The sequence below is a fragment of the Gavia stellata genome, chromosome 3, assembly GCF_030936135.1.
Source record: "Gavia stellata isolate bGavSte3 chromosome 3, bGavSte3.hap2, whole genome shotgun sequence".
NCBI classification, from domain to species: domain Eukaryota; kingdom Metazoa; phylum Chordata; class Aves; order Gaviiformes; family Gaviidae; genus Gavia; species Gavia stellata.
In genome coordinates this window covers 36,941,346-37,013,434 of record NC_082596.1, presented here as the reverse complement: position 1 = coordinate 37,013,434, position 72,089 = coordinate 36,941,346, and the positions used below count along the sequence as shown (strand labels likewise).

At 39.5% G+C, this 72,089-nt stretch overlaps 2 protein-coding genes across 8 annotated transcripts; both read right to left on the bottom strand.

Annotated features, from left to right (window-relative positions):
* Positions 1–26,318: 26,318 nt before the first annotated feature.
* On the bottom strand, positions 26,319–43,033 carry TRAM1 (translocation associated membrane protein 1). 4 transcript variants are annotated; one of them, XM_059836260.1, is made up of 11 exons: positions 42,877–43,033; positions 39,661–39,745; positions 38,966–39,072; positions 38,652–38,768; positions 37,717–37,775; positions 37,233–37,317; positions 33,435–33,505; positions 33,241–33,345; positions 32,504–32,647; positions 31,383–31,543; positions 26,319–28,152 (listed from the first exon to the last, which is right to left on the bottom strand). In XM_059836260.1, the coding sequence occupies exons 1-11, from the start codon at positions 42,997–42,999 to the stop codon at positions 28,079–28,081; spliced, it is 1,131 nt and encodes a 376-aa protein (XP_059692243.1). In that variant the 5' UTR covers positions 43,000–43,033; the 3' UTR covers positions 26,319–28,078. The 4 variants fall into 4 exon arrangements, with proteins under 4 accessions (XP_059692243.1, XP_059692241.1, XP_059692242.1 ...); XM_059836258.1 differs by having other exon boundaries at positions 38,966–39,087; positions 39,682–39,745; XM_059836259.1 differs by having other exon boundaries at positions 38,966–39,084; positions 39,682–39,745.
* Positions 43,034–46,088: 3,055 nt separating this feature from the next.
* Positions 46,089–61,921, bottom strand: LACTB2 (lactamase beta 2). 4 transcript variants are annotated; one of them, XM_059815327.1, is made up of 8 exons: positions 61,795–61,921; positions 61,037–61,200; positions 59,602–59,725; positions 57,126–57,304; positions 52,662–52,810; positions 51,001–51,078; positions 48,252–48,319; positions 47,311–47,323 (listed from the first exon to the last, which is right to left on the bottom strand). In XM_059815327.1, exons 1-8 carry the CDS (start codon positions 61,914–61,916, stop codon positions 47,311–47,313), a joined length of 897 nt encoding a protein of 298 aa, XP_059671310.1. In that variant the 5' UTR covers positions 61,917–61,921. The 4 variants fall into 4 exon arrangements, with proteins under 4 accessions (XP_059671311.1, XP_059671308.1, XP_059671310.1 ...); XM_059815328.1 differs by having other exon boundaries at positions 46,089–48,319; positions 50,997–51,078; XM_059815325.1 differs by having other exon boundaries at positions 46,089–48,319.
* Between the last annotated feature and the right edge of the window lie 10,168 nt (positions 61,922–72,089).

Here is a 72,089-nt window from a genome sequence, read left to right as displayed (position 1 = left end):
AATATATAGCAAGACAAAATGCTCATTTTTTTTTATGCTAGATGATATGCAAAGTACAGAGTACAATCTGGGGAAATGAATGCAGTAATGGCCAAGATTTAACAGTTGGTAATTTCAGGGTACTTGAAACTTTAATGTGGTCTGTTCTCCTGTCCTCAATGCTTTCTGAAAATCAGGTCCGCTCTGATGTTTCCACAAAAACTGGGGCACACAGAATAACTAGCAATTTGTTAAAACTGTGGCCTGAAAGTACCTTCAGGAAATAGATAACCTCACAAAGTTTGATGACTATTTTGACTGACTCCAGAGGAAATGTTGGGCAAACACAGAAGATAGTAGAATGTCCAAAAATGAGTATCAACACGTAAGTCACACCTCCTCAAAAGAAAGACTAAGATGCAGCATCCTATCTGATAAAGTTATAAAGAAAAAAAATCCAACTTATTTACGAGAAGGAGAAACAATCTCCCCAGCACATCAGCTGGCAGAATAATCACTAACAAGCAAGCCAATATCAGACGTATTAAATGTTTTGGGAAAGTACCAAACTAAAAGCCAGGAATGCCCAATACATCTCAGTCTGACAATCTAACCACACTGCTGTGTGACCCTGAGGAAGTTCTTTCTTACCACATTACCATGATAAGGTGGTGCGATTAATGCTAATAGCACAGGGTGCAGTGGTGTTTTAATTTTTGTAGAACACCATAAGATTATAAAGTGATACATGTTATATTTTTATTACTACTATTACAATGCTCTTTATTTTTCAGCCAGAAAACTGTAGGTAAGTCTTTAAGAAGGTTTTAACATACTTGAGTGTATAGGATATCCACAATAAGAAAATAGCTCAAGCATGACGATACAACAAAAAATACTAATGCATTTCAAGACTGCTGTCCAGAAAAGCTGAGATACAATCATTCAAAGATATTTGAATATGTGCTGGAGAAAGCACATCAGGCAAAAAATACATAAAGCCATATATTTGGGTCTACTTAAAATCTTCCTTTTCCCTCATCCTTGCATCAAGCAGATTTTACAGCCCGTGGTCTGGACCTGTAGTCACATGGGTGCCTATCTTCTAAATTAAAAGTCAGGAATTACTGAAGAGTGTTCTGGAGAACATTTACCCCTCAGTGTACCTTTTTGATACTCGTCACGAATAACCCCACAAAGGAAATGCTCAAGTGCTTTGATTTTTACTGCAAGGCAGCAGATCAGAAGAGAAAATGCTTGTTCCAAATAAGGTGCAGCAAGGAGTACACCTGAAAGAAATAGCAACTTCTTAAACAAAACTGATGATACTATCTTATTTAAAATGCTTTAAAAATGAAAGTACACCTGTGGTCCCCAACCAGGTTGTCTTTATGAAATAGCAGGGCCTTTTTGACAGGTTTGCGTGAGGGTTGGTAATGTGTCTTGTTAATCTTCCATAAAGAGTGACTTCCAGCTGGCTTGTACGGCTTGAAAGCCATTTAAAGCCATTTTAAAAAACAGAAAGGTAAGCAGTGAGTATTTGAGTTTATTTAGCTCTCTATGAGCTTAAGGAGGTTTATAAATTGGTTTCATCTCATTTAGCATCTTCATTAATAAAATGGCAGAGCGTGTTGTAAACAACATGCTAATCACATCACGTAATGCTAAAATAAGAGGTTCTGCTGGCATTAGTGAGAATGGAGATAATACAAAAACCAGAGAAGATGAAAACACTGTAAGAAAATACAATAACAAGCTCTGAAAATTACTACAGGGAGAGCACAGGCAAAGTCGGTGAAGGGAAGGCTGGGCTGGTGACAGCAGGCAAGCCAGAGGAGCCCTGCAGGTGACACTAGACAGCAGTTTGGAGGAGGTTTCACAACCTGACGTAGTAGCACAACAAGTATGTAGAATTCAGGCTGCTACTGTGGCATTCCTCTTCTAATAGAGCTGAGAAGGCCACTTTTGCTAGCTAAATCTGGTTCAGTTTTTCATTCCCAGAAGACAGCAGCACACTGGCATAGATTTGGACTAACTGAAATGAAGGGTAGAAAGAGAGAAAAGCTCTCAAAGACTGCAAGGAAAACATTAAACTGTTAAGAGGTTTTGAATTTTCCCTTTCACAAATGTTATGAGACCAAAAGTTTGGAAACATTAAATAAAACATGATGGAGAAAAATGAAGGAGGGTTTGGCAATGGGTATATTTCTTGATTGAGTCAATTCATTCCGACCAGAAGCCATTCAAAGTCTCTTGCAGAAGAATGGTGGCAAATTAGAAATGAGTTGTGGTTCTCTCCACTAGTCACAGGGAGAAGGGCTTCCTTTTGCAAAGGCCTCCTGCCAAATGGTCTCTCCATCAGTCACAACAAAAAGTCAAGGTCTGAAAGGAGAAGATGGGCAGCTTCCTTTCAGACGTACGTGCTCTCAATAATTCTCAAATTATTTCATGAACAGTATTCATCACAAGGAGCGGGGGCTCATTATCTGCATTTTTCACAGGAATTCAGACCAATTTTTTAAAAATGTGTCAGTCTGAAAGCTGACACTCAAATCATGTTAAATTATCTGAAGTGGAAAGCCACAAACTTTGTTGTTTAGCAGAGAGCACCGCTACCATTAGGCTTTGGTACTTCCTCATCCCACCAAAGCTTTCTTTAAATTGTGTTGTCCCTGCCTCTATTTCAAGGCTTTCCAGCTCTTCTCTCTCAACCAGAAATTAAGGTCATGGCTTCTATTGACAACTGCCTTGATCACGGACAATTTCTGGCCTAGTTTCTAATGAATACAACAACAACTACTACAGCCCCAGTAGGGTCTGTGTGCGCTTCTTCCTCACTGCTGCTCTTATTCTCTGAAACTTTGGAGTAGTCATGTTGCAATATGAACTGCTCTGCTTTATGCAGAGGGAGAAATATAAAATTTCATCAATAACTGTTTTTTTTTTTCCTTTCTGAAGTGCTAAAACCATACCAGCATGCTTCTCATCCGTAATTTTATGCACTCAGATTTGAAAATGGTGAATCACAAAAGTTAAAAGGCAATGCAATTCTGTCCTTTGAGCCAAGACAGAAAGCCTTGTACGCTCCATAAATCTTGGGATCCAACTAGAAAACAAAGTAAAGGTGGGACTGGGCATGCTTAATCCAACCAGCACACAAAACTGTATCGGAGAAGGCTCGCCATCACGTATTCAGGATCTCCCACTCCTTAAAGCCTCTTCCTTTGGCAGTTACCCATGATATCCGAAATAAGCTCATTAACTTGCGTTGCAACCAGGTGCAAGCAGGTGCCTCCTCCTTGGCACCTCCAGCTTCTGCTCAGCGCTGAGTAGCACTTCCAGGACTCCGCCCTGCCAGGTTGTAGCCCACAGGATTTGTTCTGTGCTGTGTTTTTGGACTGTATCTAATGGGTACAGCCCAAATATAGCAGTAGAATAACCAGAGCTCCAACACCGTGGGCAGCGGCATGGTCCTCTGACTCTGAAACAGCACGAAGGCAATGAGCCATCTCGCCTTTGGTCTACTCCCTGATGTCTGAGCACGCACCTGTGTGTTCACACACCCGCATACGTCCACACACAGTATGACAGCCATTCAAAGCCACAAAAAAGGTGATGAATGGGTTTTGTTGGTGCTGATCGCTTTCCTCTAAAAAAAGGACCATTTTGTGCACTGTTATATGTACTACATTGATAGAATCAATGGTAAGCTTCATCCTGTTTATAAATCAAAACAAGATTGTTTTCCTGGTTACATTTACATCACTTTTTGTTTTTCAAATTCTCATCACAAACAGGGCACATATTCTGGAATGACATCAAGGACTCTCTGATGATATAGAAAATAGGCAGATATCTTTGCAGCAATATTGATTTTTGTTGCTGGTGTGCAATAAAAAAAAGCTTTTTTCGTCAGGACTCTGAACATAAGAGATTCCAAAACACCACAGGAAGCAATAAGAAATTGTTTATGAACTGTAACTGTATATTCATAATCAGAAAAAAAAGGCAGAAAAGTAAATAAAATCAATTTTTAATTAACGTACTTTACTTTTCTTCTAAGCTTTTCTGACATTGGCTCAGCCTCCCCCACTCTGCCTTTCCTTGCACTGAATGCTGCCTGATCACATGGCCACAAGTCAAAATGAGACCAAATGACGCAGAAAACTAAAATTGAACTTTAACCCCACCTCCTCCCCCCAGTTATTCCCCCCCCTGCACTGGCAGGGAAAAAAAAAATTAAAAAAAATCCAAATACGAAGCAAAAGTCATTCCCCCCCAAATGTTGAAGTCAAACAAAAAAAACCAAACAAAAAATAGAACATTTAATTTGACACAAAGAGTTTTCTTTTTGCAGAGTTCTGCCAGGCAGATTATCTGCAACAAGAAGTAGAGCATTTAGAATGAAGAGCAGAAATAGAAATGTAGGGGTGGGGACTGCTAGCTCAGAAGAGCCTTTTGTCTGGCGATACTGTGACTAAAGATAATCTTTGTTTATCTTGTATGTTTAACTTGTGTCTTGTATATCCAAAGTGTTGGAAAAAAATGTGGAATTACAAGTGAGTAACCGAACAAACCCATAACACAGGGTATAATTTCTAGGCATGGTGAAGGCAGGAAAAACAAACTCAGCCGTTATTATACCATTTTTTTTTCTTTATAATCTCTCCCAGACTTGTGGTACAATAATGTTACAATTAAAGTATACTTTGACTAACAATTTTACAGCAGAATGAAACGAAATTATGTCACATTACTAATACAGAAAAGCAGAGCTGTGATGCACCCTGGCTACGCAAATACAGCTTAAAGATAAAACTTTACAGAGAAGAAGGAGTAAGCTCAAGGCTGCTGAAAACAGAATAGGATTTAAGTATTTAGTGTCACCCAATCAGTGAAATATGATTAATGAGTCTGGAGGAGTACACTGCTTTTTAGTCTCCGAAGCAAGGCGGGCATGAGGGGAAACGTATTTGAGCTCTTCAGTGATAAAAGCCACAGCAAAATTCTGCGCAGCTAGACTACACGTTCAATCGCAGCTGCTTATTTCTCCTCTGTGTGATTAGAGCCTCCCATTTCCCTCATTACAGGCTTGATATTATTGAAGCAAAGCCAACAGCAAGTTAGCAAGCCAGCAGGGGAGCAAATTGATTATACAGTTCGCTGTGGAAAAACTGAAATTCTTTATTAAGGGGAAATGAAATACAGTTAATTTATGCTTCAGCTGAACCCCTCCCACACTACACTTACTCTGCTGGTACTCTGAATTTTCTCTGAAGCTGCAAGACAGCCAAGAAATTACAGAAGCTTTATTGATATAACATTAAGTCAGGCCTTCCGTATTTTTTTAAAGGATTTTTCTATTACTAATTACCATAACTCACTCACTATATAGGACAACATGGCATTAAAACTGAAAAGAAAGAAAGGTGGAAAGCATTTGGGTTTATGTAGACTAGAAGACTTTGCTATCTGTCTTTAACTGGTGTTGCAGATGCAGTCCGCAAATAAATGTAAACATCACCTTATCTGTAAAGCAGCAACTCAAATTTTTGTGGTATTTCAATTATAAATGTCCTTCCCAAAATGGTCTTTGGGACCAGAAGTCATTTTCGGAGAATAACAGCAGGCCTGTTACTCTAGTTCTGAGAAGAACACTAGGTTAAGCAGACCGTGAGATAAAGTTCGTTTCTAAAATGAGACCTTGCAGAAGACACCACCCGGCATCACACTTGCCCCGTCCCAAGTGATTATATCCGAGCAGTTCAGATCTTCCCTACAGAGCTGAAAAGCACTGAGAGCTCACAAACAGAAAATTCCTCCTGCCCTACAGCCCTTTGCTCTCCAGCCCCAAATGCTCGCCCTTGGCAAAGCCCTGATAAATAGGGCTCTGGATGGGACCCCGCTGAGGAATGTCCCCTCTCCAAATGGCTGTCACCTCCCATTCCTCTCAGCAGGTCCCAGGCCACTGGCTGCCCTTCCTAAAGACAGTCACTGCTTCTTTTAATCTATTTTTCACTGTCCCTTTCCGTCCCCTGGCAGGACAAGGGACACATCCTCTTCGGAGGGCACCTTGGCTTCTGTCTCATGAGGCATGAAGGATGCGGTAGCTTGTGGAAGATTAGCATCTTAACACACAAGAGCCCACACAAGAGTCCCACGGAGGGAAACGCTTAATGAGACCACTCCACAGGAAGGGACAATACCATACAACGTGTCTTTAACAAAAAATGTGACTTAGGATTCACAACCTTAATCAAACTGCAAGGAGGAGCACTCCTCTAATTGCTGGTGTGCCTCAGGTAGACCTTCCTGCGTTTCATTAGCCTTTCTTCTGCCTTCTCTGCATTTCTGATGCTTCGTTCATGATGCAACATCCTTGTAATATATTTTTTCTCCCAATTACTGATGAGTGCTTTGAGATTTCCCCCTGCTTTTCAGACAAAACTTCTACAAATTTTCGACACCTGTCAGTGTCTTTTTGGCTGAAAACATTCAATGGTCTTATTAGAATAAAAGCAATCAAGCTTGGTTTGCACTACCCACTTTAGCAATATTAATACTAAAAGAGAAGTAAAAATACACATTATGCTTTTATTTCCTGTTACCCTCCTCCCCCCAAAATTGGAGAAAATAAACGTCTTCCTTTTCACTTGCTGCTATAATATCCACTGACTAATCCAAGGAAGTGATAATAAATGCAAGTGAAAGTTTGAACACAACTTAAAACGCAGAAGAGCTTACTTCACTGAAGACTGGATGTTTACCAGAAAATGAGATGGGCTCAAATTGCCCTTGTGACTGCTTGAGATGTATACTCATTAAAGATACCATTGAAATAATATGGAGGAGGAAATAAATTGTTTGAAAGGACAGTGCCAAGACCAGCAAATCTAAAATTTACTACACAGTCATACAGCAGCTATTTTGGGAGCCCACAATCACCTCTTGGAAAAATAAACACATTTCCACAGAACAGCAATTCCGTATGTTGCACTTGGCCATCTTGACTGAAGCCAATAAGGTAATGACTTTTACAAGTGGCAAAAACCAGTCCCTTGGCAAAAGTGATCCCTAAGCTCATGAAATACGGAACTATTTTTTTAAAAGAAAAACAAAATTGAAATGTGTTTTACCTAAATCTATACCTAAACATCTCTATATATAGTTGTTGCTTATGAGAAAACTTCTACTAGAGAAAGACAGTAAATCTACAGTACCCAAACTCTGACATAAACAATCATTGACGTAAAAATCCTGCTCTTGTGCTGACAGGTGGTTTTCAAAAAGAAACCAAACCTAACTACTCACAAAAAATGAAGTCAGACAGATTTCCAAGAAATTCTCAGTGTCATTCTGAATGAATTATTTCCTGATTCATAGCAGCTATCTATTTTAAACAGTATTATTCATATATGATGCAAAAGCACCATAAAGAAACCAACCACCTAAACACACAGAATACATCATAGCTGTGACTGGGATGTATCCAGAAAGCAGTGTGTGTATGTGTATGCATATATATATACACACATAGAGTCTTTTGATAGGCTTTTCTCCTACATTTTGCTATGTTTCATTTTGCTTTTCATTTGTTTTGTGGCTGTTTTTAACATTTATTTTTTTATATATATAAATAAAGATTTATATATATAAAAATACATATATATATAAAAATACATATATATATATATAAAAGGTCAAAAAATTTCCATTTCGCAAAGGGAGCATGGCAAAAGACTGTAGAAGAGCTATGGCTCTTGTCAGTAAGGGCCATAGAAAATTCCTATTGTGAAAATTAGCCCTCACATGGGTATGCAGGCTTTTTAGCTAAGGAGTGCCATCTTAAGGAGGGGGCTTGGTCAAATCTAGATCCTGAGCACTGATTTGGAGAGCCCCCATGATTCACCATAGGGCTGCCAGACATAGCAAATACTACGTGATTTCATAGTATATGACAAAAAAATCCCCATGGCACATGAAAAGCACAGGGGACAGAGCTTTTCTGTTAGGAACAGGTTGTTTTTCTGGGGATAGGGCTGGATATGTGTAAGCAAATTGCATTACTAAACAGGTCTGTCCACGTGCAACAAATCTGACACCGGACTTCCTGTGAACAGTGTGAACCTTCGTCTTCGGCATGATGAAGCCAACCTGATCCACTCATGGTGCATGTGCCATTTAACCACCTGGGTTCTTAGATGCCCCCAGACTGCAATCAAGAATTTGGAGGTCCAAGGTCTCTAAAGTCCTTTGGGTGACTCTGTTACTGGCCTTAAATATGAAATAAAACACAATTCTTATAACTTGAAGGTGGGAAAAATCTCTCTTTTGTACAGTAGGCAAAAAGAAAGATGGCTGACAGCATATACTGAGTGAATGGCACAGCTAGAACGTCTCTCCCAGCCAAATGCTTTGTGTGTTACACAATATTGTTTCCTAATACTTTCACAGTTGCTTCTAATTGCTTTTCTGCTAATGAGCTCCAAATGCTTCACAAAGATTCAGACATTTCAAAAATCATTTTTCTGTGAGCCCAAGTTGAAATCCTAAAAGGAGCATTTAAGAAGATGGCCTGGCAGTTGCTGCAACAGACAGGCATCTCAAAGGCAGCTGGTATCAAGAAGAGCGACAAAAATGAAGGCATTCAAAAGTCTTCAGCAAGTTTCAGAAATATGTGACCTGTGAGTCACATTTCCTGTGTCTTTAAGACATAACATGTCATCGTTTTGCATCAGGGAGCATCCAACTGCAGCTGGGAGCAATAGGCATCACTGATACCAACCACTGCTTTGCCAGGTGTATGAACCTGGAGTTAAATAATTTTTTCCCTAGGTCATTCTTTGAGGCAGTTGCAGTGCAGACGAGAGGTGTCTTTCCATCACCTTGCTGACAGCTAGACCCTTGACAGATGCAAAGCACTCATCTTTCTCTCTACCAAAAAAGAAAACATGCCTTAACATGGAACTTCCTTGCTGTGACAAAACTGAACTTTTTTTTTTTTTGTTTACTACAGTTTGAAAGGTCATATCAGTCTACTTCTATGAATATTCTTAGCATAATCTGGAATATGAATTGATCAACAGAAATTAAAATTAAACAGAGATGGAGAATAATGCTTTACCATTGTAACAATATTTTATTAACATCACCTCTTGAGTGAGACTGATACACTGCACAGGAATCTGGGCTGTTTTGCTATAAGTGGAAAGTTACCTAAGTAGGGTGTCTCTGCAGAGATGAAGGATGCAGCAAAGGGGTGGAGATTTAAAAAGCCAGATCTGGTTGTCAGAAAGAATACAGCAACTTAAGAACAGGTATAGGAATTTGGAGACATATTTTTGGCTTCACACTAAGTGCTTTTAGCTGCTGTTCTTTGTAAATTTTTTTACCCTGTATAGAATCAACTCTTCAGCATTTAGAGCACTAGAAAACGTGGGAAACCGTAGACAACTGGAAAACAAACAAACAAAAAAAATCAAAAAACCAACCAAACAAAACTCCCAAAAAACCCAAACCATCTGAAGCAGTATAGCTATGTTGATTCACTTGGAACCCTAGGTATACATCCCATCAAATCTAAGATCTTTTATGGACAACCAAATTGGGACCCAACAGGGAAGCAAAGAAAGGTAAAAGGAAAAACAAGCGAAAGAAGAAAGTTTGATGTAGCGATAAAACATAGGTCTTCGTTAAATTCCCAGATCTGCTCTGGGCAAGTTGTATTTTGAGGTACTATATGTTCCCCGTGTGTGGAAGAGGTGTAATCTCCAAGCCAATGGGGACATTACGAGGCTTAACACCAGCTGTTCAATCCATTGGTGTAAATGTACAAAGTAAGATTATATACTTGGGAACATGGAAGATTGGAACAAGAAGAAAACAGGCAAAACTACCTAATGTTCATAGAATTTCTATAAGCTTTTGCTCGCCTAGGACTAGAGCAGAGGGCAACTCTGTTCAGCACGCCTGTGAACAGCAACTGGAGATCAGCTAGCATAGCCACAGTATTAAAGCAGATAAATAATGAAGTGGGCAAAGCATCCAGCTGATACTTGAACAACATGTCTAAAATGAGTATATCCAGAAGTACCCAGTGGCTGGGGAAAAAAAATTCCCTGCTTTTGCATTACAAGTCCTATTTTTAGATCACTGGTATTTTAAAAAGGTTTTTAAGAAGAGTGTTTTTTAAAAAAAAACAGCCAGAATTTACAGAACGAGACCAAAACATGAAGTGTTGGATGACTTTGGGTGAAGGCAAAGGTTTTGGCAAGGCAACTCTTGTCCAGGCTTCAGCTTTGGAAGCTGTCCTCAGCCTCCTCCGAGATGACTATTGGCTCCCCTTCCTGCTTGAAGCTGTCGAGTAATAAAGCTCTGAGTTGTCAAACTGATGCTGCTCTTTCAAGCAGAAGTGGCTGTGATTCAGTCATCGGTGAAATAACCTTCCTGGTACTAAAACTCCCTGAGCTCTACTGGAATTAAAAGTGCAATTATAAATACAAAGAATTTGTTTTGCTAAGCTTTTCAGTGAATAGTGGTTTGTTACTACCTTTATGTTTGTGATGTCTCATTAGTAATGACTGGCCACACACTACTGGAAATCTTTCACTACAAACAGGAATAAGCTGCATTTTAGTAGCATGCGCAATATTATGAAATATGGTTTTATTCCTTCATCATGTCATCTCACTAAAACAAGAGAAAAGAGGATGTCCGAGCACAACAGAAGCACTTAAAGTCATGGGACTGACAAAGCTGAACTTGAAAGATCCCTCCTCCCTGCCAGAAGCACTGCTCTCATCATGCTAACCTTCCTTTAGCATCCCTAAAAGTGAACCAGCATTTCCTCTGAGTACTGAAACTAACTCTCTCTTGCCTGTCACACACGGGGTTGTTTGTTTGGGGTTTTTTTGTTTGTTTTGGGGTGAGGTTTTTGTGGCTGTTTTGTTGTGTTTTTTTTTTTTTTTTTTTTTTTAAAGTATGGTGTTTTTTTCCAGTGGGACCAAAGTGTTGCACCTATCATGTTTTGTTTTCCAAACCAAATTCAAACTTCTGGTCACCAGCACCTGTACTTCAGCACTGATTTCTTCTGGCTGTCCTTCTTGACTGTTCCACTGGAAAGAGTTTCCCCTGCATAAATTTCCTAAATTACTGAGACATTTCTAAAACAGCATTACTCCTTTCCATGTTCTCCAAAGGATGCTGTCAGGAACTTTCTAGCAGTGTGTTTGTGAATCAAAGCTGGTATTTTATAGAGACAAAGAAACAGTAAAGGTCTAGCTTGCCTCTATCTTTTTAGACACAAGCATATTCATACAACAAACACATCTGTAGCAGGAGATGTGCTCCTATTCTCTTTTTCTCCTTCTCACCACTGCCTTTGCAATGAGAATGAAAGCCACACTATGATGCCTGCAACAATATCACAGTGACTGAGGACACAGCTCCCCTGATCCACTGATGCTGGAGGGGATCTGCCTTTTCAGAAAAATCTGAGACGTACAAACTACCACAATAATTTAGTTTCCTACAAATGGATTGTAAAAAAGAGAACAGCAACTGAAGTAACCATGTATCTCTGAAGCAACCAAGCTTCCATGAGAAATGACACACAGAAAAATAATTAATCAGCAAAACAGCTAGCAAGAGACATAAAACTAGTGTTTGTGCAAAGGATTTTCTGACTAAGGCCAAGTTTCTTTACTGTATCTATGTAAAGAAAAACAGACCAAACTGCCCAGTCTTTCTGATTTAAAGCATATTTCTGGTTGTATTACAAAAAACCCTTCTTCAGGATACACCCATTGGGAAGTTCCAACATTTTTGGTCATGCTGGCTGTCAAATACGCACATAGAGCTTTGTTCATGGGAAGGACCATTTTCTGGTTCCAGGCTCAGACTCTTATTATAGCTTAAGTCAAACCCTGTAATAAAACTCTCTAACAGCCACCAATTCTATCATATGCAAATACTTAAACTTCTACTGGATCCTCTAGCCTAATTGACCATTTACAGCTTTACTTACCTCGAGAACATTGCCAAAGGTGCATTTGTTCCTCATCATTTCATATCCTAGGCATGGCCAAAGTGGAAAATTCGGTCGTCGTGTTCATCTTGTAGCAGGAAAAGAACTGCCTTAACATCACAAGCTCACAAGCAACAAATTCAGATATATGTTATTGTCTGAAAACTGGGTTTTAAACTAACAAATCCTCATGGTTTTATTAGACAGCCCCTGTGAAATCTTGGAAAGAGCATGGAGCGCTACTAGGTGCACTTGTAAGAACACAGAAAACAAAACCCCCTAGATCAAACTGCCCCTGGCCCTTCCCTTTACCCCCTCAAAAAAGACACAAACTACTCCGGAGGAAGAGGACATTGCTGGGTGTCCAGAGGCTGCACCAGGCTAGCAGTGGCTGCTGCAGCTACACTGCTGCAAATACCTGCAATTTCTCATTTTTGCCGGAGAAGAGAACCCGTGAACAGTGACAAGGCTGCTATTAAGAGAGCAATGTCTAAGGATTACAGACCAGCTCTCTAGCCTGCAATCAACAGGAAGATACATCAAAAAAACCCCAAGCGAGAGCCATTGGATGAAAATAAAATGCAAAATGGCATGTAAAGAAAAATGAAACACAGGAATGGCAATGTCATTCATTTGTAACACCACCTTTAAACTTTACTTAAGCCTTATTCATTTGGTAAGTCAAGAAAGCACACAAACTCTTCAGGTGGAGCTGGGATGGGTACATAATGACGGTAAGAGATTTCTATTAAACCATACCACTATCTGCTGCCAGATCAACAAGACTTTTTTTATTAAGGGGCTAGATAAGGAGGCAGCAGGTGGTCATCTAACCCAGACCTGTATCCACCATGTGGATACATGTGGCAGCCATTTAGTCACACCTACAAGATCTGAGGATTTTTAGGGCTGGTGTGAGCCCACTTCCCAGTCTTAGGCTCTCCAGCCCTTATACCTCCTCTTCTCCTCCGGAGAGCTGCTTCCTTCCCTGCAGCAGCCAGGACGCCAGTCCTCCCTGCCAGCTTCTCACCATGGGACCTCAAGCTGAACAGCAGAAGACTTCTCCTTCCTACCCCTTAGCAGTTCCCTGACCAGCTGCCAATCTTCCTTGCTCCTCACCCCTCCTCTCCACACTGCTCTTGCTTTTTCTCTTTCAAGCTTTCTATCTCCAACGTCTCCCCACAGCAACTAGCCACTTTCCACTTGCTGCTCCCATTTTGCTTTGTTTTATAACTGCTATTGTACAACTGGATGTATGTTCATTAGCCTGTAGCTGGTGGAGGTAACCAGACCCCCTTCTTAGCCCTTTTGACTCCCCCTCTGCAGGTGTTTGTTTGTACCCCAGCTCAGGAAACACCTCATAAGGTGGCCAGTGCCCAGGACTTAAACTTTTTAATAGATTAACTGGAATATTTTAGGGGTAAAAAGAACCCAAAACATGGAAAAAACACATAAGCAGCTTGCAGCAGCAAAAGACGATCATTTGCCTTCTGAACTCATTTGCTGTCGAGTAAATTATGAAATAAAATTATATTTCCAATTGCTGCCTCCAAGGGAGCGGAAGGGAATTGGAGAGAAAAGCATAGCTCTGGAGAATCAGATGTGGCTACAGTTTTCAACTCTGCTAGAGAAAGCCTCTGACATAAGCCATATCTCATCCAGGCTGTAGGTTCGGCCTTAATTAACCAGGGGAGGGTGGATACACTGTTCAAAACCACTTCGCAATTTTCAGGTAAAAGTTGATGTAGTTGGAGGTTCGTCATCAATTGTGTTGCGCTTTAGGCTTTTCACTTAACATTCTTTTTATCATGCACTTCGCCAAGAGACATAGAAAAACAAAGACAGAACAGTGATAAGAACGGAAAATAAAGACTTTTAACCTTGTAAGTGCGTGCTAAGCCCTTCTAGGGACAGCAATGTTCCCAGTGAAGCAAAACATCGCTCCCTCTTGTGGCTAAATCTAACTATTGCTAACCTAGCGGTACCTCAAACCTTTTCATGAAAATTCATTGAAGAAAGAATTCTTCACCTAAATTTGCATCTCAATGCACAGTCACATACACGTTCACACATGCAGAAGTCTGAGTATAATAATACACCATGCACAGATTTCACACTGGATACATAATTTCACCTAGTATCTCTGTGTTAAAAGGCTACAAAAAAAAAAAAGTTTCCTTCAAAAGGCTGATAAAACCAGAAAAGAAAACTTACCCGGGATCTGACATGCAGAAATCTACAACTCCATACAAAAGAGGCTGTAAATGACTGAGTTTTTCATATACAAACACTGACTGAACTGTTGCCTCCTAGACAACGAAGAGTTAAACTCACAGATTAGCTTAGAAATTAAAGATGTGAAACTACTGGATTCCTTCACAGGGTTAACACACACCCTTTAATCTCTTCTCAGGGTGTGCAGAATCCTATATAAGACTTTCTGTGAGCATTTCAAGACTTTGGTGGGTCCAGAGACCTCAACAATTTATTTTTTAATTCACCTAAATGGCCATTATAAGTCCAACATACAGTGTAATGACACGGTCCCTTACCATGTGTAAGTAGATACGAGATGTGTTATTAGTGCTGTTTAATAGAGCTGTACTAATGCACTCTAATGGCTTGAAGCCCCCTCTCCTGCCCTGGTTTCCAACTTGATAGCAAAACAGAGGATGTCTCATTTTATCTCAATGCAGTGGACCCTTCTTCATGCAGATTTGCATCATAAACTTGTGTAAACAGGTCCCCAAAGACAAAAAATAAAATAAACAGTACTACTTCCAGTCAATCTGCAATTTAATCAACAGAACATTGAATTACTTTCTATGCTTTCATTGCTAACAAATTACGATTTATAGAAAAAGCCAAATATATTGGAATTTTTATATGAAATATCATTGTACAATAAATTCCTCCCCAAAAACACTGCAGTGTAAAGACAGGAATACGAGGCTATGGAATTACCGAAATCTGTGTTCTCTTTTAATTCAACAGCAAGTTATTTGAACAAGAAAGCATTATTTCTTTATATAGTATGAGTAATATGCTTATTCACAGGAGTAACAGTTAACTCAGGTATTTCCAGCTGATATCAGGAAACGTTCAAATTTATCTAAAATACATAGCTACTGTTATTTGTTGCAAAGAATGGTTAGAGACCAAGAATTAAAATACCTTGAACATAGGACATACAATGTCATTCAATCCCAGACAAAAAAGCAAATGTGCGCTCTGGGATTTTTCCACCCCACCTTCTGTAAATCTCTTTCAATTTGTTTGTTGCATTCAAGGTGCAAATGTCCTTGAAAGAGAAAAATAAAGAGAGCATAAAGGCGATAGTTTGGGAGCAAAACTGCAACTATGTATGTCCATGCTTTCCAAGGAATTGCAGTTGCTTTTTTTCCTCAGTAGTGGCTGCAGCTGATGTTGTTCTTTTGGGAAAACTAGACCCATCCCTACAGGAGTTTCCCCTCAAACAGCCTCCTCACCCTCCCCCATCATTAAGGAACCGTAATTCAAGCTTAAATACTTTGGAAAGAAATTCATTTTCCTGCAGCAAAGGAAGACTGATGCACAAACATTAGAGCAATCTAATTTTAGACCATTCAGACAATACGCTGGATCCTTGCGCGCATTTATTTAAGGCTATTTATAGTCCTCCAGACGCTGCTGGAAGTATAGTCATCCATTGTGGAGCTACTCCGCTGTACTCGGGTTTGGGAGGGAGGGAGGAGGCAATCAAGAGTCTGATTGTTCTGGGGAACACAGGTATGGAGGTGTTAGATGAAATGTTCATTTGCAGTCTGAACGGAGATCAAAAGGTTCAGCCGCTTCGCAACTCAGCTGCTGCCAAAAGCCATAGGGGCACTGTAGAAGCTGGAAGTCCCAAACCGCACCAAATTACAGGCCCAGATAAAAACGCTGCTCATAGCTGCAGGCATGGAAAAGGGACCGTGTGCCAGAGTGGGGAAAAAAAACCCTGAAAAGGTTTTCAGTCCTCTGGGGACACTTCTGAAGCAGAATAAATGGCTATACTGTACCTCAGAGCCTGAGTGTTGAAGTCAGCAGCTCCCTCGTAGGCATGTGACTTCCAGAACAAAGTTCTTCTTTTTGGTGTAGGCACTTGCAAGCTCATCTAAACGTTGGCACTCCACAGTCTCTAGGGCTGGGTTATCAGAAGGCATCTCAAACCCCAGTCTTTCTTCAGTTCTTCTTTTTAGTTCATTTTTGTAAAAACCCAAATGTAAACATCAACATTATCTTCTGGCTTCAGATGAATTTTAACAATGCATCTAAGGCAACCTTTCCAATGCGCACATCCAGTGGTTGAACTGTAATTCAGGCTCGGTTCCCCATGGTACCACCACAGCCTTTGGACCATCAGCTCCAGTTCTTCTGCTGTAGGATGAGAACATATTGCTTCTCCAGTTCCCCTTGTCTGATACACGGATCGTCTTTTACCACATTTAGATGCAAGTCCTGGGGCCATTAGCTATTATAGAGCAGACATGCTATTTTAACTCATAGTATCATTCAGATATCCAGGTCAAAGGACTCTGAGTTGAAAGCATGGGAAATCCAAAGCGCTACAACACAGCATCTTGTTTGCATCACAGCATGTCTTGAGTAAAAAAATCTGCTTTTGAAGTTATGGGTGATTTTGGACATGAATCCCTATGAAGCTGAATCACCTGGCCATGCAGAACCCAATGGGTTACCATTTTTCTTTAAAGCAGCAACTGCAAGGCACAGCAGATAAAATACGTTTGTAGGTTGCAGATCCTTAAGTCAGTGTCCTAGTATCTACATGAGCTAAATATGATCCACTATTAAAAGGTAAACAGGTAGAAAGTTTAAAATGACTAGTCCAAGGTTCACAAGAAGACTGAGATAGATTCAGAAACAGAATTTAACTCATTATGGTTTTCAAATTAACATCGTAACCATACTATGCAGCAACTAAGTTTAATATCAGATCTAAACACGGAATTATTGGAATTTGTGATTATTACCAGGCTGACGTTGGGGTGATCAAACCATACTGCTCTGAACTCCAAAAGATGATTCCTCATTGGAAGAGAACGACTTTGCATTTTATGAAATTACCGTGGACAAAGATAAGTAACTAATAAAATGGGGAAAGGACAAAACAAACTGGCATAACAACTAATAAGGGAGCTCTATCTTGAAGATTTTTGTTTCTAAAATTATGTCTTGTGATTAATTATGACCCTTTAAGAACTAGCTGATCTCCAAGCTACTCCCAGCAATGAGGGCAGGCCAGCAGCACTCCTGCCAAAAGGGGTTAATTTGTTACACTGCCTTTTTTCAAGACCTCATGATCCCAGACCTTTGAAACGTCCAGTGTTTGCTGTTGAAATATTACAGAACTAAGGTATTGCGACCAGTTGATGTCTTCTTCCTTACTTTTATAATTCAAGTTATTTGTTCCTCAGTTTTTCGGGAGTTTGCATTTTGTACAATTAGTTTAAGGTTCCAGGCGTACATACACATAAAAGCTCGTGGCTGAGAGCCTTCATCTGAGAGCAGAACTTAAAAAGAAAGGTATAACAGATCTTTGCCTTGATTCTCTCTGGCCTTAAGGCAGGGTGAAGTTCAGCTCTCACTACCCTTATAGAGAAGTCAGGAATGCAATACAATTGCAATACAAATGTTACTGCTTAAAAGCATTTTCCTGACTCATCTGAAAAAAGTTTTAATAGCATCAGCAATAAGAACAACAGAGAACAACTACCGCACAGGCACTACGCTACAGACAAAAAACAACAGGCCGCTAGAGAGTGAGCACGGCCAAGGAAGAGGAGGCTGTGTTCAAGACAAAGCCTTTTGCTTCCGTGTTGGCAAGTTACTGTTTATTTGCCTTGCGAGGAACTACTGTATCACTGATCAATGTCCGAAAGTTAATATCTCAATGTCTCATTGTTCTAGTGATATAATTATGCAACTCAACAAACATGTAAACACACGCAGCAAAAGCAGCAAAGAAATACATATAAGAAAAATGCAGTTTGAGATTAAAAAAAAAAATCATGTCTAGAAGTGAATGAACTACTTCCCAATAAACTTAAAATAACATATAAGCTCAAAAATGAAGCATTTAGGTGAACCAGAAAAGGTACATAAAAGACGGCACAGATAATCAGACATAGAGAACAGTTTCTGCATGCGAAAATACTAAGTAGAGTGGGAACCCTCAGGCCTGAAACAGAGAGGTCTATAAAATCATGCGTAGTATGAGAGAGATGAAGAGGGAATGATTATTCACTACTTGAGACTCACACAAGGAAATCATCAGGTTTAACACACAAGCCAAAAGGAAATACTTTTTCCAAACAAGGCATAGTTAAATTGTGTAACATATTGAGTGTTGTGGATGCCAAGTATTTAAATGGGTTCAAGAGGGATTTTACAAATGCATGTAGAATACTTCCAGCGGTGGCTATAAAAAAAATAAAAAAACAGCAAAAGTTTTGAAGCAACCAGATGCTTCAGAAGTCCCTGAGCTGATGACTGCCAGAAACTGGGTGGATGAAACAGGATGACACTTCTCTCAGTCTCATGTCCCTTCCCTAAAAAGCCGTGAAGGCAAGACACTGGAGCACGTGGTCTCCTGGGTTTGTTCAGGACAGCAGCACTTTGCAAAGGAACCTTACAGCTGTGGAGACAAGAAGTCTGCCGAGCTCCCCTGTGAGAGGAACCTCCAGGGTTAACCATAGTTTCTCTCAGCCTTCACTGCAGCTCCTTCTCATGACTTCACTGACTTGTGGGGCAGAGAAGGGGAAGAGAAGAGAGCGACAGAGCAGGAGCAGAGAGGGTCGAGAGAACTATGGCACCTTTCATGCCGCACCTAGAAACCACACCAACATTTCCTTCACCTTCTAAAACCTTTTCCTCTAGAAAGCTTCTGAGAGTTTTCTTGACAGCACAGACAGTTTACAACGTCTGAAAGTTTTTTTATGGCATGCTATGAACAAAATTTAAATACCAGTGCCAAGAATTAGAATGATTTACATCATTCTCTCCAGGGTGGGGCATATTCTATCCTCTGTTCAGTTAGAGGCTTCTAATATCCCCCATGCTGCTGAGCTGCGTTTATTGCTATAAATGAGAAGATTTCAATTTCAAATCTCTTTAAGTTCTTGAAGCGGGGCAGGCTGGGTGGTGGGGAAATGGGGGTATGTATTCAAGTCCTGAGGGAATTGACTGCTTCCAGCATAACCACAGCTCCTGGCTCCTGCTGCATTCCTGCAGGTCTCAGTACAGCCGTTCAGCTCAAAAGCGATAGCCAGAGCAAGGGGAGAGTGCTTGCCATTGTACCTTCTCAGTGTAAGCACTCTAAGTGTTGTGACCCGTTTTCAAACACGTTTCCATAAACGTGGAGCCACACAAACTGACTTTTTGCACAACGTCTGTCTAGGATGTCAGCGTAGCAACACTGAGCTGGTGATCAGGCCAGTCAGACACTCAACCTGTCACCAGCAATTTAATGAATTACAAATCAAAGCACATTCACAGCTCATAACACAATTCAGCTAGTTTGCCATCTCTTACCAGGACTACCCAAATCCAGATGTTCAGGAAAATTTTGCCCAGACTCCACCACAGTCCCAAGACGTTCCTGAAGGAGAGCCGTATTTCTTATTATTCTTCCAGGGCTGGATTACCCTGCACTGCAATGCCTTCCAGCAGTAAGAGCAATCCTACCGGGGCCCAGAACAGCTAAAGCCAGTGCACGATGTTTTTTTCTGGACAGACTAGGGTAAAATTACCCCAAAGACAACAACAAAAATTAGTGTATCACACACTGTTTTTCAGTGTCACCCCAAAACTCTTTCTTCTATATAAAAGGGGGCATACACTCAAGGAACAAGGCACTTCCTTATTATTGAAGACAAAATCTATAAGCTCTAAGTTTTAATTTGTATTTTTTGAGAGGTTGCTTTAACTGCTGCAGGCAAAGTTTTCATATGGCTCCTGCAGCATCTAAAGGGAGATGTCCACAAGCAACGCTCCACAAAATAAAGGTCTCCTGTTGGCAGATAAAAGCTGAAATTTCTTTTCAGTGCAGGAAACGATTTTATAAGCTCCTCTAACAATAATTTTGTTTTGAAAGCATCAAAAATTGGTGGAAATACAGAGAGCATGTTTTCTGTACTTACCCCCGCCCCAAGGATTAAGCAAAGAAGTCAGCATCTGCCACAGCACTGCGTACTTGCCTACAGAACCGAACACAGCCAGTAGATGTAATCTGAGGCTTACTTTGCATTCTCAACACTGTTTTTAATCTAAGATGTTGCACTTTTGGGTTAAGATAAAGCTTTAATACTGGAGGTCTACATCCTGCTCTCTCAACCAGAAGCGAGGAAGTAGCTTCTGGCCAAATAAGGACATCTTCCAAGGCCTGCAGAATATAACATGGGTTTTATTACGATGTCACCACCAAGATACAAGCCTACAAGGAGTTGTGTCCAATTTAATTCAACGCTCAGTTTTCTGAGTTACAGCAGAGATGCTACTTAAAAGGAAACAAGTAATTGTTTCTGAAAGTGCAGCAAAACCATGGGCCTCTGGACGGATTTTTGCTGGCTCCCAGACACCCAAATTCAAAGACAGCTGACAGACCCTGGTGGCCTCTAGTGGCTGTTTTTCCCACGGCTCAAACTCATCACATGATTTGGTTCCTAAGACCACAGCTGCTCCACTTCCCTTCAGTATCTGCTAGATCCTTCTGAAAGTGGCAGCAGGGCAAGACGACGATTTTGAGAGGTGTAGCAGGGGAAAGATAAGGCAGGACTTGTTACAGTCATCCTAGATGCCATTTAGGTACCAGTATCTGCCTGTCCTCACCAGCTGTGGTTGAGTTAGTCACCTGACAGGTAGCCCATTGGTAAGGTAGCTCTGGTTCTTAAAATTAGGTGTTTTCCATTGATTTTCTAACACAATTTCTTTTTAAGCTACAGTTTAAGCTACAATGTCTATCAACGAAGCCAAGAACCAGATGTGTCTTCATGGAAGACTAATCTTCACTTAACATTTTCTATTAATTTGAGGATTTACAAGTGAGGAATGCAGGTTTTAAGAACGATTAAGTAGTTCACTAGCTCTTTAAAAGCAACAATCTTTTGGTATCTTGAGGTGAACTGAACACAGAGATCCTGGGATCTGTAGTCAACCCCTCCACCATGTAAGCAAATCAAACCCATGGGAAGGTAACATTCATGGCAAAAGTTTCCTAAAAACAGTCTAACTTTCCCTAACTCGAGTAATAGTCCTTAGTTCCTTACCATCTTGCCTAGATCACCAATGGATCAGTGTAGAGGTTCAATTTCAGACTGGATGAAATTTTACTCTGCCGTATCAGTGAAGCTGAACTCTATGAAGGCTTTAAAAGTTGCTTAGTGGAGACACTTGAACAGTCAGCTCCCAGGCCACACCAGACGGTCCCCAGTACAAGTTCTGGTATTCTCTAAGTTCGTGGTTACCGTCTCAAGCTTGAAAGCACTACTCAAAGGATACAAAACACTGCACAAGCATTAGAGCAAACAAGCCCACCTTCTTGAGAGGGAGGACCAATGCAGTTCCTCAAGTTGACAGAAGGTGAGAAACTCAGTCTTGAATTCCTGGTAATTTTGTGCAAGCTCCAGCTCCAGCCCGAGTTACAAGCCATTTCTCTTCAGCCTAGAAAGATTTCCTGGTTCTGTGTTCATTGGTTCAAGTGAATATCCCCAAACAGAACACTGTATTTGACTTTGACCCACATCTCTCTGCTACTGGTGCTGCTGGACTGTAAGCAAGGCCAGATGCAATTTACATGCCTCCATTTTTGTAACAAACTATTCAAGCACAGTTTTAATTCAATACTCTTTATTATGATATCCAGGAAAACAATAACAAGGTGATTGCTTATTACAGCTTCCACAGACTGGGGCTCCAGGCCTTATTGTCCTGGGTACACACACGCGCGCGCACACACACAAAGACAACCCTTGCCACAAAGAACTTACAATCTAAATAAACAAAACAAAGATAATGATTAATCAAGAAACAAAGAGGAGGAATCACCTGTGTGAGAACACAAGATAGTTTTGGCTTGGCTTCTAGTCTGGAGTTCAAGAGTTGAAATTCCTACCTCGTTACAGTACTCTTATCACCATGGGCTGAATTCTTACCTGTTAATTACAATGCAAGATACATTCTTCACCATCTGTAACCGACATAAGGAGACACAAAGCTCAAATTCTAGACCATAATCTGTCAAGTTGTATACAGCAAAACTACAGTCTAGAGATTCAGAGATCTTAAGTGCCCAGTTTCCTAAATGAGAAAGGCAATAATAGCGAACCCCAATATGGAAAACAAAACCATCCAGGAATACCAATTTCTGCTAAACCAGTCAAGAATTAGTAATATATTTCTTCACTTCAGTATATTAAATTGCCTAACACTCTTGTCTGTTGAATGAAGAAGTAACAACTGTGTTGTGCTGCATTACAATGCCTGACCTTTAATGTCAACCACAATAAATAAGGACAAAGAATGAATATGGAAAAGCTATCAAATTACAAAGCTACACTTTAGCTGCTCTGATTCTGCAAAAAGTTTCAAACACAAAAAGAAGAAAAAGGAGTTGTCATTTCTGGCACTCACATCACAGATTTGCCATCCTTGATCTGGATAAAAATAAACTATTTGCGGAAACCTAAAATAAAAGTGATGGGACACATAGAGATTAAGAGCAAGAGCGCTGGATTCGAAACTAGGTAATATGTTTTTTTTTTTTTAAACCTGAAATAAGAGTTGTTGCCTTTTGTCTTGTCAACATCAAAAGAACTTCTCTACAAGGCAGAAAGAAGCCTATGCAGCTGCAGGCCAGCATTCCTCACCCATCGTTCACAGAAGGGGAACCGACAGTTGTAAATGCTAACAGCAGTTCCGTTTCACCCACAAAGGCACTTGCTATCTGCATGTGAGCTATATCTAAACACCCACTGCAATACAAGTTGTACTGTAATGTATTCATACTAAAGAGTTTCAGTTCCCATTGAGTGGGTTCTGATGACACCCGACATATTGATGTGCTTATTTCTTGCACGTCTGGTCCAGAAACACTGGCACTGCTTCTATTTTAGTTCTGAAGAGCACGTCAAATTCCTTAATGAGTACAGAACCAGGCTTAGCAGATCCTAAACTGAGTAGTTCAGGGAGCAATGAGAAGAGGGGATACCCACCAGACATCCACCACAACAACCTACAGTATAAAAAAACCAAGAATGGGCTAATTCAGTGCTCTAAAGATAATCCACAACTAACAATGTGAGAAAGTACAATATGATGAACAGATGATAACTGCTGTCAGTTCTTTGAAGAGTCTTATTCTTTTTAAAGGATCTCCCAAATTTTCCCCAAGCCTTAATTTTGCAGGACATTCTTATATCCTGTGCAAGAAGTAAGCCAAGTATTTGCATAACAAGATGACTAGTACTGCAGCCTCCAGGCATTAAACCACAGCCCCCTGGAACGCAGTATCTCTCTATGCAGGCTCTCATCGGCCTGTAAACGTTACAAATACCACGACTGTCTCTACTTAGTGTTCAAGTCCCTTCAATACTGACATTTTCCACAGAGAACAATTAGGACAGTGGTGACCAACACTGCATAGGGAGCCTATTGAAGCTGCCAGTCTCCATCTTCTACAACACAGGCCCAAGGGGCTGAGTCACAAATGGAATCAAACCCAAGTATGACCTAGGAATCAGCTGGTGAACTTCTTGAAAACAGGAAAATAAAATAAGAGAAACCAAAACAACCCTCCCCTCCACATACCTAGACAGGCATACAGTGCAATTCTTGCAAAGCTCTCTGGAAGACCTACTTCAATACATAAAGAGTTCATGTGGGGAAAAAAAAAAATCTCACACCAAGAAAGCAAAAAAGCTGTAGTTTCCTGGCTGTTGAGGAAAATAATCTTGCTTTTTTGATCCAAGAGAAACTACATTTTCAGAATTCCTGTTTCTACCCCACCGGTATTATCTTGCACTGCTTGGAAACCTCGAAACTATGACAGATAACAGGTATCTCAGCACAGTAAAGCATACTGAGTATTTCTCCTCCCCCCCCAATACCTGACAAAAAAAATCCATTAACTCTTAACAGTTTGGCCTGTAGGATCTACCAGAGAGACCAGCTCCCTTCCGGTATAGATGATGGGAAGCCCTTCCATGAGATCTCCCAACTCACACTGTAACCTAGTGCAATTTTCAAGCAAACATGCAGTTGAAAGGGGTAGCTGCCTTAGAGCTTGATTCACTTTTTCCCTGCATCTCTTCTTTTTGCTTATACATAAATACTTGAGTACCTCCAGAATTACTATCAGGCAACTAATCCAGCAGGAAAAGCAACTAAGCAAACAAGGTAGTTTTCAGCTGCACCAGCTCCCTGATCTAGCTCACCATGCAACCAGAAAGGCTTGTGCTAGACAAGGCAATGGACAGACCCCCAATTTTGTCAACAACCTAAATTACTTTCAGCTTAGCGTGACCATGAAAATGCTCCCTTCCCTTTAATATCAAGTTTTGCCCCTGACAAAATCACCTCAGGTGCAGTTAGTCAGAAATCTGCAAAGAGCAAAAGGACTGCAGATGTGTATTAACCCTTTTTAATGAAGTCCGATTACTTGTACCAAAGTATCGCACTGTTTATTACACACCGGGTAATATAACTCCATAAACGCAACTAAAATTTTCAAAGGAAAAATATCAAATGCTTACGAGTAACTACCGATTTTCTAAATGCATTATCCCAACATACCTGATTTCCTTTCAGCATATTCTAATGTCAGTAGAAACAGCCTATGCATTTTCTCTGTATAGCAAATCCCTTGATCATGCCTAAGTTTGGGCATGGGATCACCCGAAAAGCAGTATTTCCAAAGAGCCATGTTCATAAATAATTCACACAGGAGAAATCAATCTTTGCAACTAGTCAAGAGGAGAAAGTGTCCAGATAAAAACAAAAACTCTGAAAATTAATTTCAGCTGCTCTGAATTCCTTGTTTGTACTTTGAAGTTGCATACAATTACTCAGTAAAAGTAAAATACTGGTTTTGATAGTAGATTCTGGCACATAAACCAAACATCCCTTTGGCGGGGGGCGAGGGGGAAGGCTTGAAATCATCTGTTGTGAGTCTTGAAAAGTTCTCAAAAGATGGGGCAGAGAGGAGGGAGTTTAAGAAAAAAACCGAAACCCAACAAACCCTATCCACAGTCTGTACAAATTAATTCAAATCCATCTACATGGACAAAGCCTTCTCTTTGTGGGACCTGGTAATTGACCAAGATAAATTACTACAGCCTAAGCAAAAATTATTTTATTAGGCGTAGGAAATGACTGAAGAGCTCATTATTGTATTCCATTTCTGATTTTCCTGATTCCGTAATTAAGAAAACATGATCAGACAACTAATCATCTTCCATCTTACTGAATCCCAGATTACAAACGAAGAGCCAAAATGCAGTAACATTTGAAAATCAGTTTTAAGCAATTCGAAAGAAGTTATCCAGGCAAACAATAATCTTATGCCAAAACAAGTAATATCAAACTGGAAACAGAGGTCTCAATCTAAATTCATGGGGGTTTCCACCCCAAGGTAGAAAATTAAAAATTACCGCTTTTGCCTCATCCAAAATTATAAATATGTATTTTTTAGTTATGACCCGAGAGACAAAAGATACTGGCTTTCAACACTCTATCCAAATTCTAGAACAACTGAAATTACTCTCTATTACTCGGCAGAAAGCAACAACTCCTATAAGGCAAGGATGAAGATTAAGCCATTGCGGAAACAAAAGTGCTTTTTTAGAAGTCCAAAGGCCAAGAATGTCCATAAGGCCAAAAGGAGACAAAAAGCAGTGTCAGTGCTAACAAGAAAGAATATATTTTGAAGTTTTTGGAAGTGAACCTGAAGTTTGCATTTCAAGACTACTGTGCCAAAGAATGAGGTTTACAAGAAACGGTTTGCCTAAGGGAAACAACTATTACAACCCTCAGACTCCAATAAGTCTTAAAGATCTCAAGATGCACCTTAAATGCTCCCTTCATAATTTGTTCCTCCACCCTTTATGATTTTGACAGCCCCAGTACAACCAGGTATCACAAGCAAACTGATACAGAGTCAAAGTATCAGACTAGAAACTTAAAAAATTTACCCCTTTTGGCTTAAGGTACAACTTGAGAGCAAGGCACACAGAATCTACGAAGGTCTTTTTAGAAACATCAGACATGAAACACTATTTTGTGCAGCAAGTATTTAATGTATGCAATTCCCTCAAAATTTCTGAGTTCCAATTTTCCCGTTTCATGGTCAGATCAGATAGATCCACAGTTTCACCACTTGAGTTTTATTTCTTCAAATCAAGACATGGTATAGCTACTTCCACTGAAGCAGACTGGGCATATTACCCCAGAGTTCTCAAGCTAAGAAAGTCTAAGTCTGTCAAATCCACTTCAGAAGCTGTGAAGCAAGTATTCGGGAACTGTGACTGATATTAGCTGAAATGTAGTAAATTATACTGCAACAACTCCAAATAGCACTACACAATTGAAGAATGGATAGTTACTTGTAGTGAAGGTTTTGTACTAGAAACATTTATTCTGTATAGTAAGCAACTGAACTGTAGAAGATACAGAATGCAGATTTATTATTTTGTTGGGTATAAACTCAACTACAGTAACAGTTTTTAATTAAAACTATTTTATTTATCAGCTTGATTGCTCATAATTACTCCTCTCAATCAATAAGCAGTCCAATACTTGGGTTAACTTGAAAGACTAATTCAGCAACTTCTTCTCAAGACTAAATTAAATCTCTAACTGATTCTCAAGTGAAATGGGTGGAATTATACCCATCACAAAAGGGTACAGAGGAAACATTAACTGCATATTAAACTGGAAAATTAACTGGACAAAGCTTCACATTTAATACAAATATGAAAGACAGGTAACGGAAAAACTCTGAAGATTTTTTTTCCAGTTGTAGCAAAGGGCACAATAAATCAGTTTTAAGAAGTGTAGCTTTTAAATATTTTTTCATAAAAATATATATAGGAGAAATGAAACTATTTCCTAACAGAGGTGAAACAAAGCAAAGCAGTTAGAATAAAGGAATGTTCCTCATAACTTGATCCATTTATCTAATACATTCCCTCTTCATGGAGCATTAAACGCCTCCTAAAACAAACATAACACCACATTGTAAGAACCTCCACCCTCTAAAATCAGACAGACAAGTTTTCAAAGAAGGTCCAAAGTACACTAATTCTCAAGATACCTACACTTTCAAAGCACAGACAGGAGTTAACAGTGCTACTCAAATCAACTCTCTATGACCATACACACTCCCTTCTAATTTTCAAGTGCTAAAGCTATATCTCAAAAAGGTTTTTTGTTCCTTGTAAGAGATTTCTAACCAACAAACAATAAGACTCTGCAACATTTCCAATAGTTCAGTTTTGTTTTAATGATATGGGGCAATTCTTAGAGCAGACATTGTGTAGCTAATAACTACAAAATAAGAGGTTTATTGGTGTGGTCTTGGAATCCCAATTTGAACTGTAAATTTGAATCAAGGTAATTAACTGAAAAGCCAGGGTATCTAAAAAGGCATACTAAGTTTTTGCTTCAATTTTGCAATACTTCTTGAAGAACTTGGAAAAAATGAAGTTGTTAGAACAGTATATATCACCAAGATTATAAAAACTGGAAGGAAACAATACATTGCAACAGTGATCCTCATTAAATGAAGTTACTTCATAACAATAAATGTTTAAAAAAGTGTCAATGTTATTTAAAAAGTGTTGTATCCCCCCCCAGTATTTGAAGACAGATAAACCTTTTTCCTTAGTCAAAATGGCTTTTAAAAAAAGTTTCTCAAAACAATAATCAAAAACCATGAACTGTATTTTCTTTAATCCATAACATCTCTAGTGCTGAAGGGCCATCCATGTAAAAAGCAGATTCTTTGGGGACATTAGTCAATTAACTTAATAAAACTCAGTTTTACGAGGATTTATCCTTCCTGCTACGAGGCGAGTCTGCTCCATTTGAGGTCACTGTTCCATTTATTCCATTTTCTACAAAAAAGAAGAAAACATTTTTCAAATACAATGAGACGCTTTATATTTTATTACATTTTTGTAGGTCCTATACAAACAGTCTTTTAACTTCTTTTCTAATATATCTTCTTTGTTAAACTTCATCATTATCGTTCATAATGCAACAGTATAATGAAGCTTTTACAAAGTGCAAAATTTGAAGTTTACTACAATAAAGTCCAGCTTCCTGACATGGCCAGACACTGAAATGTGGGCATTATATACATCTAGACTGAAAATCAAGACCAGCTACAATGTTTTAGAAGATATTATCTTAAAAAGGAAAATACTCAACCTGTAGATGAGACTATCCTGTGAAATTTTGGAGACACACATTATATACACAATTCCCTGGTATAGGTCTTTATTGTTTATCCCACCTATTTCATTTTTTAATTCTTGCTAAAATTACACTCCTTCACTTACCTTTACAAGCTTTTCATATATATAGGAAATCTTTATATACACATACACACACGATTTTTTAAGTATATATTTTAACATATAGAATTATGTTCTGATAAAGATATTTACATAGATAAGATGGACAGAAGTAAAACACTAGTTAGATTTGAGATGAGTATGCATACATGGAAAGAGTTCAAGCACAAGACCAGGCACCTATCTAAGAATACAAAGCAAGAACATGTTACCAGCTGCAACTCTCTACTTCTATCCCACTTCTGGACCAACTTAAAGGTCTCTAGAGTTTTAATCTATTTGAGTACCACAGTGATGATTTGATAGCAAAAGTTTGCCCTAGAACAATGACCCACAATCTGTGGATTTATCATGCACACAACTTAGAGTAAAATGGAGCAACATGATACCATTGTGAATTCAGAGTATCCTCTTTGTTCAGTGTCACCACAACCCAAGGAAGCAGAGATGTTGCCCGACAGTAACCATATTTATAAAACAGACCTGAAGAGCAGAGTACATAGCCAGCTATAATGCTTGCTGTTTAACATCCCTGCTCTGACTTACAGTATCATTTTAACTTCAAGCAACCGTTGCATTTTTTTTGTACAAATAAATGGTTAAATTAATGTTTTCCATCTGCAGATGTGTTGCAGATCACCACAGAGTGTGGCCAATCCACAAAACCAACTGTTGATCTCCCTCTCTCCCCCACTACACCCAAATGCTCCCATTTATGCAACCAAGCAACTGAAAAAAAAGAAATAATCAGAAACATACATGAGAATAAGACCAGACCCAGGCCCAATTAGTCACATAGGAACAGTCATAGTCTATCCAACATATTTGGTTGTAAATGACACACCATTTTAAGCCTACATAAGGTAGCCTTTGGATACTTTTTGAAAAGCTTGTGTTATTCGTAAATCAAGACTCTTAGAAACAATGAGCTAGACCCAAGCCAGCTAATTGAAACCATATTTTCTTAAACAGTTAAGTCAAAACAAGTGAAAGTAAAACAAAGAACAAGAATCAGCATGTGCCTGGGTACCCCACCTACATCACCACTAGGATTTTTCTACTGTCATTTCTTGCTTTTGGCATAGTCTAAAAGTAATACATTTTATTGTGCCCTGACTCCCAAAAATCCATTTAACCACAAAAAAGAAAAAAAACCCAGACTGTTTTAAACAGTTTAATTGCATATATTACTCTTTCAAAAACACTGTCTTGCTGCATCCTGTGCGAGTGTTCTGAACAGATAACATTACAAGAATCTTCAAAACAGAAGAATCTGAAACAACACTAATTTTTCGGATTTTAAAGTTCTTTTCTTTCCATTTAAAATAAGCTGTAAAATTCCCCAGTCTTTAAGACAGGCATAGCTCAATTATTTTGTGAATTAAACCACAAGTCCAATTAACTGCTTTTTTCACTATTTGTTTACCACTTGCAAGTCTCCATTGAAGTTGGGTGAAAACCAGCAAATTCACCAAATTACATGAATGAAATAGTTTAAGAGATTTAAAAAAGCTACTACCATTTTTGACTCACTGATTAAAATGCCATTTAAGTTTATGCTTTAAAAATATTTGTCATAGAAGATTTAAATTAATCCCACAAAAATACATACTAAGACACAATGAACATGAAGCTCTGATTAAGTAGGACATCTACATAGGAAACTACCTTCACTCAATTAAAAAAATGTCCAACTGGATTTTCTGATGAAAACAAAAAACTCCAACAACACACAAAAGCCAAGTTGTAATAACTACAAATCATCAAAAGAGACTACAGAAATACTCTAAAGCATAACATTTTCATAAAAAAGACTTGATCTCTGACCACAAATCTTAGTTCTCCGTGCAAATGGTCTTCACACACGTTACTTTCAACAGATCAAAAAGTGAAACACGTTGCCAATACGTGATTGGTAGCAAAGGATCATGCTGAAATAAGCTTTTGAAATTACTCAAGCAGTTTCAAAAAAGTGCAGAAGTTATTTAAGCTAGCAATTAAATACACAGAAGTTTAACTGGTGGTACAACAGAAATACTGAAAGTGTGGGGATTTTTTTTTTTAATTATTTATTTTTTTTAATGAAGCACATAATTTTCCTTGGAGGAAAAAGCATTCCGTTCATCTTTCATGCCCTTTCCATAAAAAGAGTGTGACATAATCATGAAGTCAAACCTGGAGTCATTAGTTCATTTCCAAATGCTTCTACACAGGTTTAGAGTAGTAAGCAGTTATTACCTCACCTTAAAAGAAATACCCAAATCCTATTTTTAGTAAAACCAGTCCAATATAATCTTATTTACTAGCTCATCAAACCACCTCCTCGCCCTAAAACCTCAGAGTTTAGTGGCAATGAAAAAACAAGCTTCAAATTAATTGCAAGAAAAATTCAGAAGTAATTGATTATGAGAACAGATCTAAAAATGTGTCTGTTCCCTTTTTATAAGGGAACACAAGCATGACACATTTTGCTCAAGTAATAAAATTAGACGTAACAAAAATCTCATGTTGCATTAACTAAAGAAATGGCAATTCCTTCATTTGGTCAATTAGAAGAGAAAAATCAAACAATTACTATATAGTGAATTTTTTTAATTAAAAAAACCCCAAACCCACAACAATATTTACCAATACTGTTTCTGTAACTGAGTCATCTCACTTGCAAGTGAAACAAAATATTTCTTTAGCAATTACATTAGAAAAAGGCTCTCCATTACCTCAAGTTGTTTTTGAGAAGTCAAGGCAACAGGAAAACTGAAGATACAAACCTCTTTCTTTTCTGGATGTCTTTCCTTTAGCTGTTACGAACTTCTTTTTCACTGACTGAGGCTGAGAAGAAGAATGCTCTCTCCACCTCCGGAGCTGGAAATTAATGAACTTCCACATCATAAATGCTTGAGCCATGCAGATGGAGGCCAGCACACTGATTCTAGAAACAAAACACAGGTACAGGTTTATCAGTAAATTTATCTCATTATTCAAACAGAAAAGGAAAGTAGAACAACACCTCAGAGAGTTTTTCATATGTCATAAACTGCCTTTTTACTCAGGTTCCTGAAACACATTACAGTGATTCCTTCTAGATAACATGAATTTGTAAAAGTTCAAGGTTTTGGTTTTTTTTCTGTGAGTCCACACCCCCCCCCCCCAACATGCATTTTCTAAGCCATGCAGGAGTTAGCTCACACACCGTAACTGGGCTTAGCACAGCTGAACAAAACTGGATATACAGTGAGAGTGAAGTCTTTGCCCCTCCATCAAAACTGGGAAGCACTAGATTTCTTTCCTGCTTTCTCCCTTCTCAGTATTACTCTCAAGGTACCAGGCAGTAACAGCTGAAAACGGTTTAAGAGAGTCTAGCAGTTCTGAGTATCAATTCTGCAGGGTAATGCTGACATTGTCAATGTTTTAACTTCCTTTTCTGGATTTAATTCATAAAAAGTCCAGGTGGTTGGCTGAACATTCTGCACCACATAGCAGCAATAGGAACCATAATAAAGGCAGAGAAAGAGGTAGGACTCTTCAACCAGAACCAAAGATGCTCTGGGCATAATGCCTTGACCTCTACAGATAAACTCACTGCAAGTGTATCTAGAATTCAATTCACTAACTCCAAAACATTTTAAAGTAATCTCTGTAATTGGATATTCCTTCTAATTCAGTTTTTTTCTGACAAAAAAATGAGCTACAGATTTCTCAGCTGTAGACTGTAAATTTCTCAACTCATTTCACTATGTCTTAAAGTTTGTTACAGAAGCTATTCCTATTGATCTTATCGGTTGCATGAAAACACCTTACCATTCAGAATTACTAGCACTAATACCACACTGTTTATATTGTGTATTCAACACAGGTTTACAGCTTAAGAACCATTCCAAGTTTACCGTACCTAACAGCCAGGATATTAAAGTTTCCAGTACTGAAATTCAGCTGTTGATCTTCTGCTCTTGCCAGTCCAAAGCCAAAAGTGAGGACCGAAAGAATCAAGGTGAGAAGCCTTCCCAAAACAAAAAGAACTGCCCACAGTGAAAATCTACAAAGAAAAACATCACAAATACTAAATGATTTTTCCATTCACAACCCAAGTACTAACAATGCAAACGTTTACTCTTCATCACGTAAATTCATTTGAAATTTACGGACTTAACTAAATTAATTATTTTGCATCTATCCTAGTCTTGTATTTCTGGTACTCATAGAAGACAAAAAGCAAGAGAAGTCCTGCCTCACAACCTTTTTCTACAAACCAAAAGTATGTTCTGAAAACTAATTTCAACTCAACGGAAAGTGCTTTCCATCACTATCAGAACATAAGCATATTATTAGTTCCTACAGAACTAGCTGTATTAGCAACCTACCTGTTTCTTTCTCTGCAATTTTTTTTAATATAGTACAAAGTGTAAGATTTTATTTGATTTTATACCGCTACTAATATTTACTTAAATAGGTGAATAAGGTAAAAAAAAATAGTAGTTTTCGAGATACAAATACTAAAACTAATCTGGAGAACTGTAGCTTCTAAGGAAACACTGTTTGAACTACCTTGTAATTTTGGTTTCTGGTTAGTTAAAAGTACAAGGCTTTGAGACAGAAATTACATTAGTTTAAAAGACAGAGGCTACTTACCCTTTCTGGTATCTTTCATCACTGAAGTAGAAAAGACGGGATATGTGGAAAAGAAATTCAACAAAGTAATGCAACACCAGAAGAACAAGTCCAAGATGGGTCAGACTATCAAAACAAATAAAACAAACATTCAGACATTTTGTTAGATGCTTAAGACGGCGAATGAAGCCAGCAAAAGTTTACAATTGACTTACTTCAGGAGATAGGCTCCAGCAATATGAAACAGATAAAGTCCAATGTAGACAATCTGGCGAAAGATGTCTTCCTATTAGGAAAAAAAAGTAATTATACATTATACACAACGTTATACATTATTGTACAATGTTATATATTATTACAAACCATTCCCTAGTCTTGGAAATTCTTCTTGGTTTATCAGCTACCTTAACATGGCCTGTTCTGGCACTGAATTACTACTCATCCCAGATCTTCCAGTTCCACACATAACTTACTGCTTACTTACCAATAACATTCGGTATCTTAGACATACGCTATTGTGAGAAAATGCATCAAACATCAAAAAGATGCTTTTTAAGAGGGCCCGTTTTTATTTGATATGACTACTGTGAGTTTGTACTAGCTATTACAACACTTATTTGGTATGTATTACTGTATCATCAGGTAACTTCCTACAGTTCCGCATGTTTGCTGCCCATCAGATTCTCTCAAGATTGCTACATAAATAAAATAACAGTCTATGAACCAAAATGAAAAAGTTTCCAAGTGTTGACATCTATTTTAAAAATTCAAGATCATCCAAGATTCTGGCACACTGTTGCTGGCAAATACAGAGAATAATGTTATTAACCAATCATGCCACATGGTCACACTTCAAGTTAGGTTTTAGCCAGCCCCATTCAATTGAATACTTCATGCAGACAAAGTAATAAAGAGGAAGAGACATGAATTCAAGTATAGACACACAGCACATGGAAAGCAGAAGGTGCCATCTGTGAACAGAAGAATTACTAAAGTATGCTAGATTGCAATAAAAAAATCTGTCTTGAAGTGGTATGCAGAGTACATTCAGTTGTGCTTAAGAAACTCCTACTTTTTGGAAAGATTGCCTAAACTTCAAGCGAGGAGCTCCAGCTTTGTCTTCCATACACGTCATTAAAAAAAGCCCTAAAAATTTAATTGTGTAAGATCTATGCTATGTTATGCAATACTCCATCTCAAAGCCAACAAAAGCACAGAATCAAACACTTGTGACAAGAGCAAACACCACGCACAAAGAGCAAGAAAACAGATAAAGACCTACTCTAAACAATCTGAAAGAAAACAGAAAATGAGTTCTTTCAGACAAATTAGTGAATAGTCAGTAAAAACGCCTAGTTTCTCAAAGTACTACCAGGACGAGCCTTTTGTACTTTATCTTCAGAACTGAGGTAACATTTAAATAGCCCATGCTGCCTGCTTAGACAAACGGTCAGACATTGAAGGCCTACTGGAATAACGCAGGTGGAGGCATACACTACTATACAGAAAGCTGAATTAAGAACTTCTTGTCTACATCAGCAGTACAGACAACTAGACCTGAGTAAAAGAAGCCACTTCCTTCAAGAGAATAAGGCAGAGAAGCCAAGATGGCAGAGGTTAAACTGTGGTGAAAGAAATATCAACTATGAACTTGCTAAAACAAATGAACTCGCTCTTAAAACTTAATGCAAAAGACAGAGGCCAAAATTCCAAGCAGTGACCCAGTAAAACACTACTATTCAATACACAGCACTTCTGCCCCTTGTGACAGCTTTCTTGAAGTTACATTAAAAAAACCCCACACTCGGATATGAAGTCAAATTTGAGATATGACTAGTGCAGTATGGGAACATCATCTGCAGTATCTGCAAAACATCAGTGTTTATACTGTGTCTGATCAGCATGAAAACAAAGCATCTCATTACTATTTTCCCAAGCCTCTTCTAGACTCTTGAACAAAGACCTACCCTTACATAACACATATGTTTCATTTTCTTGAATAAGGCAGAACTCTGGCAGCAGAGACACAAGACCAGTCACAGAGCAAAAACAGAATCACAGAATGGTTTGGGTTGGAAGGGACCTTTACATATCATCTAGTCCAACCCCCTCCTGCCGTGGGCAGGGACATCTTTCACTAGATCAGGCTGCTTAAAGCCCTGTGTCTAGCATGGCCTTGAACACTTCCAGGGTTGGGGCATCCACAACTTCTCTGGGCAACCTGTTTCAGTGTCTCACCACCCTCATTGTAAAGAATCTCTTCCTATCTAATCTAAATCTACCCTCTTTCAGATTAAAATCATTGCTCATTGTCCAGTCACTACAGGCCCCGATAAAAAGTTTTTCCGTCTTTCTTGCAAGTCCCCTTAAAATACTGAGAGGCTGCAATAAGGTCTTCCCAGAGCCTTCTCCAGGCTGAACAATCCCAACTCTTTCAGCCTTTCTTCATAGGAGAGGTGTTCCATCCCTCTGATTATTTTTGTGGCCCTCCTCTGGACCTGCTCCAACAGGTCCCATGTCTTTCTTGTACTGGGGACCCCAGAGCTGGATTCAGTACTCCAGGTGTGGGTCTCACCAGAGCGGAGTAGAGAGGCAGAATCACCTCCCTTGACCTGCTGGCCATGCTCCTTTTTATGCGGCCCAGGATACAACTGGCTTGCTGGGCTGTGAGCACATGTTGCTGGCTCATGTCCAATTTTTCATTTCCCAGTACCCCCAAGTCCTTCTCCACAGGGCTGCTCTCAATCCTTTCATCCCCCAGCTTGTATTGATGTTGGGGATTCCCATGACCCAGGTGCAGGACCTTGCACTTGGCCTTGTAGAACTTCATGAGGTTCACACAGGCCCACTCCTCCAGCCTGTCAAGATCTTTCTGGATCACATTCCTTCCCTCAAGCAAATCAATTGCACCACTCAGCTTGGTGTCACCTGCAAACTTGCTGAGTGTGCACTCAATCCCACTGCCTATGTCATTGATGAAGACATTAAACAGCACTCGTCCCAGTCTGGGCCCTTGAAGAACACCACTTGTTACTGGATTCCACTTGGACGTTGAGCCACTGACTGTAACTCTTTGGAAGCAGCCATCCAGCCAGTTCCTTATCCATTTAACAGTGCATCCATCTCTCTTCAACTTAGAGGTAAGAATGTGGTGGGGGACCATATCAAAAGCCTTAACTGAAGTTCAGGTAGATGACATCAGCAGCTCTTCCCTCATCCACTGATGCAGTCACTCCACCATGGAAAGCCACTAAATTAGTCAAGCATGATTTGCCCTTGGTGAAGCCATGTTGAAGAGTTTAAAACATAGAAGTTTAAGAAGGAAATGGCATGTTTTTGCTCAGGCTCATTTCGCATATGCAAAGGGACTACTTAAATTGGTCCAGGAAGGCAAAATGTGTAATAACAAAAATCTACGGTAAACTCAGTGTTTGAGAATCCCAACAGAGAAAACTCTTAGGGGGAAAAGGATGCTGTTAAAAATTGAGCACTGAAAAAATCTCAATATACAACTAGCCAGAACTTCTGCTGAGGACAGTGGTATTTAAATCAAATCCCAGGGTTTAATATTCCTTGGATTTATCAAATTTTTCACTGCTTATATTCTACACCTATATCACAATTTATGAAGCAATTCTAGATTTCAATGAGACTATTCAGACTACTAATTATAAGAAACAAAAAAAAAGTTTGAAAAGAAAATCTCACATTCATTTGCTCAAGGAAAAATTCTTTTAGTAGATGAGAAACACTAGTAATTTTTATTTACACAATAGATATACAGCAATTTTACTGCAGTTAGAAATACAGGATTTAACTGAAAAGAAAAAAACCTACCTTCTCACATGGACATTTGAGCACCCAAAATTCCATCAGGAAAAATGGGTAACACAAAGAAGAACAGGGTAGGAAATCTAGAGTAACACATTACTCTGGAAGTCCAAAAGAAATTAACTATTCCACTGTTTGAGTTGCTTTGTTTAGAGTTCTTTTGATTTACATTTCGAACTTACTTTTTTCGTTTTCTGGAAGTACAGTTCTGGAAAAGCATGAAACCAGTATGCCAACTGTAAGATGTAGAAAAACTTCATTTGAAACCTGTACAATACAGCAAGAATTGAAGAATATTACTTTTTATTGATGAACTAAAAACATTTCAAAAACTTTCTAGTGAACATATTTAATCACTGTCTCTAAAGAAAGAAAAACATGGATCCTTCAAGCCATCCAACTCAAAAGTAAGATTTTTAAAACCAAAATCATTAAGATAAATAAAGCTTGCAAAAACTTAATTCTTTAAATAATAGCCTACAGAAAGAAAACTCTGTATGCTACAAACTGACAGAGAATGAAGTTTATCCACAAATACGAGCAAAAATACATTAGTGACTAATGTAGTTTTACAGACTACTTATTCTACACAGATTGCATGTGACACACCCTAAGTTTCAAACACTCCCTCCTCTCCCCAACAATCCTCTAAGGAAGAGGCCTTACGGAATCAGAGTGTGCGGATAGTCCCTCCACAGAGAGGTTGGATCTGATATATAGTTCTCCTAAAAAACAAACAAACAAAAAACCCCAATAAACCTTCCAAGATGCTGCTACTTAGTCAGAAATAATGAATGAACATACACACGTACATATTTATGTATATGCGTGTGTGTACATAAACACGCACACATCTACACACACAAGCAAAAGCTGCAGATCAATATATTTCCTTTTAAAGCAAAACAAAGAAAACCCAAACCAAAAAAACAAGACAGCTGTATTGGCTTAGAAAAACAAAGAGCAACCAAACCAACCAAGCGTTCATTCAAGATACCATGTCCTTATGAGATGGATGTTATTCCAGCATCATTACAGCCATAAGTTTTCCCTTGTAAACTACTGACAAGCTTTGAGCTTAAGGAAAGCCTTTTTAGGAGCCATTTTGTTAAGGAAAAAATTAAAAAAAAAAAAAATAAATATCATACTCTTCCCCTTTTTTAAAACTAAGCCCATACGCACCCAGCCACTAGCAAAGAGCATGTCATCTGAAAGCACGCACTCACCTCAGCCTACAGCAATCTGTCCACACACCCATTCCCTAGACTGCCAAAATGCTAGATATGATGCTTTTTTAACATTTATTTTACACTAAGAAGCCAACACAGAAAAACTACAGAGAATGAAGTACTATAATAAAGTTTAAAAGTTTTACCTTATTCAGGTGACAGTATATCAAATTAGCTCAGACTGAACAACAGTAACACTACTGGACTTTATACTCAGTGATGACTACAACCTACACAGAATCCCTAAACTTGTCTCCGTTTTAATATTAAAGCCAGCTAAAACCAGAAAAATAAGCTGAAAACTTTTTTATCATCATTGTAAGTGAAGTTTTTGAAATCTCATAGTACAAACAGAAGAGAAATCATACTTACAGAAACAAGAATACTTGTTCCCCAAACACAGGAGAAAAGGTAGAACGCACTAAGTTGCCCAGACTCATTGAACTTGCTATGCTTTGTTTTTGAAAAGTGCATTTTCCTGTTAATTTTCTGAAATGAAAGTCCATTGTTATTCATATGCTGTAGTACTTAACATTTACCTGTTAAGTGCATTAGAACATGTAAAAGTTTCAATGTCTGTTTTAACAGTTAAAAGCTTTAATGCAAAAGTTTACTTTTAATAGACTTAAAGTCTAATTAAAACCTGACAATTATCTTGATGAAAGGAATTAGTATTTTGTACTTACATCCAGTACATACTCCTGAATTATAGCATGTATGATTATTGCTACAAGCATGTAAAAGAAAATTGTAGCCAAGTCTTTGATGCCATAGTGATAGAGAGAGATTGCTTCTGCAGACTGTTCTTCTAAAAGACAAACAGAATTAACTGTTAGCCAGCAATACAGTTTAGTGGATAAGAAGTTTGTTTCTCAAAGCAAAACCTTTCAAACAGAAGTAGTTTGTAGTCAGCTGAACAAACAGAAGTCAAATTAAACTGCCATCATGAGCTAGGTCACTAGATTGTTTACAGTCATCTTCTCTACCACATCACAAACTAAATTTGATTCTGGAAAGATGTACTACAAAAAGGAAAACTTAAGTGTGCTTAGGAAGCTTACCCAAATGCATTGAAAGGGGACTATAAAATTATGTTGAACTATTACCCCACTTTGACTAGTAAAAGATTGTCACTTGCAAAACTAAAGAAAGAATTAATGTGAACTTATCTACCAGTCACATGGTGTTTTAGCACTAATGATGAATCCAGCAGAACAAAAACATTGCCCCTAACCTAATTAATTAAAACAGAATTTTACCAAAAATAAAGTGAAGTCCTTGAAAATTGCTTATTATCTATTCAAACTGACAAATTCACTTACCCTCCGTCTAGAAAGTGCGGCATACTAATAACATCTGAATACACTGTCTCATAACTAACCTCCTGCAAGATGATACATACCTGTGGCAGGAATGGTAACGTTATACTGAAGTGTAACAAAAATGACAGCTGCTTTTGCTGTAATCTGAAAGAGAAAAAACAAAACTGCTATTAGTGCTCACTGAAATAAACTATACTTAACTGAAAACATTTGCCCATAGCTTTAGCACCCCTTCTGCAGCATGTTTGTCCCCTTGCATAAAACTGATCAACTCACATTATCACACCACTTCACCTGACTTTCCAAAGGCAGAACACATTGCATGATCTCTATAGGCTTGTTTACAGAATACCCTACCTCCTGAACGAAATATCCTCTAAAATGCTTATAGATAGTCTTTTCTACAACATTAAAATGAAAACACATGCTGCAGTTCTTTCTCCAGTCCATACTGTATTATCACATTAACAGAACGTACAGTATCATGTAATCCCTAGATCACGATGCATGCAGCAATGGCTGAAAATAAACTTCACTTATAATTACTTTTTAATTTGACAAAATTTGAAGGTCAATATAACATTCATAAATCTGTGGCTGATTTGGAAAACATGGACAGGAAAGGCAGAAAGAACAGAGAACCATTTCAGGCCAGCTGCATACCAACTCAATACAATTAGCATTCTTTTGACCCTGGGGATCCTTTGGCAAGAAGGGTAAAACATAACAAATTAAATTTAGCAGTAGTGGTACTACCCCTTTATGCTGGACAGTAGGAAAAAGCAGACCAAATAAAAGAGAGAGGGGGGAAAAAAAGTTTGCTCTAAAGGTGGGGTTTTTTTGGGCTAGTGGTACTATAAAAACCCCAATAAATAAGCAGGAGCATGAGTTCTTATCTGTCAATAAGTATAAATTAATTTTCAAATTTAACACATATTTATTGAATCCCAACATGAAACAACATGTCTTAACAGAGAGGGAAAAATAACCACGCTTTACAGTACTTATAATCTGATCATTTCTCATTGCTGTAAAAACCTAGCATCCTTGTTGCATTTATAGGACTGACAAAAATAAAAAAAAAACCCCAAACCAAACTCCTTTATGAATCTTGGAAGGATACTTTGAGTATCTAAAGATAATTATTAGGTTACTACCAGCATTTATTATCATTCACAAGAAATAAGATTAATTTATTTTTAAAACTAGGACTTTGTAAACAAGCCCTAGATTTTCTAAGAATCCCTGAATACACAGTGGACTGTTCACTCCTTGTAACTTCAGGGAATCCAACTAGTTTGCCTGAATTAGTGAAGTTGCCTAGGGCCCCCTATTCATCAAGGGAGCCTTCAGAGGACAATTCAAAACTAGTTAGTCAATTCTGAACTGCCCTTTGAAGGCTCTGTCAGCTACTCAGAAAGTCCCAATTCAGTTGCACAAGTCAGGCAGTATAAATGCTTCACCATACCAACATTAACCACAGCAGGTGATTTCTAAAACCTGTATCAAAGCGTTTAAAAAATTGCAACAATCTTCTCAGCCATACCACATCTGTACCAACAAAGGCATGCAGCCCTTCTACGCTGGGGTAGAAAACAACCTGGATTAAAAAAACTAAAAACAAAATACCTCAGCACATTCAATCCCCCCCAAACTTCCAACCCTACCAGTAATACTGTAAATATAGTAAGCCAGAAGTAGACATAAAAGGTAATGGCTTAAGTCCATCTCTTTAACCTCAATCCCCAGAAAACCACCATATAAGGACTGTCTTGGTGATTTTTCATAGTAAATCCAAACATAACGGCTTTCTTGGTCTGCCCCATTTTTTTGCTTCCATATATATTTTTTTTCTCCGAACTCCACCGGTCTTTAGTGCTGAGCAGTATCAACACCTGGATAAAATTATTCTGAAAACCAACCATATAATAAAAAGGTCCACAACTCTAAACAAATGGCTAAAATACCAAAAAGTCTGAAACATTTAGCCAACAAACCCAGAAGTGTCTTACTTTGACGGGACACAACTGAGAACATTTTGGAAGTCACAAAGGTAAATACCTTTTCAGTTCTCTCAGAAGGTAACCAAGAAGAGCCAAAAAGGCACACTTTAGATCAGCAGCCAAGCTCAAGGTTTTGTTGTCCCCACGCACCCCTCCACCAGAGTTCACTAACTTTTCACATCGTTTAGGAAGAGCTTCAATTACTGCATCCAACACGGGGGCCCAACCACAGCGCCTGGCCTGCAGGCACGCCCGAGCAGCAGGCCCGGCCCTCAGTCAGGCCCGAGCCCGAGCTCCCTTCGACCGCTGTCAGACCCGGCCGCAGCCGGCCCCATCGCCGACGGGGGCGGAGGAGGCGGGAGGTAACTTCGGCACCAGCCGAGTCACCCGGATCGACCCCCCTCGGGCCTGACGGCTCCTCAAACCGCTTTTAGCCCCGGGAGGCGACGCGCGGCCCCGGGGGCCGTGGGGGGTGCTACGGGGAATCCTCTTCGCGCCAAGGTGGGGGGGCCGCGCGCACGCGTGCCATCCACCCCCCCGCGAGCGGCGGCTGTATGTACACGTCACCGTTTGTTTCCCTTCACCGCCGCGCGGCCTGACGGGAGCCGTAGTGCCGGCGGGGCCCAGCTGGGCCGCGCACACAAAGAGCGGGGGATCGTCTGCCGCGGCTGGGCCTCGCCCCCCCCCACCCCCCCGCGGTGCGAGCGCGGCCGCACACTCCGCCCCCGGCCGCCGCGCTCCGACTGCCACGTAACCCCGCCGCCAGCAGGAACTCCCCGCCGCCGCGAAAGGAAGCGCGCCTGCCCTCTCCCCGTCCCCTCGCGGCGGCGGGACACGGCCTCCCCTCACAGGCGGCGAGCGGAGACGGCAGCCGGGTCCTGACGGCAGCCACGGGCTGCGCCTCTCCGGGCCGAGACGGGGAAGAGGGCGTTCCCCGAGGGGCCGGGCCCAGGGAAGCGAGGATGAGCCGCGGGCAGGGCGTCCGCGTTGGCTCCTCCGGCTGTGTGGCGGGTCGGCTCCTCTCCTCGCTCACAGCGGGGACGGGAGGGCCGGGGGCTGCGCGGCCCGGGGAGGGCGTGGGCTGGCGGGCAGGTGCGCCGGGAGGTGCCCGCGCTGGCTGAGGGGCAGCCGCCGCTACCCGCCGCCCACCCGCCCGGCCTCCCCCGGCGCATCGGGACCCCCGCGCCCTCCCCGCCCAGCGCCGAGAGTCCCCGGCGGAGGGGCGAGAAGCGGGACGAAGCCCCCGGGGTGGGGGCGCCGGTGCCGCCTCACCTCGAACATGAGCCCCAGCAGGAAGATCATAGCCATGCAGGACACGATGTCCGCATGGTTCTGCACGATGAACTCGTGGCTCAGCACCGGCGGGTTCTTGTTGCTCTTCTTGCGGATCGCCATGGCGGGCAGGGAGCTGGGCGCCGCCGCCGCCTCCCCGCTGCCAGCACAGCTCCTCTCGCCGCGGCCAGGAAGAGGCGGAGGGGGAGGAGGCGGCCGCGCAGCTGAGGAATGGCAGCCGCCGCTTCGCTTCACCCCGCCCCGGCCGCAGAGAGCAGCCCCCGCCGACGGCCGCCGCCAGCAGCGCCCCTGCCGGCCGGCGGGGCGCCTCCCCGCCAGTCCGCCCCCGGGGGCGGCGAGGGGCAGTGCCCGGCAGTTCAAACCGACCAACGGCGGCGCGCCTGGCGCCTCCCCGCTCGCGGGAGGCCGCCCCGGGGCGGGCAGCGGAGCTGAGCTGTGCCGCCTGGCCTCAGGCAGCGGTGCTGCGTGCCCGGCAGAGCCGGCTGGCTACTCGCTGGCGGTAGCCCCGGGCCCGCGCTGGGCACCTGCTCAGCTCCTCTCTCCCACCGGGGCAGCGGCGGCAGAAAGTGGCCGTGGGTCCCGCCAGGGTCGCGGCGGAGGCGGCCGCGCTGCGGGACAAGCGGGACCCGCGCCCTCCCGGGCAGCGGCCGGTCAGAGCGGACTGCCCCCGCTGCGGTGTGTGCCCGCAGAGCCGGTCAGACTCCGCTCCCCGGCACCCCCCGCCATCCAGGTTCACCTTCGATTTCCTTCTCCTCCCCCTAGGGCTCCGGCTGCGTTGTGTTGCCGTCAGCCCCCCGCCAACTGGAAGCTGGGCACCCGAAGGACGCCATCGGGCAGCCGCGCCCAGCGGGTTCCTTACGGCTGAGGCGCAGCCGCAAGGTACGGCTTTCCCTGCGCTGGCAGCGGGCTCCTGCCATCCCGTCTGCTTACACTGTGCTGTGTAGCCAGAAATAACATAGGCTGCCCAAGTAACAGTAACAAGGAATCCAACGACAAGAAAGCGAAGGGAAGAAAGCTAACCGCGAAGCACAGAAGAGACATTAAACGGGAGGCTAGGTGTGGGTTAAAAAACCAACCCAGTCACAGAAGGCTGTTGCCAGGTTAAAACGGATGAATGAAGAGGTCTGAGAAATCAGCACTGATGCAGAAAACATCCGGGCCGAACTGAGCTGTCCTACAAACCCCTCGAAATTCATGATACTTTTATTTATTAAAGCTTCTGGCTGACAGATAGTCCCAATGGATATATGGAGAAGAAAGATCAAGAAAAGGAGTAATTTATGGCTGAAGTTTAGCATTGTCAGAACGGCTTTTGCTGCCAGCAGCTAACAAATGCAGGGTAAGAGGTTAAGATGCAACTATTTGGTACGGCTTTGCCCTGCCAGAATGGTGAGTGTGCACCAAACACACTGTCTGAACTGTTTTTAAGAGGTTGGTTTCTCCCTACTACATGGAGCAGTGAGTGACTCATGGAGCAGGCTGGTTAGTGTATGACCAGGTTTTTCAATGGTGAAACGCCTTCATCAGCTGTGAAGATGGTCAGAGCCTTTGTATGAATTTATTAAATCAGGAGACAGGGATACTTGGTATCTGGAGATGATCTGGGGTACTTAAAAATACAGAAAAGGCTACAGAAATTTTTCCATTCACAGTTGGAGGTTTTTCTGTTTTAAATACAAAAGTTTAAACAGAACAAGCAGTCATATTTCAGTCCCAAAGAAATCTTTTCATCCCCCAGACACACCAGTATTTTTTAACTCTGAAGTAAGAACAACATTATTTCAACAATAACAATGTGAAAGTATATCCCTGCCTGCATACCATGTAGTCACGGATGTAAGATACTGCACCTATGAAGTACATTGGGTTGGGATAAAAATCAGAATCCTTTTTGCAGTGTAGTCTTGCATCTATTTCTCCCCTCAGCCTTAAAAGAAACCAGGTCATCTCATCTCCACCGAACATAACAAACAGGACTTTACTGGGACAAGACACCCTTTTCTCAAGCTGTAATCAGCAAGTGCCTCGAGCATCTAGCTAGAAGTCCTCTCATACAGGCACAGAGCTCCTTGCTCTCAACTTGTTTTTGTGGTTATCCTGATATAGTGTGCACTATTATGCTGAAACGGAAAACAAGGCAACCTGTTACCTCTTCTGAACAGTTTCCACACCTTCCTTTTATTGGCGTTCCCTCTTCCGCTACATGATGTTTCTTATGGCTCCTTAGGCAAAGTGGGATGATCTAAAACACCTGAGACTGTCAGCCCTCAGCCTGCTTCTTGCCAGTGGGTTGCTGGTCTATATTTGTCAGGTTTCTTCCCAGATGTCCGTATTTTGAAATACTAGGCCTCAAAATGATCACATCATTTAGGAAGGAAGCTACTAACAGTCTGAAATGGGGGAAGCTTCTAGCATCTTCTCACAGAAGCCACCCCTGTAGCCCCCCTGCTACCAAAACCTTGCCACGCAAACCCAATACACGGTTCCAGGTGGCAAGACTGTGGAGGGTGTGGTAGTAAGCGTGTTACTGCATTCACAGTAACAGACACAAACAGAACAATGCCCTTCCGATTTGGGGACGTTTCCTGAATTCACTCGTCATCGAACATGCTTCAATATAACCAAGAATGACATTTTAAACAAAATGTAAATAAGCAAGTTAGCAAGACACAGAATAGAAAACCCCAAAAAGGTTATAACTACCATCAAACTTCTTTCCTAGGTCTTAAACCTAATAAGTGATGCTGCCTCTCAGGACAGGATCTTAAAATTAGCTGGCAGGAAGGCTGGAAACGCAATTTGTGCTTCTTCCAGTTTCCGTCCCTGGCCGTTGAGAAAGTGAATACCTCGAATGACATTTGCCCTTCTAGCTTGATGAGACAGAAATTGCCCCTTCTCCTGTTTTATTCTTAACTTTTAATGCATTCTGCACAGATGAATGTATTCAATACAAGGGATGTAAATAGGCTAATCCCCATTTTTATACATATGTGGCATATAGCTTACATTACCATTCTATTTTTAAATAAACAAACACCCCTGACTTATGATCTCATAATCAACAAGGAGTCTTAAGACTTTTCCAACATGTCATAGCCGATATAAGTAACCCTTATTGTATATACATCTTAGGAACAGTGCAATCTCTGCTTTTAGTATTTTAGAGACACCATATATGATAATTAGTGACAAGTCTGGTTAAGCTGCAATTTCCCTCATTCTTTGAGAATGTCAGGCGTTTGCTGCAGCACAGCACAGAACACGGAATTCTCCGATTTGTATCCTCTCGCTTTCTTCACTGCCTGCAAGTTCCAACCATACTTTAACTGAATTCTAAAGCCATTTCCATGTATTTAAAAATGAAGTATAATAAACTGGAATAATATGGTTCACTGACATTTTGCCTGCCAGTAGAGTTCTTCTTAAGCTCAGAAAGGTAATAAGACATGACCTCTTCATACCAGTTTCCTGCTGGCTTAGGTTCTCAGACCTCATGACAGAAAACTGTGCCATTTCATTGATCCTTCTGTTTTCCTGAAGCAAAATGACATCATTCGGAGCATGTGAATTGTGAATTAATTTTTTTAAAAAGAAAACAGCGGTAATTACCTTTTTATTTCTAACAATGGAAAAGGTAACTATAAATTCATGAAATAGCTACAGGAAAACAGTAATTACTAATGACAAGAAGTCCATGTAAAAGCTTCTGAGTAATTATGAAGAGACAAAGAATCCAAAAGGAATTGAAAAAATATGGTTTGTGGGAGGAGGGGAAAAAAAGTGGCTGAAATGGAAAGTGCAAGTAAACAGAAAATATAAAAGGAAGAAAAACTAGGAGACCTGAAAAAGACCCCAAAATGGCACTGCACAGAAAGTTTTAAGTTACCAAGAGTCATGATGAGGCCAAAACCCAAGATCAGTGAAGTTTGCAAATTTTATAGAGCTCATTTTCTGATTTTATAGAGCAGGAAGTTATTATTTCCCCTCTTCGGGGGTCTGGTTACTACTTTAGAATATGATTTCAGTTCTGGATTGCTGTTCCTGGGAGTATTTTTGTACTGGATTTGGCTCAGCTGATGAGAACAAATGCCATCAACTTCATAAAATAATGGTAATTATTAAAATATGCCTTAAATACCCAAACATATGCATGTTTCACAAATGAAGGTATAGAACTGAATGCTGAAAGGTTTCCAAGGATTTTCAAGGACATATATTTGTCTTTGGTACTTTCAAACATCTCATATCTGATTTTTTTTTTCAAGGTTAAGCCAGCATTAAAAGAAGTGTATCTGTCAAAAACTTCACACGCTTTGAATACACAAACTAATGCAAATATTTATACACTATTCTGAAAGTTTAAACTTGCAGTTTAATCCTCAAACATTGTATTTTAATACACTACACAGTATCTTACAACCAAATACAACCTTTAGTTAAAATATCTGTAGTTTAAATCGATTTAACAGCAAAACTTGAAGCTTGTTAGTTATAAAGTGACAAACTTAACTTCATATGGTATACAATACATATCTCAATTTACACAGCTTTTAAATCACATTCTTGCAGAATCTTAGAAGATAAAGAATTTAAGAGTCTGCTCCAACTCCGTGCATTTTTTGACATTGATTAGTTAAAATTTATGAATCCTTTGAATGAATTCCTTAGAAATGGTGTTTCCACCAGAAAACAGAGAAGTCTGGAATTACTTTCAGCGTTTGTTAAAACCTATTGCAACAAGCAACCAGCAAAGATAGAATGATAAAATTGTAGAATCATTTAGGTTGGAAAAGACCTTTAAGATCATCAAGTCCAACCATATGTGCACAGGCAAGATGTGCACAGGCAGCTAAATTAAAAAAGGACTATAAACCCCAATATTTACATCTGTTAACAAAAATAACTTGTTAACAAAAGATAACTTACTAGAAAATCACTTTTTTAAAAGCACAAGCAAATGAAAACAGGTTTAGAATAACATCTATTCTTTTTACTAGAGTTTTTTTATATAGCTCATTTATTAAGTTTATAATATTGCTTTATAATATTGTAATATTAAGTTTATCAGACCTTGCTATTTGTCTTCTGCCACTGATGATAAAGCTGGGCATTTTATAGCAGAGGTAACATTCAGTTCTTCACATTCATTCCATTTTATTAACTCAGTACCTATCAGGTTGTTTTTAAAATTCCCATAAAGTAGAGTATGAAAAACATTATTTAACTGACTGTAACATTGCCTTAAAATTGTGTTACTGCCTTTTTTTTAAAAAAAAAAGTAAGAATTAGTTTTTATTTTATGTATCATCTGAGGTCATCATATTTTTTCATGCAGCAACTGTGCAGATTAAAAATACTCTTGAGTAATCTTGCATAGCTTATAAATTGTTTCTCCATCTGAAGTTGGGAGACACCTCATGTACTATTAAGAAAAAAAGACGAAATTAATCACAAACAGACACTTAGATGCCATACACAAACATTAGACTATCTCAAACTTAACCTGTACATGCATATGTATGTCTGTACATGTAATTTTTTCTTAAAACTATTGCAATAGTTTCCTTCAGGCCAGTGTTGAGTTTTAGTGGAAGGTGATAAATATTAACTGTTTCACAATGTAACCTAGCAATATAAAGAATTATTAATAAAAAAGGGTTTAATAATCCCACAGTTATTTAAAGTTCAGAATATTAAAATTTCTAGATATTAAGAAATTTGAGGTAGCAGAGCACTTGTTGCATTTTCTGAAATTTATGAACTTTAGAGAAGAAAAATCTGTGCTGCTAAATTAAGAACAGTCAAATTATTTTTATCTCTTCATCAGCTGTGTTTTAAAAATGGGAAACAATGACCAAGATACTTACACCCAAACATGCGCATATTGTGCCATGCTCCTATACACAAGACATTTTTCTGTTTTAAGTGAGAAAAGCAAATCTGTAAAGGCAGTATCACTCCTAATTGAAGTTATAAAAGTTATGCACCAACATAAACTGCAATTCCTAGAATGAAGTGGTGAATTAATGACTGCAGCAGACAGGATATGGCCATAATTTGCATGGAGTAGCTCTCTCATAACATTGTAATATGCCTCTCACATTCATTCCTGATACTGACAACGTTTCTTTGGAAAAATATTCTGTGAAAATTAAGCAGAAACCCTTAAGACTGCAACTCAAGTCTCCCATAATGAGAACAAAACTTAAAATACTGTGGAAAGGACATCATACCAAAACCAAACAAACAAGTAACATGAGTACACAAGCATTTGTATGCTACATGCTCAGAACCAACAGAATCAATTTTCCTTAACAGATGTCCTTAATTTGAACTGAAAAACTGACAAAGGTTACATGATATTAAGTGTTTATCATAGGTCTGGGTCTAAACTTGTATTTAAAAATTTAACAACTGTTTCCACACTGCAGAGATCACCACAGAAAAACCCCAAGTGTTCTGATGAGATTGCTTTCCTCCTTCTCTGTGAGCACAAATTGAAGATTAAAAACCAAAGCAAAACAAAACCCTTGAAAGGGCACTTCCTGTACTTCATGGAAAGCAGGAGCACACAGCTGAATGAATCAAGGACCTCCAACTGGAGTAGAAGAGTCACAACAATTCTTCTGATTAGTATATCCCCTAGTTATTTAAACTTTCTAATAATTTCAAGCAGTTGCTACTTTGTGAATAGATATCTGAATCTGCTGTCTCTTCGAAATTCAAAGGAGATTTCTGATGACAGCAAAGCTATTTTTGTCCAGTAAGCATGAAACAGGTGTTTTGGGGAAAAAAAAACCACAACAAACCCCAACCCCCCAAAAAACCTGGCGTAAGAGATGAAAGTCACTAGCTCACTCAGGCAAATTAATTTCTGGACATTTAAGATGCATACACAGTCTTTTGTACGGAAGACTGCAAGTCTACCTTTAAAGAGAAAGTTAATTTATCCACTACTTCATCTAAACAGAAAATGCTGTTGCTTGAGCTACTTTGGCAGTGATGGGAAGGGATAAATAGTCAACAGCATCTGATACCCCTGAGGTATCTTGTGAAGCCAAACTGGAGAAATGTGTAGGTCAATAATGTGTGTTAATAACAAAGAATTGAGATCACATTTAAAAGCTGGTGCGGTAAGTATCATGCTGGTAAGCTTCCATGGCTTTCTGTACAAAATATACTTGAAGACATAATTTTCTGAACTTTAGTAATGACTGTATCTAATGACTAGTCTATTTTCTTTGAATAAAAAGCAGGTCATTATTATTACAAAAATTAAGTCTCAATTGTTCAAACAATTAGTACCTAGTAGCTGATTTATCATTAAAATAAACGACGGTCTAAGTTGGAAAAAATAAACTAATTTCATGTTGTTATTCAGGTTGGTAAATGCTGAAAATCTGAAACAGATTTTTATGTATCTTTGTGTAATTTTTTACTTGTAAGTAGTCAGTTCTGGGTGCAGTTATGTACTGTACAGAAAGAAATATTTTCCTTAGCTTCTGGCTGAATAACATTTCTAAATTCACGTGCCATTACAGAAATCGAATACTTCACTTTGTTCACTAAAAGTAAAGGCAAAATGTAAAAACAGTAAACTAAATATAGTTGCTCTACTTAAGTACTGTACTAATCAGAAATTGTAAAAATTTACACTGCATGATTTTAACCATCTCTAGAATACATATATACAATAATATGCATTTGGGAAAGGCATAAATGTAAAATGTAATCCCATAAAATGCTATGTACATGCATATTTAGGTATGAATTTCAGAAAATACACAAAGGCATAAATGCTACCATTAAGAATGTATTCCATGGTATGTTTTAAATCAAAATTTAAAGGTATATGCATTGCAGCAATTTGTGCTCTAAGCATGTCACAAATACTTTATAAAGTATTTTCTAAAAGTTTGGAAATACTGTATAACCATAGGCTTTTTGTATATAATCCTACTTCAAATTGTCTGAAGGACAACTACTGCAACTAATTGCAGGCTTGGGTTCCCCCCCCCCCAGGAAACAATGCACTAAAATATAATGAGAAACAGTACATAGAAAATCAAAATGAAAATTACCCTCCTTCCACAACTTACACACTTTTCCTTCTTTTTCCAACTTCTTCAAGTGGACTATGAGGTTATGTTCTGCTGCTAGAAGTAAATTTTCAGGAATCTCCTAATGGGAACACAAATATGCATTTGTATTTGTTTAAATATCTGCCAATTATTTTTTCAATATACGGAACTCGTGGTTTATTAACATAGATTTGCCTCTTCTGAATTGCCACGCTGAACATTCAGTTAGTTATATAACGACAACAAACTGAAATGAGTAAATCAATTTTACACCAGTTAAACTAGTAGCCTAATAACACATTTTTGTTTACTTTGCTAATTTTTTGCATTAACCATTTGTATTATGCAAACTTTGGCCAACACTAAGAAGAGCACAAGACTGTGCTCTTCTGAGCTTGGTCTGCACTGGGTTGTCAGTGTAGCTGAGCATTTTTAAAGACAAATTTAAAGATGCATTTCTCCACAGATACCTATCACTTCTATTCCATGACAATATTTGCATGGGTTTAAATGTCCTTTAACAATTAGACTCTGTAAATGAATAAACAATTTAAAAATACAACAGCTTCAGGAGGACAACCGGTCTCTTAAAATTTTCCAATGCTCATTAGGTAAAAACCCAGTAAAAATTCTCAAAATCCCCCTCTCCAGCTCTATCATCCTAAAAGTAAAGCCTTCTTTTTGAAAATTAAAAAGTTCTCCAAAAAACATGAGTCTGGCAGGAAAATTCACTAGAAAACTAGCTCAATAAATTGTGAATCTTTAAAAAGTTTTGAAAAATTACACTTTTTTTTTAATATGAAAGCTTTAGTAGTATGGAAAAAATTCTTATCATATAGTGACAGGACAAGTGGTTTGTGATTTACAGAAGCATGTGAATGGCAGTATACTTAAAAATTTTAATTGTTCAGGAAGGAAAACTGCAGGAGCTAAACAGCAACAGGTAATGGTACATCAGCACTCCAAAATGTTCAGTGTGACGTAGTCATTGTTTTGGAAACTGCGGATCAGCAGAACCATGAAAAATGAGTTCTGAAGATGTTACAGACCTGTTCACAAACCACAGCCACTGGCAACTTTGACATCTTCCTCTGAAGCACATGCTGTATCTCTTTCAGTTCTACTTGCTAGGAGGGGTAACCCCCATACCACATGTACAAATTACTGAGGTTACATAAAGAAGGATGAAGTAGCGAAAAAGTACCCTTATGCATGCAAGCTTCCCAACTTCTGAGCGCAATATCCACCTTTGTGAAATTCCAGTTCACTTGCACCCTCCTGCAGACTGATGAAATCAGGAACTAGAAGTTTTAACCAATCTTTCAGGAGACTCCAAACACACTTTGTCAAATCAACAATTAACAGTCATCTCATACTTTTCACTTAGAACCAAGCACTACAACTTTATTTTTGCTTGGTCCTACGAAACTGTGCTTAGGACCATCTAGATAGTGAAGTAAGAAGTTCATAAGAATCATCTGGGCCCCACTCCAGTGAAGTGCTCAAACAATACAATTTAAATGCCCAGTCATATATGAATTCTGAACAAGCAGAGATTTTTTTTTTCTTTTCTCTTTTAAAAAGCCACCATGGTCTTCACTCAAATACTTAAACTGTTACAATTTTATGAACATAACCTCCATGTTCTTTCATTTGATCTAAACACTTTTAATCAACAATTACCTTGTATACTATCTTTACAAGCTCCGAGGATGTATATGATTTTCCAGCATTCTTCTGGAAAACATTTAGAATTTGCTGTTCACGTGCCATTCGATGAGAAATGTAGCCTTGGATTCTAGCATTTGCATCACGTACCACTGGGCCATGACCTAAATCAAAACACATGTACCACAGCGCTATTACTTAAATTCGGAATTAAGTATGCTACTGAGTAATTGAATTATTCTTATGTAAACTCTGGTAGACTTAAAAGTCGTAAGAGGGGAGCAGCATCTGTAGGTACCACCCTGTCAGTGTATCCTTAATGTTAAATTGCATGTTTTTTGGGTTTTGGTTGTGGGGGTTTTTTTGCATATAAATAGGTCAAAATTAAGTTTGAATGTCTGCATCACAGCCTGCAATTGAAAAGCATTAAGTTAGAAAGGAAGAATTAGGATCTGAAAAGTCTGAACAGGGAAAGGGAATACTTCAGGTGGAATAAGGAAAGCAAGGAAAGTACTTTAGGCTATTTAAAAAAAAAAGAAAAAGGAAAGGAGTTCACTGCTGAACAAATTTGAAAGATGAGATTCAGATTATTATATTATCTCTGTCTGCCTGTCTCACTCTCCCCAAATTTATACTGATGGTTTAAACTGACATTGGTGTTTGAAGAGAAGTGGCTGAGGCAAAGGACTCATGTACTACTGTCCTGTTGCGGGGTTATCTAGCAACCACAGAGGCGAGAAAAGTAACATCTTTAATTGTGACAGCTAAATTTTCAGGACAGATCTTCGAAACTGACTCACACACTGTACTTTATTTCCTTAAGAATGTACTTTCATAAGCATGATCAAAAAAAAATAATGGAAGACAAATCAGTGAGCCAATCTGAACATGTCAGGGCAGGAGTAAGCAATGCACAAGGAAAGTTATACGTGGATCATTTTATGTCTGGCTGGTTAATAAACAAAACACACATTTTTTTCCTGGACTTATCGTGGCAGTTGAGAAATGTTCAACTTACTGAAAGGTCTTTGAAACAAATTAGAAACACGCTTAATTGGTACAGCACTAACCTTTGTGGAAAAATCAAATACTGCTTCACGATACGCTAAAATGACAGACGAAATGAAAATATTTTTCAGACATGAGAGTTACATGCACAGAAATGAAACCTTATGTTTTACCTATAGAGAAATTTACTTGCATGAATATTCATCACATGCTTTTTATAGCAAGATTACCTCTTTCTTTGCCTGTATACCTCACCTGAAGTAGCAGCAGCAACTTCCAGCTCTGCCAGTCTGAACTCTGAGTAATTTATAAAATAAGTAGAACAGAAACTACTATAAAAAAATAGCTTTCTTTTAGAAGTTATTGGGTATCATCCAAATCAGACCATATCTTTTGAGATTCTCTGACTACTTTAAAAAAATCATCATATTCTTTACTTGTACTTTTGGGTTAACTGACTAAATGCATTGTTAGTTTTAATACTTTTTAAATTAGAGCTTCTTTTGCCTGAGGACAGGCAGCTTACAGAAAAAGAGCACCTAATTTTTCATGTTTTGAATATCTGTGAAATAAAGAAGTGTAAAAGGAATCTCTCCTTCAGCAAGTCAAAATATTTATGCATATCTCAATTTATACACTCACTTCAGCAGATTTGAGATTACTAAATAAACGTTGAAGCTTACCTTGTGTAAAGATAGTATTATAAATGATATGTAACATGTAAATGTAAAACTATACTATCATATGCACATATATATTTAATGATTTCAAACATATTTAATCAGAAGCTATTGTTCTTTACAAAATAAATTACAAGTGTAACAGTATCTCTAGTAAATATGTTACCATTTATAGACACAAAAGTTTAAATTTAGAAAAAACACATTAAGGTATACAAAGCAGAGACTGTAATAGTAATTGTCCATTCTCTTGCATTCTCTAATGACAGAAGTCACATTAAAGTATTCAAAATTAAGGCCTGCACATGGAGTCACAAGGCAGTCTTAGAACCAGTCCCTGCTCTTCCAAGTGATTTAATTGACTTGGACTACAAGACCAATGTCAGTACCTGGAATGGAACTCACATTTTGCAAAGTTAAAGGCATTTCATATCCATTACATCATCTGATCCATAGCCATTGTGTATGCATATACATACATTAAAATGATATTAGAAAGCTTGAACTAAATCCAAATGTGAATCTTTCCCACCCATAATTTTTCAGGGATTTTCCCATCCATAAATTTTCAGCAACACAGTTAACTTCACCAATAAATAAATTAGTATCTGTATAAATGTAAACTGTTTCTGAGCATGTGAAATAGATCTCTCAAAATATGAACATCTTTCCAATAATTCAGGCTTTATATCAGACAGCTTCATATTATTGCAGACCTCCGTACAGCCCACATGATCAGAAACAGTAAGTTTTTATTCTCATAATACCCTGTGAAGTAATATAGATTCTCTTACTTTACAGTAAATTAAAGCACAAAGGATAAAATTGAAGAAAATAATTGGCTCATGAAATCTTGCACAGATTGCTAACTCCAGTACCATTTTTCTCTATATTATCAAGGAACATTGTTTATTATTACAGGATAGGGAGCCCTCTGCTGACTAAAACGCCCTTTTCTGGTCCCAAGGATTCTCATCAAATGTTGGCTGTAAATAGACTGTCATGAATATTCTGCCTGAAGTAATTTCCACATTAAATTAAAAAAGAAACATGGAAGGGGAAGGATTGGCAGAATTCAGCTACTCACACCTAGCCAGCAGTCAGCTTGTTAAAAAAATTCATGCTCCCCTACATCTAATTCTCAGGCTGCAACATGAGTGATAAAGCATGGATGGGGAACAGAGAAACAATTCAAGAATTATGAAGACCTATAACTGCAATAAAGTGAAAGTACTGAGCTTATATAGAATGTATTGGTAAAGCAAACTACCTTCTGCTATAGTTACCATTTTACTGTAGTACACACCAATAGTATAAACAACTGTTCTGATTGGGCAATAGTTATCTTTTACACAATTGCACATACATTTTGTGATACATGGATAAAAAAAGTTAGTTAGTTCCAAACCATCTCGATACTTACCTACTCATCACTGAAAATACATAATACCTGACTGGCTTCCTAATTGCAAGTACAGCATGAACATACTTACAACAGTGTAGCAAACAGTTACAGATAAATAGGACAAATATTCAACCTTGGTGAACGTGTAATCCAGATAAATAATGATTAAAGAGACAGTGAAATACAACAGATTAAACTGATAAACCCAATAGAATTTGTTATATATGGGGTTTTGCAAGGCAGAAATTCAATTAGAGGAACAGATTGTGTTTTGTAGGTATTTAAGAAAGAAAGTAGAACATTCGATTGATCAATAGGTTGAGATTCTGGAAGCTAAAATACTCTTATTTTTCACCAGTAGTTAAGTCACTAACTATGAGCAAGTCACTATTTCTGTCTATGTCAGCCTCCACATCCATAGAATATCTATAATGATATTTTTCTTAAATAGCATTTTTATGCTTAGATCTTAAAGCCCTTAAAGAACATCTACTTCAAAAGAAGCATATTTTAAGAATGAATACAAAAGAGATTTGGTTATGTTGGGTAAACACAGATGGTTAATGGAGGAAGGCAGAACTAGAGACTGAAGACACAGTTGCTCAGAATGGCAAGTTAAAGAAAATGGAACAGAAAAAGTCAGAAAAGCAAATTAGAAGCTTAAACCTTAGTTACATAACAAATTCTTAAAATCCAGTCTTGTCAAATAGACACGTGGTTTATATGAAAAATAAATGTATTCCTAAGGTTTGGGGGAGATAGAGGAAAAAAATTAAAGCAAAGTCATAGACTGAATGAATCGGCAACTTATTTTTAGAACATGATGTTTGGCCTCTTGGCTCTTGTTCAAATTTAAGCTAAGTCATTAACTAAGAGAACCATGTGACAGTTCTGCAGCTTTCAAAGACAAATTTGTGATTAATCTGTGCTGCAAAGGACAGACATCTCTCTCAAAAAACATTACTAGGTTACTCACATTGGCAGTGTATGCGGGGATGCAAAGGACCAAAAGAACAACTATCATTTTCTCTTCCAAGGTAACATTAAGGTGCATGGATAGAGTAGTATTAGAAAACTAAATTTGCTGTATGATTTCAACAGTGAAAGATTCTGGCCTCTGTAGGCTTTGGGCACAGAAGCACAAGATTCACTCTAGAATGAAGAAATGTCAGGAAGCAAAGGTATCTATCACTGAAAAATTGTTAAGTCTTGCAAACCACCATGCCATAAAGTCATCTTAGCTTAACACTGGACATATATTAAGTAGTGGACTTGAATTGTTACATTAGTAATGGTGTTTGATTGTAATAAGAGTTCTCAAATTCTTAGAGGAGATATTTAAAAATTATATAGTAAAACACAGCAGTTAAAAATAGAACCACTTACCTGGATATATTAAATCTAGTTTCATTTCTAACAACCTTTTCAAAGTTTTCATGTAATCATACAGGTCTTCAATTACCGTTGTCCCTTCCCCTAAAATACAGTCACCGGAAAATACAGCATTTTCTTCTTCTAGATGTAAAACCATATGATCATCAGTGTGTCCAGGCGTATATAAAACTCTGTTTAAAGAACAACAACAAAAAAGCTTAAGTTTTTCATATAGCATATATGCTTCATTTTCAGAAGCTAGAAACAAATGATGATAAAATCATACACTTACAAAGTACCCCACAACAAGAACCAGAAAAAAATAGACCAAAAAAGGCTGAAATGTCAATGTAAATGAAAGTAATGTAATGTCAATGTAAAATGAAGTAATCGCTTCATCTAATCCCAGTCCATTTTCTTATACCATGCAGAGAACACAGATCATCACCTCTAACATGCTTTTACTTAACGTGACACATCATAATAAAAGTGCACTAAGGGAGCTGGCTAGTCATGTAGAAGTTGTGTTATAGAGCGCTTTACTCTGAAGCTTTAGAAAAGAAAAATCGACATGTTATTTCCAGATTGAAATGTGTGAAGTTCTTGACATACACCTTGCACTTAGCAAAAGAGGGTAAGGATGATGTTACCGATTCTTTTAGAAATTAACTATAAACTTCTGGACCCAACCCAGATAAAGTTCTGTTTCCCAAAATTTATTTTTCCCTGAAAGCCCCATGACACAGTGGAGCGGAGCTGTCAAATATAATAAGGAATCATGGTCTTCCAGCTGTTCTATGTGCAGGTCATTAAACACCTGAATGGTAAGGATTTAGGACCCCACAGCATGAATGAGTACTGCATTAGAATGCAGCAAAAGGTGAACAGACAGTTGATATGTATATAGTAACCTGAGCTACTAAGGAGCTGCACTGCAGTGTCCTTTCACAACATTTTTGGAAAAGCAGAAGGCTTCATGCTGAGGCTGATTCAAACTGAAAGTACACAACTCAGACCAGCATCACTGCTGAAATTCATCAGAATCTTCTTGTTAATGGCAGATGCATCACAGCCGTGATCAGGAACTGACAGAGCTGGTGCCAAGCATGGAGTATAGGCCAATGTTAAAACAGCACCCAGCCAGGTCAGTGGAGGGCTGGGAGGCCAGAAGCACAGCACCATCCGATGCAATGACTTCCAGGTCTTACTGAATACTGAGTTCAGCAGAAAGCAGGTGAGCCATTGCCCTGCAGAGGCAAAATAAAAATCAAGTTGATGGGTTGCATCTTGCCTTTGTAGGAAGTGGTATCCTCCAGTTCCTGATGAAACTTTACCAGGAAGCTTAAGCACTAACATAGAAAAACAAAGGAAAAAGAACCCAACATTGCCTGGCACACCTTGAAAACTTGAAGGTTGCTAACTAAATTTTAACATGCAGATACTGCTATTTTGGAACCAGTGGTGGATCTAAGAGTATCCTTAAAGTGCTTACTGAATTAACCAGGTGAGAATACCTGCTTTTAACCAAGCATAAAGTTTGGCCACATTACTCCACACTTCAAAGTGTGCCACTCCTGCCTTACTTGGATTTAACAAGTTGTTTTCCATCTCTAAATTGATTTTGTCCAAACATGGACCACTTAGGGTAGTGATAGGTCTTCAATATAATACTCTCCATGTTCGGGTTTGTTGTTGGTTTTTTTTTTTTTTTAACACTAACAAAATAAAATGCTTTTGGTCAAATATATCCTTTATTTTTACATTTTTTCTTCCAATCAGCCAGCTGGCATATTCTATAAGTGGGATATAATTCACATCTAAACTGAGGAAAACAAGCCAAGTTTGTCCTGAGAAGAGTAATGCCTTGTTAATGAAAGAGCTCTGGAAACAGAATGGTCAGATCTTTTTATTGTGTGTGTTTGTGTGAGGCAGAGTGGCTTTCTGTTTCAGACTCATTCATGCTAACAAGACAGGCAATATGCTCTCTGGAAAGAAGCCCTCTCAAACTGACACCCTACAAGAACCTGGCAGGTCAAAGGTTTAAAATTTAACATTTTAATTATTAAATGTTTTAGTGTCTCCTTGGGAAATATTTTTAAAGTAAAAAGAAAGGCATGCTAAATAATCCTTGCAGACTACCATGAACTTCCCCAAAAGTATCAATTCTAATAATAACTATGTATCTAAGAGTGATGAGAAAGTATGTAAAATCCTATTTGATTTTCCCCAAGGAAGTATTTTTTAAGGGAAATGTTCTTAATTTCTCTGGTGAGGCCAAAAACCAAAGGCTAATTCCTGATAATCCTCATTCATAAAAACAATTTCTTCATATAACATACCCTGCTGGATCATGATACAAAATCTACATACGTAAGTGTTGACAAGATTAGATGTATAGATTGCTAATCGTTAGAACTTAGGATACATATGTGTGTCAGAATTCTGAAGAATAAAGTCATCCAGCAAACTTGCAGAAATTGGTGTTCACCTGAGTGTGGCTCCCTCTGTCTGTATCACATCTCCCTCTTTAAGATAAAAGTATTTATGTCCTCCTTCTATTATTTCTTCATGGTGAGGGACACGAGGAAGCTTACTGATGCGATATTCAGAGTCTATTTAAAGAAAGCAAAGAAAATGATATTTTGAATTTGTCACTAATAAAGCTATTTCCATAGAAAGGCTATGTTTTGAAGACATACTATTAATTATTACACAATATGAATACAAAACCAGAAACAGGAATTTCTGTACAGCTTTATGTTTATAAACCAACCTTATTTCAGAGCCACAAATACTGAATAGGGAAAGCCACTGAATCTGAATACTGTACTCTGTACCAGCAGCAATTTTGAAGATAAAAAAGCACAAGTGAAATTAATAAAGAAATTTCAATAGTTATTATATTTTACAAATGTTCCTTCTTGACGCGTCAAGAGCCAACCCGCCCAAGTTTCTACAACACCGAGATTTCTACGCTCATGTTGTGCGTTATGATTCACAGAAGCACCATTTAACATTTGCTTAACACTGGATCGAGGCTTTTTGACCTGCAACTTCCCTCAGCGTCTATCATTGTGAACTATGCATTATTTGAATGACTTGGCTGGAACAGCTATGGATAACAACCCAGAAAGGTATTTATATACTTTGCTAGTCTTTACAACCATGCTCATGGGTTGACAAGACCAAAATCCTCACAAAGACACCAATGTTGTCCTCAGTAGTGCCCAGGCTTCTTTGCAGATAAGCACCTGGCAATTCTACAAAATCTGATAAAGCCGGTGACAAAGCTTGTGACAAAGTCCAATGATGCTAAGAACCACTGCATTATCCATACTGCTTATTCTCTTCCCACATACTAAAGGAGAAATGTCTCTTACTGTTTATCAACATGAAAAACACATTTTTACATCAGAATTTAACTGCAGACTGCCCTACCCTCTTCCCCCTCATGATCTTGAGGCCAATGAATTTATCAGCAATTACTAATGGTCTGCTGTAAGGAATCTCGAAGTTATGCATGTTTCTTTTTCAGAGATTAAGTTATTTTTTTCATACAAGCAAAAATAACGGTCAATTTGTCATTACAGTCAATGTAGAAAGGAACGAGTATCAAGTTGTTCTCACATCTCTTCGTATCATGAAAACTGCTGATGGTAATTTAGGTTCTCATTATTCACACCTAAGAAAAATTTACTGTGATGGTATGCACAGGTTTTGACAAAAAACTGTAGTACTACAACTACAATATTCAGATTATTCATTGCTCTCATTCTACACACTGCAACAGCACCACGAAATTACATGTAGTTTATATGGAGACTCCAGAAGATTAATCCAGTTGATTTGCACAGAAGCACTCAGTAAGAGGGGTTTTTTGCCACGTATCTAACATTCAAGAATATCTGAAATCTCTGGCCTACCATTAGGGATGTTTTTGCAGATATCAGGTATTCCACCAGTATGATCACGATGCCAGTGTGTCACTAAAATTTCTTGAATTGAGATGTTGAACTCTGACAGTGCCTGCTTTAAACAGCCAATATATTCAGGAATAGCTGGCTCCCCAGTGTCAATAAGGACTCTTCTACACACCAACAATAAAAAAAAAAAGGCAAAAAAACCCCAGTGAGATAATGTAGAGTGCTCATGTGACAGTTCAATAACGTTCAAAAAAGAACCCAACATTGCGTGGAAATGTGGTAATAACGGATGTCTCCATATTCCAGATACCACCTCTTCCCTCCATGATAGTCTACCCCCATGGCGTAACAATTTACAAAGGGGGATAAATAATAAATTTAGTCCACACATTTGCCGCTCCCAAACCGGTGGCAGGAGCTGCCGTGCAGCACCGCCGGGGCGCGGCGAGGCCTGAGGCGGGCACCCACCCGCTCCGCTCACGCAGTTCCCCGCCTCGGCTGAACAGTCGCCCGGCCGCGACTCCGCACCCCACCTGCCCAAGCCGCCTCCGGGCACCTGTCCCGAAAACCTAATGCTGGATTTTTTTATTCTTTCGCCTCTTTTTTACCCGAATGAAGGTATTTCGTAACAGCCCGGTAGCCGCCTCTCGAGCGGAGGCGGCGCACAGGCCCCAAGCGGGGCGGGGGAAAAGGCCGGGGCCGGGGCGGCGGCCGCCACCGCCCCGTCCCCCGCCCCCGAGCCCGAGCCGGGTCGTTACCTGGGCCCGGTGCCCACCAGGTAGGTGTTGGTGCCCTGCAGAGTCATGGGCCCCGGGTTGCAGCCCAGCACCCGCACCACCCGCGACGAAAGCCGCTCGATGCGCGGCAGCAGCGACACCATCTCGGCAGCAGCAACCCGCAAACGCCCCCCACCCGGCTCCGCTCCCCTCACACCACCGCCGACGGGCGAGGACGGGAAGGCGGAAGCCACTCTTCCCCCTGCTCCGCCTCCCGGCGCCGGACGCGGGGCCTTCCGCCCGGCTGTGAGGCGAGGCGGCTGTGAGGCGGCTCGGTTGCCGCCCTCAGTGAGGCGGCTCCTCACGGCCCACGGCCACGGCGGGGCACCGGCGGGTTTTCGCTGAAAACTTGGCCTCTAGGAACAAACACTGTGGTAATTCAGTGGAATAAAGGCGATGCTCTCCTTTGAGGAGTCGGTGCCTCGCTGCTGCCCGGTGAGAGGCAGGTCCAGGCTCTGCTGGCTTCTTCCAAAAGCTGGGAGGAACTTGTGGTAGCCACAGCTGCATCTTCTGTATAGTCTGAGAACATGCTCACTTACAGCATATATAGGAGCTATATATACTCCTGTATGGCATATAGGAACTATATAGGATTCAGCATTTTTGAGAAAATTGGGGAGCTTCTGGAGAGAGTCCAGCAAATGGCCACTAAGGTGATGAAGGGACTGGAGCATCTCTCCTACGGGGAAAGGCTGAGAGGGCTGGGACTGTCCATCCAGGAGAAGAGAAGGCTTAAGGATATCTCATCAATGTATACACTATTTCTGTATCAGAAACAGTGTGGCCAGCAGGAGCAGGGAGGTGATCGTGCCTCTGTACTCGGTGCTGGTGAGGCCGCACCTCGAATACTGTGTTCAGTTTTGGGCCCCTCACTACAAGAAGGACATTGAGGTGCTGGAGCGTGTCCAGAGAAGGGCAACAAAGCTGGTGAGGGGTCTGGAGCACAAGTCTTATGAGGAGCGGCTGAGGGAACTGGGGTTGTTCAGCCTGGAGAAGAGGAGGCTGAGGGGAGACCTTATCGCTCTCTACAATTACCTGAAAGGGGGTTGCAGAGAGGTGGGTGTTGGTCTCTTCTCCCAAGTGACTAGCAACAGGACAAGAGGAAATGGCCTCAAGTTGCACCAGGGGAGATACAGACTGGATATTAAGAAAAAGTTCTTACTGAGAGAGTGGTAACACAGTGGAATAGACTGCCCAGGGGGGTAGTGGAGTCACCCTCCCTGGAGGTATTCAAGGAGTGTGTGGATGTGGCATTGTGGGACGTGGCTTGATGGGCATCGTGCTGTGTGGTGGGTGGTTTTTTGTGTGGTGGTTTTCGTGGGTGGGTGGGGTTTTTTTGTGTGGGTTGTTTTTTTTTTTTTTGTAATAGTTGGACTTGATGATCTTACAGGTCTTTTCCAACCTTAGTGATTCTGTGATTCTGTGATTCTATACAAATACCTGAAGGGAGGATGCATAGATGATAGAGCCAGGCTCTGTCACAGGGCCATTGCCTCTGGTTCTGTCACGGCGCCCAGTGACAGGACAAGAGGCAATGGGCACACACTGAAACACAGGATGTTCCCTCTGAACATCAGGAAACACTTTTTGACTGTGAGGGTGACCGAGCACTGGCACAGGTTGTCCAGAGAGGTTGTGGAGTCTCCCTCCTTGGAGATACTCAAAAGCCGTCTGGACATGGTCCTGGGCAACTGGCTCTGGGTGGCCCTGCTTGAGCAGGGGGGTTGGACCAGATGCCCTCCAGAGGTCCCTTCCCACCTCAGTTGTTCTGTGACTCTGTGAAATTTTGTCACTGTCATCCAAGTAGTAATACTGTGTTTGCAAACAGCATTCATTCTAGATCCTGCAAGGTGCTGAAATTCACCTGTTTGGCTTTGCAGTGTCCCCTCTGAAACCCCTGATTAATTGCCTTTCAACTGGCATTGTTAGAGAAATTAGAGCAGACTTGTGCTCTCCCTAAAGTACCTGTAAATGAAGAATAAAGATAATTTAACCTGAAATTAAATCAGGTAATATTACTGTGGCCAACTTTACCAATAGTAGAATTTCAAATACTATCTGATTGTTTTATAACTATATAAGACCCTATATATTACCTTTTAACAAGTAAATATATTTATAAGGTGATAATAGCAATACAAAACACAAAAATGTGTTTGGTGGTAGTATATTTTTTGCTTAAATGATTTTTCATTATATGAAAATACAGTTGCAATCCTTATATGTGATCCGGGGCCATTTCTAGGATTTGCAGGGGCAAACAGAACAGATTGCCACTGTCTTCTGAAGGGGCAGAAATCCCCAAACATGACCTTGAGAGGCAAGTTTCCAATTGGCTTGTTAGATACAAACAACTTGGAGTACAGCAGGGAACTGAAAAACAAAACTTTGTGACCTCAACAGAACTTTGTAACTTCACAAAACTTCAAAGTTTAAATTTTTTGGTTTGCTTAAGCGCTAATGTGGGCAAGTAGTACATGCAATACATGCTGGGAGATGAGCTATTAAAGGCTTCAACATACTAACAAAGGTCTGCGTCTTGCCATGCATGACAAACTGGTGTTTCCCCCTCTAACACTATGCTTCTTTCCTTCTTGCCGCACTACTGGTTCTCAGTCTGCCACAGATCCACCTGACGTATTTGGCTTCCTGGACAGCACGAGGCAGAGGATGGCATGAGGCAGGGAGGCAGCTCTGAGGTAGGCCCTCCTACCTGCCTAGCCATGCTGCACTTGCTAGTGTCGACTCACAACTCCCGATTTTCAGCTGGCCTCCAAGGTCAGAGAACAAATGGTGCCTTTCAGCTGCCTCGTCACACAGCAGCACTGCATCTTCGCTGTCCAGGGACCAACAGCATACTTGCCTCTAGGCTGTTTCATCAGTGCTAATTTAGCTACAGTTAGTACGCTTGTTAGTGCTAGCTAACCCTCCGGCTACACAAATAGTATGCATTACCTTGCAGTCACCCATTCAGCCAAACAGTTTGCTTTGTGACACACAAGAGGCTTGCGGGCAGTACATTGTGCAGGCCTATATTACGCAGCAATTAAAAAAATCTACTCCTGGGCATGGATTTCGATTGCAGCTGTTAATTGCCAGGCATCACAAAAGGCACAGACAGAAACTGTGCCACAGTACCGGTACTGGCCAACCTTATATTTAGGCCTTCAAGCCAATTTCTTTGATTTATCTGATAAATCAAAACTTTACTTATTTGGTATATAGAACTATTACTTTTTTTTGTTTGTTTTCAAGCTCATCAAAGCATGAACCACAGACAACAGAAGGATGTTTCAGGTCAAAGGAAAGAAGCCTTTTTGTTCGCAGGTATGCTGCTGAAGTAAGCAAGACACCTCTACAAACACTATTTCAGTCTCTTCCCATATAATTTTCCTGTCTATTGTTTTATAAGAAACTGTGACTAGAGCTGAACTTACCTAATTGTGAGGTACCCTATTATGCTGATTTTGTAGCACACGTGTATACCTATTTGGTAGTACGTTGAACACATTTTCAGTCCTTAGATAAAGTTGAGTTGCTGTGTCGTTAGAAGAAGGTATTACCTAAGCAAAGGCAAGTTGTGTATTTCAGTGGTTTCCTATTTCTAAGAAAATTATGAAAGTTTAGAGATTTCTGAAATGATATACCCAAAGTTTTACATGTCATTGATAACTCAGAGGTAGTAAGGTGCCAGTTATTTTTAATATCACGAGAATTCTTTTTTTTTATAAATTAAGAAATGTTTGGGGAACTGTAGATTTGTTCCCCGGGGAATGCTTATTACTAGTATTACTGTCCTGTAGTAAAAGAATAAATTTTCTTCTATTAGGCAGGACCTGTGAATCTGTTTCGTCTGTAGGTGGCAGCAGTGGGTGCCTTTGGAGAACGAAGTGCCGGTTCTTTCTTCTGCAGTCGTCTTCATTTCCTGCACAAACCTATCGATTTAAAAATTTCTCTTGTATTTCCCTGTTATTTCTCTTGTATTTCTCTGTATTTCTCTGTTATTTCTCTTGTAATACAGGGGTTATAGGCACGTAGTGAAAATCTTGCTATTTTTAAAGTGGTAGAAGCAAATATGAGTGTATAGCCTTAAGTTCTTTTGGTTCAGTGACTGTTTTATGTTAAGACAAAATTTTGAGGGGGAAAATATTCTGAAGCAGAGAATGGTAGACTACCAGTAAAAAAAAAAAAAGAAAAAAAGCTGAGTTTCAATAAACCTAAAGTGAGATTGTTGGTGATATACAATGTGATATTTGATGGAGTATTAATTTTCGACAACTATGAGATACGTAAAACTGCAATTTGGTGTTTTTGAAAATCCCACAAGGTCACTGTTTGCATTTTTAGCACTCAAGAAACCTTTGAGTACTGGTACTTGGCCGCCTTCCCTTTTTAGGCATAACTGTTGAGGATAAATGCCTCTCCACTGTGGCTGTGTAATAGCCTAATAGATCTAAATACAAGTATGTAATGCTGTGATAATTAGACAGAATCAATTGAATAGCACATATAAAATTTCTTGAGATACTTATCTTCGTAGACATTGGTACGTGAAAGCCTTGTTGGGAGCATTTTTGGTTGGTAGGTTTTCGTGTTATTTTAATACAATTCTTGCCGGTATTTATAAAACATATTTTAAGTAAGATATGCATATATTTCTTGGTACTTGCAGACTTTTTCTTACTGTGTTTTTATGCTTGTTACCTGGTATAGAGATAAGTAAAGAGACCTCTAAACCAAAAAGAAGTGAAGCAGGTTTTGCAGAGGAAATGCAGACTGCAAGATTCCTACATTAAGAGGCAGCATTGTGTAGAAAATGTAGAAAGCTGGATCAGCTGGTTTGTAGGAGATGATTAGGGGGGATGATGAAGGGACTGGGCCATCTCTCCCATGAAGAAAGGCTAAGAGAGCTGGGACTGTTCAGTCTGGAGAAGAGCAGGCTCAGGGGAATCTCATCAATGTCTATAAATACCTGAAGGGAGAGTGCAGAGGACAGAGCCAGGCTTTTTTCAGTGGTGCCCAGTGACAGGACCAGAGGCAACGGGCACCAAGTGAAACATGGGATGTTCCCTCTGGACATCAGGAAACACTTTTTCACTGTGAGGGTGACTGAGCACTGCCACAGGTTGCCCAGAGAGGAGTCTTCATCCCTGGAGATATTCAAAAGCCGTCTGGACACAGTCCTGGGCATCCTGCTCTAGGTGGCCCTGCTTGAGCAGGGGGGGTTGGACCAGGTGACCTCCAGAGGTCCCTTCCACCCTCAGCTATTCTGTGACTTTATGAGATTCTCCTAGAAATCTGTATGTTAATTCTGCTCAGAGCATAAATACTCCATGTGAGTTCAACTTTTGGGTTCGCTGGACAGATGACCAGCGTTCTGCTGTAGCAGGGTATCAAGTAGCAGCAGTGGTAGAAAACTGCTGACAGCTTGTACAAGTATATTGGAGTAATTCATGAAGAATCAAGAGAAGCTATTACAATGAGGGGAAGTCATCAGCCAATACACTCTTTCAAGCCGTTCATTTTCTTCTGTAATTTTCTTCCATTAATACCAATGGCAAAGCCATTCATTGACTGCAAAGCTGAAGTATCAAAAGTGAAGAGAGACTTCCACAGTGAATCTTCAGAAATCCTGGGTTCTTTCAGGTTGCTGTTCCATCCTGTTTATTTCTATGCTAGTCATGGTGAGGACCTTAGTTTCTGATGTCTGGAGTAAGTTGACTGTTCCGAAGATAAAATATCCAATGTCCTGTTAACACTAATCAAAGCAGAGAAAAAAGGTCGCTCCTACCCCATTTGGAAGCAAATAAAAAGTTGTGTACTAAGTACCATAGGAGTTTTGTCACAATTTAGAGATGTGCTGTCTTCGATGGCAAGTCTAACTAGAAAACAAATAAATCATCCAGCCAGTAATTTAGCTCATGAGCTGCTTGATTTACACTCCAAGAATCAGATACACAAACGTTGTCTCTCTCTCCGTACTATGGAGTTTTTGTCATTTTTTAATAATAAAGGTCACACAGCAATGAGTTTGTGACTTGGCTGATTTAAGATGCCTTCTTTTAAAGCTGTAGAAGCTTAGTCACTAATTGGGCAAATAGCTTGCAAAGCCTGTTGCAAATTTAAAAAAACTGAGGTGGAGCTATAAGAATTTAAAACTATATACCAAACTCAGTATGTATTTATTGTATATTAATGTATTTATTGCTCTGCTGCTAAATTATGCATATTTTTGTAATTCAGGTAGAACATATCTCAGATGACCAACATTTTTCATACATAAAGGAATTATATTAATCATTGACTAAGATTGGTAGAGATTTTTTAGGATTTAAAAGAAGTTTACGTTGTACTGGAGGGCAGTTGCTTTTCAAATCTAGCCCGGATCTGTGGTAAAAGCTGCTAAATGTAGATAGTTTAGTCCACAGTCAGTTTGCCACAGTCTCGTCTTGTCTGCAGCTATTCTTGCAGTCTCATCCATCGAAGTCCCAGTGAAGTGAAGGTTGTGAAGAACCAGTGGTCCAGTCCGTTCTGGTGGATGTTATGCAAGTGGAACAATCAAGTCAGGGGAATACAAGACAGGATGGGCGTGATGAATCACTTTTGGTTTTCTCTGCAAAGATTACATAGGTTTATGCTGGTATCAGACGTTCAAGTTGCTACAAAAGCACACAGTAGCTTAGTCCAACATTGAAAGAAATATTGTCCACAAAAGCTATATTCTAACATAGTGCTTGTATTCATTTGGTCATTTATAGGACAGAACAGGTGTCATTGTAATTGCTGAGCTGCTGCTTCTCTCAAGTCACTGGGATTTTATTGTGGAGCAATATACAACTACATTTTCAATTAGTGAATTCATGATGCTCACAGCCATTATGAAGAGCTTGTTGGGCATGCACACAGTAGGCCTGTTATCTTTGAATCATCTCCAAGATGATTCTGCACAGGCAGAAAGGCGTCTGCCACATCTCTTCAGAAAGCCATTACGCATTGCCCCACTGATGTCCTAAGGTGTTTTCCCAATGTGTTGTCTTGCAGGAATGAACCATGTGCAATTGAACCAGGAATTCTGCAGTACTGCTTTGGATTCAAAAAACTGGTTTTTTAGCTTTGGAAAATTAACTTATCTGTTGATTCTGTTCTTCAGGTGATGACATGAAAATAATGGTATTTCAAGCACTGCAAGAACTGCTTAGGGTTAGGATGTTTCTAACCTATAAGGGGGAAGCAGGAAGGAACACAAGAAAAGGCAAGCACTGATGTTATGTTTGCTATGAAGACACTGATAGGATTGTATCTCCTGTCCAGAGAGCTGGAAATGCTATGGACTGCTCTGGCTGAGGGTATGAATCCTGTGCAGCACAGTCATAGAGGCTGGATCACAACACCTGCTCCTTGTACCCTGCAGCTCTTTTAAACATGCATAAAAATTGTATGTTGAGTGCCGATACCTCAGCTGGAGCAGACTCTTGCTAACAACTATAGTTTTATCAGAGCAAAAAAAATTTAATCGCTTGTCCCTGGACATGCGCAGTCTCTTCATGTATCATTGCACAGAAAAGCTTTTGTGCCTATTTTAAAGTGTGTTCTACTACAGTTTTCAACTATAGACAAAAAAATTCTTCTTTTTTCATAAATTTTTGCTATATATAAATATGCATACAAATAAATAAAGGAATATATATATAAACAAACATATAATATAAATACACACATATACATGTATAAGTTTCCATAAATATCTATTGGCTTTTGCTCAACAGGTCTAACAAACTAAAGTCTAAGTTTGAACATGCGTACACAGATATATAAGCATATAGAGGGAAAGTGGTAATTTTTTTTTTTTTTACTTTTATGGCGTAAAGTGTGAAATTAATTTATTGCAGGGAATTTTATAATATATTAAACTCACTATTAAATATAGACAGGGACTTCTAAACCAAATTTTTAGAATAGAATTTTTATAATATATTCATAAGAATGACAGTTCTTGACAGGTTGCAAATCATTAACTGTGTCACATGGTTTCCATGGGATTTTAGTTTCAGTTTGTGTTATATCAGTAAGCCCTTTAACTTTTCTTGGATTGCAAGTCTTGTAAAGGTATGGATGGGAAACTTGTGAATATGCAAATCTACAAATTTTTAAAGTGAAAAATCTCTATCCATGGCCAGTATTAAGGTAAGTCTGCATTTTGTAATAGCATTTTAAATGTACTGTGAGAACTGAAGGCCTTGGTAATCACAATTTATTGTTTCTGCTTTATCACAAAATGATTCTGTAAAAGTACATTAGTTTTTAAAGCAGGCTTATATTTATGTTGGCTGACAGACACTTTACTCTTCTTGCTCCTGTCATGTGAGATTTCTTATGTTTAATAAGACCGTGGACAATACAATTCTGAGTGATACAAGACACTCTGTGCTGCGGCACTTAATTGTACCCCACCTGGTACATGAGACCACGGTGCTCTTTGGAGTGCTATCATGCATAAAATATAGAGGATATTAAGGGCTGAGATCTTCCACAGAGATTTTATGTGCACCTGTGAGCACGCATTCTTGCTTGGGCTTGGAATTAAGACATTGGACATTCGGGAATACAGATTTGTGAGTCTCTGGTAGATATTTTTAGGTTACCATGAGCACAATGTAACCCCTGTGTCTTACCAGCCATTCTAAGGCTCTTTGAAGTCTAAATTTGTTATTCAAGGTAATTATGAGACTGTGAGCAAGCTGACATGCTTGATAATGTGTAGCTCCTCATTTATCTCAGTTTACCTGATGGCTTCATGTACTACCACCAAGATGTCTATAGACAGGTCTGCAGATTGTCGGCACGGCAGCAGTTTGGACTGTATATGTGTCAGAAGTAGAAATCACCTGGCTCACAGCTACTTTTCATGCTGTTGTTTCAGAGGAGTCTGGACATAGCCTGTAAAACTTCCTTTCTTATTAGGGATGATATGATAATGAGATAATTCCTTTTTGTGAAGTGCTTAGTTACAAAAGGATAGGAAGGTTGTGAAGAGGGAGGAATCCAGTTACCCTATTTATTCATTTCAAGTACAAAATTAGAAGCTACTCCTTGCCACTCAAGTGTCTAGTACGGTATTACTCATTAAATGTGAACCTTGGTATACTGCCTACTTCGGCCATAAATTGCCTATTCAAAGAACTTTCTGTTTGGATCCAGTTATTGACTTACCTTTTACTGTTGTGTTTCCTGCAACAGTCAAATAGTGAACCTGTTTGGTTTTTTTGTTGTTTGTTTTTTTTTTTAATCTGTTCTAAAGGCCGTGCATAATGTTCGTGTTACAAAAAAGGATACAGCTTGACAAAGGTGGTACATCAAGTTGCAGAATGACATGATATTCTTATATAAAGTGAATACAGTTTCCTTTGGAATTTTTTTGAATGAATCCTAGCAATAAACTCTTAAGTTGGTTCATACACAAGTTTTCAGATATGAAACAGTTGTAAACACAAAGTTCAGTTTATGCTGGACTTTGTACCAAAGTCCATTTCCCTGAATCTGACTGTGAATTGCGTGTGAATTGCATTAGTGATTTGAAAGAGATTAGTGGTACTTTATTGGAGAGGATAGGAAAGAACAGTGAAAGGATTCCAGCTATCCCAGCTGTAAGATCGCCTGATCTTTCTGACCTCTTCTGGACCAGGACATGAAACCTAAGTAGGAGATAGAACAGGAGGCTAGAAATAGCTAAGGCCTAGATCCAAAAAAAATAACGTTTAGACACCCAGCACCTTTTTAGGCTGTTATGTTCCCACTTGTCTTCATTAGGAAATTAAGAGCTTAAGTTCTGTCTTTTGGATTTGTACCTGGGTCATAGCATAGACTAGCCCAGTCAACACAAGCAAAGAATAGTCATTACCTTTCAAAAGCGTTGTTCACGGGATATTAACCAATTATCTCATTTCATTCCTCCGTGGCAGCATGCCTAAATTCACAAAAATCCAAAGGAGACCTGCCTCCACACGGCCTTCCCCTGCCCTGAGTTCCCTGGCATAGCTGTTCCCCATGTATTGTCTGCTGCTGTTTGACAGTGGCACCAGCCCATACCCAGTGCTTTGGCATGTCCTGCATCCCATCCTTTGGGGTTGCTGCCAGCAGCTTTTTCCTAAGATATGCAAATGAAATCAGGGATTTTGTAATTTTAATGTTTATAGCTTTGCAGAGGTGGAAATGAGTGAGAAAAGAATGTATTGCCTTATGGCTTTTCTGTTTCACCACAGATTTTCAGAGGAAAGATG

What these genes read in the sequence shown, in the direction of transcription:
- TRAM1 (XM_059836260.1), bottom strand. Translation starts at nt 42,999, where the DNA reads ATGGCGATCCGCAAGAAGAGCAACAAGAACCCGCCGGTGCTGAGCCAC. An exon ending in TATGTATCATCTTGCAGGAG is followed by an intron (nt 39,073 to 39,660) that starts GTTAGTTATGAG and finishes AACAGTCTGCAG; the next exon opens with AAGCAATCTCTCTCTATCAC. An exon ending in GAACAAGTATTCTTGTTTCT is followed by an intron (nt 37,776 to 38,651) that starts GTAAGTATGATT and finishes TTTGTTTTTTAG; the next exon opens with GAGAACTATATATCAGATCC.
- LACTB2 (XM_059815324.1), bottom strand. Translation starts at nt 61,916, where the DNA reads ATGGTGTCGCTGCTGCCGCGCATCGAGCGGCTTTCGTCGCGGGTGGTG. An exon ending in CTGCAAAAACATCCCTAATG is followed by an intron (nt 59,726 to 61,036) that starts GTAGGCCAGAGA and finishes TTCTTTAAATAG; the next exon opens with ACTCTGAATATCGCATCAGT. An exon ending in ACAGAGGGAGCCACACTCAG is followed by an intron (nt 57,305 to 59,601) that starts GTGAACACCAAT and finishes TTCTTTAAACAG; the next exon opens with AGTTTTATATACGCCTGGAC.